The following is a 72,089-nucleotide window of genomic DNA, read 5'->3' as shown; positions in this document are numbered from 1 at the left end:
AAAAAACATATCCAGTGACCATAAACTCGTTAGCTAGCTAGAAAAATTAACTCTAGAGGAGCATTTTGCCTAATATATGCACCATATTACATATTCATTATAATTTTTAATGTTTTTCGATATTGAATGCATGTTGTTTGAAAAAAATCTGGCAAGTTTGTATGCAGCCACCATTTAAATGTTTATATTTCATATAACTTTATTATTATAAAAATAAATAAAAGTGTAATTTAAGTGTTTGTGTACAAATCAGGTAATTTTTACCTTCAATATTATAGTAGGCTAATGAAGCCTAGGCTACAACTGACTCCCAGTTTACAGCATTAGTTGATATTTGTTTTTCTTGTGAAAATTTGCCATGTACTGTACCTGATATCCAAAATAATCAATATTGAATCGAATTGTGAAATTTGTGTAAATACCCTGCCCTAACTTGAACAATGTAAAAACAGCACTTTATTTTTATTTTTAAAGATTTTTTTTATATATACAGTATAATTGTGCTTCAAATAATAAAAAAAACCTACACCTTATTCTTGTTTAAAAGCATTTACATAATATATATGAATGTATATGGAGCGTGATAAAAAGGTGAACTTGAAATTGTGGCGTTAAAGGCGACGTGAGACGAGGAAAAATTTGAGTGCACCTAAATTTTGTGCTGGTGCACCTAAATAAAAAAGTTAGGCGCACCAATGAATGCAACCAAGGCAAAAAGTTAGTCTGGAGCCCTGTTCTGTATAATTTGTTCACAATTTAAATAAGATTATTTTCATCCTACTAAAAGAAACGATGTGAAGTTGATATTTTAGTCACTGGCTTGACTTACTGATGCATACAGTGTTGAACGATTTTGAGAGAAATATTATCTGTCTGAACTTGAACAAATAGGCTACACATCAGAAGTTGTTGCTTGGTAGCTCGATGATTTATTTTCAGACGTTCATCGAGGCCAGCTCTGTATTGGCCCAAGTTGAGGAAATGTTTGGACCATACAAAACTTTGGGAAGTTGTGTCGGCGCATTTCCAGCGAAAATAAAATTAACCCATTGTTTCTTCAGAGGCTCGGATGAAGGAACTAAAAAATGCTTTTGTGTTCTAGTTCATTTGTACATCCGAACACTGATCAACTGCCATGCTTCGCGTTTGCAAGCCATGATGTCTCTCGAGAAAAAACTCAAATCGCACTCGTGTCACCGGGGTGACAAAGGCAGGCGGAAGCTTTTAATCACGGCCGGGTTTCCGAGGGGAGGGATTTCCGGTGTGGGACCCGGAAGACTCCAGTTCCGGAAAACTCCGAGCAGAGACGGAGGATGGTTAGTTGATACAAAACAGGTGCGGGAGAGGATGATTGCGATCGCGATTGGGACGCGTTGTCAGTTGGGAAGGATAAAAGGACATTTCATCTTCAACAAAAGGAAGGAAGGAGAGAGGAATAGCGGCGGGAGATATTCGGGTGAATCTGGAGATGTGGAGATGCGGGGAGGAGAACTGTGGTGGATAAGAGATAAGTGCTGTTGATGTTTGGATTGAGAAATGAGAAATCTGGTGGAGGACGTGATGAGAGGATAAGTGCTGTTGATGTTTGGACTGTGATATGAGAAATCTGTTTGGAGGATGTGATGAGGCTGCATGAAGTGTAATTTTGTCTTTTTGGAGGAAGTTGAATATCCCACGCTCCATTGGAAGAAGTCCAAGAGATTGTGAGAGGTGCAGTGGACCAGACCCCCTGTCTCCGCCCTAGTTTGTGAGTGACGAGACTTTGCAGTGTTGTTCATTAATGTAAACACGTGTGCAGATTTGTGCGAGTTGCAGTTGAGCACGAGTGGAGGTGTAATGCAGTGACATTGGGGAAGCGGTCCTGGCTGTGGAGACATCGTCCGCGACTCATTGGATGGAGACCATTGGAAGAAGTCATCTAGTGGGGAAATTCTCCTTTTCTCCTCTTTAATCGTTACGGGGCATTGTGAAGTGTCAGTTTGCTGTGGAATCCTCATCTCCTCTCTGTCTGAGCCCTGTGAAAAGAGCCAGCTTTGCTGTGGAATCCTCATCTTCTCTCTCTGTCTGCCGGAGCCTTGTGAGTAGAACCAGCTTCGCTGTTGAATCCTCATCTTCTCTCTGTCTGAGCCCTGTGAATGGAACTAGCTTTGCTGTGGAAACCTCATCTTCTCTCTCTGTCTGAGCCCTGTGAATGGAGCTAGCTTTGCTGTGGAATCCTCATCTTCTCTCTCTGTCTGCCGGAGCCTTGTGAGTAGAACCAGCTTCGCTGTTGAACCCTCATCTTCTCTCTGTCTGAGCCCTGTGAATGGAACTAGCTTTGCTGTGGAAACCTCATCTTCTCTCTGTTTGCCTGAGCCCTGTGAATAGAGCCAGCTTCGCTGTAGAAACTTCATCCTCTCTCTCTCCGCCTGAGCCCTGTGCATAGAGCCAACTTTCCTGTTGAACCTTCATCTTCCCTCTGTCTGCCCGGGCCTTGTGAAGAGAGCCAGCCTTGCTGTCGAATCCTTATTCCTTTCCATCCATCTGGATCCTGTGAGTAAAGTCGTTATACTATTGCACGCCCACCTGTGTCCGCTGTCCGCCGGTGCCCTGGGAAGCGAGCCAGCTCTGTTGCTGATTCCGTACTCCTCTCCGTCCATCCGAATCCTGTGAAGAGAGAAACCGTTCTGCTGTGAATCCGAGAGAAACAGTTCCGCTGATAACTCTTACCGGTTCTCTGCCTGCCTGTGCCCTGAGAAGAGAGCCAGCTCTGTTGCTGATTCCGTATTCCTCTTCGTCATCCGAATCCTGTGAAGAAAGAGACAGGCCTGCTGTGAATTCGAGAGAAACAGTTCCGCTGATAATTCTTACCTGTTCTCTGCCTGTCTGAGCCCCGAGAAGAGAGCCAGTTCTGTGGCTGATTCCGTACTCTTCCCCGTCCATCCGAATCCTGGGAAGAGAGAGACAGTTCTGCTGTGAATTCCGAGAGAAACAGTTCCGCTGATAATTCTTACCTGTTCTCTGCCTGTCTGAGCCCCGAGAAGAGGGCCAGTTCTGTGGCTGATTCCGTACTCCTCTTCGTCATCCGAATCCTGTAACAAGAGAGACAGTTCTGCTGTGAATCCGAGAGGAACAGTTCCGCTGATAATTCTTACCTGTCCCTTGCCTGCCCGAGTCCTGAGAAGGACCAGTTATACGGCTGAAACCTCACCTTCCTCCAGTTGGCTTGAGGTTGTTTTTACTTAATTTATCCAATAAAAATTCTGTGTTTTTCTACATTACTTTGCCTCTGTGTCCTCTGTGGTGTTGGCTCCTCGCGGTGGTACGTGAGTCGGGGGCTGGGACGGCCGGTCATCTGGCGTCCACTCCTCCCCCGACCCGGTGACACTCGCGTGTTCGTACTTCCTAGCTCATTTTCTCATGGCGAGCCAAATTCTCTGGGCGGGCAAAGCAGAGAAAGGGGAGGTTACCTTTCCTCCGTATGACGTCATACGGAGGAGATTCAAGATCAGCCCGTCTGAGCTTTCATTTTCTCAAAGGCAGAGAAAGATAGCCAAAGCTCAGTTTACACCGATTGAAATTTCTAGCCACTGGGGGATTATACAGGCTAGGGAAACTAATATTACTGTTAAAAAAACTCAGAAAGTGAAAATTTCATGTCAGGGGACCTTTAAATACACATTTGAGGTAGTTTTTTCTTGCTTTATTGAGTATTTCCATTTTATGCAACTTTACACATTTACTACTATTATTAGTTACCAACTCTACTAGGCCTGAAATATATTTTGTACGTTTTAATCCCCTGGATCATGCTACAAACTCGATGATCTTATAGAACATGATGCATTGCTGTGTCTGTTATCCTATAATTGCCACTTTTGGACAGTGGCTGTGTTTTTTTTGTTTACATAGTCTTGCTTTAACGCTCATTAATATAAGATAGTACTGGGGGAAAAAAACAGTTTACTGTAAAGCTATTCTATTGCTGTTATATAGGCTATTTATTGTCCAACATTCCCAATGATCTGATATAGCATGTCCTTTACTTAATTTTATATGTTGGTATTAATTCAGTGTTTGTAATGCTAATACTAAAGGTTTTGTGGGGGAAAAGTAGAAGACTTGTCTAAGTCTGTGAAATAAACTGTTAAAAGGGATTTAATGATCACTAGTGATTGTACGTGGATTTGATCTTTAATGTACTTTTTTTTTTTTTTTTTTTTTTACCAAGCAGCTGATATTGCCATAGCATCAGCAAGAAGCTAGTGGATAGTGATGGGAAGTCCGGCTCCTTTCAAAGAATCGGCGAACTCGTTCGCGAACAACACATCACTAGTGGACTGCTGAGTCGCTTTCACCCCAAAATGGCGGAAGCGTAGGGCTGGCGCTGGTGTTGCAATGGAACGTTCTATTGGCTTTCACTTCTTGTCAATATATTCTTTGGTATAACCCAGTTGTCCACGTCTGTCGCCATGGTTACTATGGCAGTACGAGCGGAAACCGAGGGTAACGCGGATATGACGCCATCACCCCTGCTGCCACGTCCCGTTTCCTTGATTAAAATCGCAATTTTCTCACGATTTACAAATAGTTGGAAACATTGGGGATATTGTAAGTAATCAACTTAACAAAATATATAACATTGGCCTAGTGGTTTTTGGACATTTTACTGCAAAAATACTACATATTGTACCTTTAAGCAGCTGATGTAAGGATGATAAAAATGATGTAATATTGAAATATACTTAATATGGTTCATAAAAAGTTAAACATCTTTATTTTATATATTCATTTTAAAAGTTAAAATTCTTTAAATCATTGCGTTGCTGCACTGTTTAAGAAATATTTAATTTATTTCTGTATAAAACAGGAGAAAGAAAATACACTTGTGGTCGGTGGATCGGTGATCTATTGCTTTTTCTGTAAAAGAGGCTGAAGTGATTTAATAGGATAAAAAGACGATCTGTGTTTAAAATGCTGTCTTATTTAACTTCTATAACATTTTGGTCTTTGTTTGTTTACATAAGTTTCACTTTATTGTGCCGTAAGTTTAAGTACCAGTTTGTGATTGATTGCTATAATGCCTCGGTTAGCCTGTGTACGGAACCTGTGGCTTACGTTCGTCCATTACAACATTGGACTTGACTGAAGCTACATCGTGTCCGTGTTTTACTTTCTATTTCCCTTTTTACAGGTAAGAAAGTGGGCTGTAGTATGTTTGAATGATTTATATGTGTGTTTCATACTGTAAGGAACATGCAGAGAGTAAATGTTAGTGATTATACTAGTTGATATATGCACATTTAGCAGACTAACCGTGAAGTGTTGCTCCAGTGTAGCCTGTATGCTAACGTTAACTATGTCATGTGGACCGAGAGTGAAGCGTGGTGGTAATGTAATACCGCCGGCGCCGCCATTTTCTCTGTATTTGTTTTATATCGTAGGAAAAAGTTAAAAGTGTTATTGTTTAAGTTTATAGGAAAAATAGTGTTTAATGTGAAGAGACAATATACTTTCTGTTTAAGTGCAATGATACTACTGAGGTTGAAATGTTAAGTGTATTCCGAATGAATAATTACAAAACAGCAGTATTTAGCATTACAGAATATTCTATATTGTGCTGTTTATTTTTCCAAACCAATTTACAGGGTCAAGTAAAATCTATTTTGTTTAAATAGTCTGTTTTATTAAATGTACATTTTCAAGGTTATTTGCCAATGCTGTTTTAAGATGCTGTAAACATATTTTGATATATTTTTGGTAACTCAATTTAAAGGTTAACTCAGATATTTTGTAATATGCAGTTATAACTGACCAGCTGATATTTTTGTCTATTGTCTAGTTGTTAGAGGGACATTATTATGTCATGTAAAGGGAGAATTACATGTTTAATTGTGATACTGAGTAAACATGCTATTATGCTGTTCATGGTAAATGCATTACAACATTGGACTTGACTGAAGCTACATCGTGTCCGTGTTTTACTTTCTATTTCCCTTTTTACAGGGGCGTAACACTGACACTTTGACTCTTCAAAAAGTCCATAAAGACATTGTAAAACTAATCCATATGAATTGAGTAGTTAAGGCCAAAATCTCTGTAGAGAAACGATCGCTTTGTATGATGAACAGATTGAATTTATGCTGTTTTTCACAAACATTGATCAGCGAACATAAACAGAAGCTCAACCGAATGGTCCTGCTTGACGCGCAAGAACAAACCTCTCGCGGAAGCTTAAAGGTGCTGCGTAACACGAGAATGGACCTCATTGGTTAGCGAACCGTGACGTTCTAACCTTGGCCGTTCCTGTTTTGTGTTAAAGCGCCACTGAAAATATTAGTGCACGCTCATCGGATTACTGAAACCATTTTCCATTTGGTTTCAGCATCGAATTAAGTTAAGCTTATTTTTAATAACTGTTTATGTATGCTCATTATTTTGTCTTGTGTGATATAATTTAATGATTCCATCCACTTATTTGTCAGTGGCCAAATGAGCCAACAGCCATCGAGTTTGTTTGTTTTTATTATAGTTATGTTTTGCTTTGGTCTTTTAAAATTTAATTTGATATTAATGTATCTGTGGTGGCAATATGGCATAATAAAGTTTTAGTGATGATTATTTTGTCATTCACTATTGCTTTCTCATTTGGCATCCTGCATAACTTCAACCAGACATTAGTATTAAAACACAATGAGAAATGTTTGTTTTTGAGATGCATGAATGAATGCATCCAAACCTTCTTTTTCTCTAAAACACACAAAGCTCTATATGGCTAGAAACATGGTGAGATGGTGAAATTAGCAACCCTGCAGCACTTTCATAAGGTTTTAGTTCAATTCTACAAGCTTGCCACAACAACTAAAATGTTCAAATTGAATTACAAGTGGTTAAATTGATCACAGCAAAAAGTTTTTATTTATTTATTTACAAATGTGTAGCTCTATGGAAAAGATATAATTGGCAAAAGTAAGAGGATTATTATTATTAATATGGACATAACACACTTCTGTGATTGTTCTGTTATTTCTTAATTGCTTGCTCAGTTGGTAAATAATTTAGAAGTTTCTTTATTAAATCCTAAAGTGAAGTGTTTTTTTATATTTGAAAATATGAAATATTAACAGGAAACGTACTCGGTTACTAACTTAACCTCGGTTTTCTCTAGAAGAGGGAAGGGAACGAGTACTGCGTAATATCTTGCGCTAGGGGAAAACCTCTTTTCCACGAGATATTGAAGCCAAAAATTATCCTTAATTTTTAATTAATGTAAAACGCGTTGCGGCAGCATGCAGACATAGGCAAGACGGCTCGCGTGCCTATTGGCTGTCCTGTGGCAACTGCAGCAGCCTATCGAGAGAGGCCCTTCGTGATGTCAGATCCAATGGGGGCGCTTTGCGCCCATTACGTCACGTCCCGCCGAGACGGGCGTGGCCTGGGCCTATAAATACAGCTCGATGGGCTGATATAATCTGGTTTTTCATCACCGAAGCGAACCAGAGCGTGTTGCAGGCACGGCAAAGATACGCAGTACTCGTTCCCTCTTCTAGAGAGAACCGAGGTTACGTTAGTAACCGAGTACGTTCTCTTACGAGAGGTTCTCTCGTACTGCGTAATATCTTACGCTAGGGGAACACAGTGTAAAACGCTGTGCGTGCTGGGATCCAACACCAAAGTCCCAAGGGCAGGTGCCCGGAGCTCATATAGTGCATAATCACCAGGGACTCACAGAGAGTCTGAGAAGAGAGGCTAGAAGCGTCATTCCCAATAAGTAGCATCTTAAGGGAGCTAATCACATCAACAGTGTTCCACACAGTCAGGGTGAAAATGTTCGGCCTGAACTAGGTAACAGTATGGGTCTTACTCCTTGCCCATGGAGTTATTTTATCGATCAGCGAGCGGTGCTCAAACGGTTTCAGTATTCTGAGCCGAAGCAACGGGGCAGACAGTACTGATCTTTAGACCGAAAGTAGCCTGTAAGGAGGGAACCTCTAGGTTATAAAACCTTATAAATGTAGACGGGGAGGCCCAGCCTGCCGCCATACAGATATCCTGCAAGGTAATCCCGCTAGACCAAGCCCACGACGAGGCCATGCCTCTTGTGGAGTGCGCTCTGACACCCAAAGGACACTGCAAGCCTTTTGACGCGTATGCCAGCGCTATGGCGTCAACTATCCATCTGGATAGGCTCTGTTTCGATGTGGCTAGTCCCTTAGCATGTCCGCTGAATGAAACGAAGAGCTGCTCAATCTATCTGAAAACAGACGAGCGATACACATAAGCTCTTAATGCCCTGACTGGGCAAAGGAAGCTCACGTCCTTTTCCTCGTTGTAAACCGGCAGGGCAGACAGGGAAATAACCTGAGCCCTGAACGGTGTGTTGAGGGATTTAGGCACGTACCCGTGTCTTGGTTTGAGTATAACTTTTGAGTCATTTGGCCCAAATTCCATACACGTCGCGCTTACTGAGAGCGCTTGTAAATCCCCTATGCGCTTCACTGAAGCGAGAGCCATAAGATACATTGTCTTGACCGACAAATGTTTCATGTCTGATAAATGGATTGGCTCGAACAGGGCACCTTTCATGGCTTCCAAAACCGTAGAAAGGTCCCACATGGGGATTGAAGGGGGTCTGGGAGGATTCAGCCTCTTAGCTCCCTTAAGGAAGCGGATGACCAGATCGTTCTTCCCCAGTGACTGGCTAGTCGCTGTTTTAGTAAACGCTGCTATGGCCGCCACATAAACCTTGAGCGTGGATGGGGTTCTGCCCTTACCCAGTAGCTCTTGAAGGAAGGAGAGAACTTCCGTAACCCCACAGTCTAGGGGTGAAAAGCCTCGAGCCCATTCTCCTGCTGGAACATTGTTTCTGGACAGTCTGTCTGGTCCCAAATTCAGGTGACCAGGCACATGTGCTGCTCTCAATGAGCGCAGATTGTGCTGAGCCCAGACCAGGAGGCGTTCCGTCAGCCTGTAAAGGTTTCGGGACCTGACGCTACCCTGGTGATTTTTGTAGGCCACCACTGACATGTTGTCCGAGCGGACCAAGACGTGGTGACTTTTTTATCTGGGGACAAAAACCCCTCAGCGCGTTGTCGACTGCCATCATTTCCAGACAGTTTATGTGTAGAAGCTTCTCCCGTTCTGACCACTGGCCAAAGAACGGTCTGCCCTCGAGCAGCGCTCCACATCCCGAGGTGGAGGCGTCTGTGGACACCACCTTCACACTCGAGGAAGTCCCCAGGTTTACACCTGACTGATACCAGTCGATTGCTCTCCAAGGTTTCAGAGCTGTGATGGATTTCTGATCGACCTTGAGGCGAAAAGATTCTTGAGTTGTTCGAGTAATATCGTCCTGTGTTCTATGAGCTCTGAGTGTGATCGAGCTAGAATCAGCCAATCGTCCAAGTAGTTCAAAACTCGCATGCCCCGAAGTTTCAGGGGTGCGAGAGCCGCGTCCATGCACATTGTAAACGTACGGGGTACTAGGGACAGGCCGAACGGTAGGACTGTGTAAGGCCTGGGCCTCGAAGGCGAATTTCAAGAATCGCCTGTGACGTGACGCTATTTGTATTTGGAAATACGAGTCCTTCAGATCTATTGACATAAACCAGTCCTCTTGGCAAATCTGCGTGAGGATTTTCCTGGTTGTGAGCATTCTGAACTGGCGTTTCACAAGCACTTTGTTCAGCTGTCTTAGATCTAGAATGGGTCTGAGACCCCCCTCTTTTTTCGGTACCAGAAAATATCTGCTGTATAGACCCCCTTCGCTCTGAGCTTGAGATAAAGGCTCTATGGCCCCTTTGCTCAATAGTTTCGCTATTTCGGCTCGAAGTAGATGAGCTACTTCGTTTTTACCATAGTTTCGACCCGCGCCGTGTAGCGGCGGGGACGTCGAGCGAACTGCAGCGAATAGCCTCTTTTTATAATGTTCAGCACCCATTCTGATACCCCGGGAAGCTTTGCCCACGCATTTGCATGAATAGCTAGGGGTAGAAGGAGATCTGGGCTCTGGCCGCAACATAGTGGCGACCGGAGAGCTTCGGTGTGCTGTAGCGTAAATGCTGTGCTTGCAGCGTTTGAGGCGGGGGCGCACCAGTCACAGCGGGCAGCCTGGCCGTGCTCGACTCCCTTATGGCAGTTTGCTGAGAGAGAGTGAGCGGAGCAAACCCTGTGGGGCTTAACATGTCTGTGAGTGAATGTGGGCGCGGGACAGCAGGTACATTTACTGCACTGAAAACACCGTCGGCCTGAGCTGACTGTATGTTTGTTGGTTTCGTTTTTACAGAAACCGTGGGATATGCAGTGTGTAGTGCTTGTGGGCACTGGGTTGTAGGCACATTCACTACATTTAATGCACAATCGACATGAGTCGATTTTATTTGTGCGAGCCCTGTACTGTGGTGGGCTGTGCTTGTGTGTAGGAATGAACACTGGGTCGTGGGCATTTTTATTACATTCATAACACCATCGGCCGTGGCCGGAATACCAGAAATTACACCCTGTATGTGATTTATCTGGGTCGCCGTGAAAACGCCATTTGTCTGCAGGCAAGCGGGCCGTGGTACCGGCTTGTTTACTGCAAAATACACTGGAACTTAGAGCGAGACTTAAACACCGTCGTTTTCCTAGGAGGGCTAGGAAGACTTTGAGGCCTCGGGCTTTATCTCAATCTTTGGCCGGGGCCCACACGGAGGGGGGCGGCGGCCGGCAGAGCGAGAGCGTGGTCTCTGGTCCCGGGCTTGACGGCGCTGTGAAGCGGCGGAGGCTGTGGCTGGGAGCTTCGAGCAGACGGCTGTTTTGAGCGACCTGCTGCAAAGCTAGAGCGCTTTGGTAAGAAGTGCTTCATAGCCTATGACGTCTTCTGAACCTCAGCGAATCTATCCGCAAAATCTTTGACTGATGATCCAAAGAGGCCAGCTGGGGAGATGGGCGCGTCGAGGAACGCGGAGCGCTCCGAGTCCAGCATCTCAGATAACGCCAGCCATAGGTGTCTCTCAGCAACGGTGAGAGAAGCCATGTTGCGCCCAATGGCCTGTGCAGCGGATTTCGCGGCACGAAGAGCCAGGTCCGTAGCGCTCCTCAAATCAGGCACGCTGATAGCTTCCGGTCCTTCCTCATCCAGTTTTCGGAGAAGGTCGGCTTGGAAGATCTGCAGTACGGCCATCGAGTGCAATGGCGATACAGCCTGCCCAGCGGCGGTATAAGCGTGACTGTGCATAGCTGAAGTAGTGCGGCAAGCTTTAGAAGGTAGCGCCGTCTTAGCTCGCCATCCAGCAGAGGGCGGGCAAAGATGGGCCACTACAGCTTCTTCTACTGGAGGAAGAGAGTAGTATCCTCTGTCTTTAGCACTGTCCACCACGGAGAATGCTGCTGAGACAGAGGTACGCACTCTGGCTGAGAACGGGGCGTTCCAAGACTTTGCGACTTCTTCATGAAGCTCAGGAAGAAAAGGTGCGGGCCTAGAAGACGGTGGAGCGCGGTCCCTTTGCAGGAAACATCCAGTCGGTTGTGCGCGGGCGCCACCCACTCAAGGCCGAGGCTTGCCACGGCCTGTGAGAGCAGACGCATCCGCTCGGATTCGATGCTGGCCCGTTTCCCTGACGACTCGCGGGCAGAGGGGGGAGGTCCACAGAGCTCGCCCAATCCTCACTGTCCGACGCCAGGATAAAGCAGCTGTTACCAGTTACCTGGTACCTGCAGTTACCTCGTCGTCATCAATGGCGGAAGCGGCGGCAGACGGCGGCCGTTGTCCGTCGGTGAGCGACTCGAGTGAAGCTGGTGGGCGAACCGGCGAGCTTTCGCAGGCTGGAGAAGGCTCGGGGACCCGCTGAGTACGGCGCTTTTTACGGCGCGGCACTGTAGCGGGCGGAAGTGCAGACTCGGAGAAAAAAGCCAGGCGAGTCCTCAGAGTCACCATGGGCAATAGCTCGCAATGATGGCAGCCGCCGTCAGCGAGCACGAGAGCTGCATGATCCTCACCCAGGCAGGAAACGCAAATGACATGGCGGTCCCCGTCGCTGAGTGCGGCTCTGATTTTGCGCATAAATAACAGTTAGAAGAATACAATCTTAAATTCGTTTAACACTGAAGCATAGACTAATTACCTTTATGTAAGACGAGGAGCATGCACTAATATTTTCAGTGGTGCTTTAACACAAAACGGCAAACTCGTGAATATTCATGTCAGCTCTGCCCAGTGTCACCGAAAATCTCAGACACCGAATATATTTTAGAACACAGTCTCACCCCCGTTCCTCGTCAGGAAAAAGGTAAACTAAGCCTAAAGTCACCCTAGCTTACTGTCCTCTTCTATAATAGCCTACTGCATGTTATCTTTGACAAGAAATGTCACAAGCAAACATCAGAGTGAGCGTAAGAGAATCACCAAAATTAAACAAAAAGTAATCAAATGCAAATCATCATTTTAAATGATTGCATTATTACACAATTGGTGTGACGCATCAGCGCACAGACCAAAGCTCTCTAGCAACAGACACTTCCGCATGTTGAAGTCATCATTAGGCTGCCATAGCAGCCGATTAAATGTATGTAAAAGACAGTGTTAAACTTATGATTTAGGAAGAATGCAAATATTATGCAGAATTACAGCTATTGTGCATGGTGGCCAAGTTATATTTACAGACTGCCCAGTAATTCTGCAAAATAACTTAACATAAAGCAAAAAAAGCTTAAAGGGATAGTTCACCCCAAAATGAAAATTCTGTCAGTAATTACTCACCCTCATGTTGTTCCAACCCCGTAAGACTTTCGTTCATCTTCGGAACTCAAATTAAGATATTTTTTATTAAAGGAGCTGTATGTAAGATTGTGGCCAAAACTAGTACTGCAATCACTTTCAAATTACTGTAGAGTGGTGTATCCCCTCCCCCTCCTCCCTGACTCGAGGTTGCCAGATCGGCTGCAGGATCCAGCAGGAACGTGATGAGCTGCAGCTGTGGTAACTGAGCAGAGCTGGCAACCCGGATGCCGCAACACTACTGACTTCGTGATTGGTAGATAGGTGGAGGGTGGAGCATCAGACCAAAACACAACATGACAACATCAACATCAGTTGAGGGCTGCAACTGCACTTTTTAAATGACAATATCCTGGCCAGACTACTGTTGTCAGTGATATAAGTATTTGAAATGAACATGATTTCTTAATGTCTAGTGACATTTCAGGGCCATTTTATGATTAATTGAAATACATTTCTTACATACAGCTCCTTTAAATCTGAGAGCTGTCTCACTCCTCCATAGGCTTCTAAGGGATCGAAACTGGCAGGCCCAGAAAAGTTAAAGACATTGTTAAAATAGTCCAAGTGACTACAGTGGCTCTATCTTTAAGTTTATCAAGCGACGAGAATACTTTTTGTGCGCAAAAAAACAAACAAAAATAACGACTTTATTCAACTATTCATTTCCTTCTCTGTGGGCCTCGAGATTTCACGTAGTGAAACTGCGCAAAGCTTCTAGGTTGTAAGTCACACGCATCACACATATGACCTGCGTCGGCCAATAGTGAGCCTATACGTGTGACGTACAACACAGAAGTTATAATTAAGATTGAAGAATTGTCAATATTGTGGGAACATGATAGACTAACATGTTAAAACCCAATGCCATACTGCAATGCTGTGGCTCTAAATAAAAATATAAGTAAAAAAAAAAGACCTTAATTTGTGTTCTGAAGATGAACGAAAGTCTTACGGGTTTGGAATGACATTAGGGTGAGTAATTAAAGAAAGAATTTCAATTTTTGGGTGAACTAACCTTTTAATCCTTAAAAGATACAATCAAAGCAAATAGGTTTGCTTGCTGCCCATAATAGGGTTACTGCCCCGGACTACTTAGGATACCTTTACAATTTTTTTTATCCCCTTCCACTAACTTCCCTCTGTCTCGTTCACTCGGATGTAAGTCAATGCTTACATTGCATGAGTGTCCACTACTGGAGGAACCCTTGCAATGTGTTTTAATGGATTATATAGGCCTGTATGCTTGGGCTGCTTTAATGATGTCTTTACTACCTTTCTGGGGCTTGAAAGTAGTGGTAGTTGTGTAGGCTGTCAAAGGAGGGACAGAAATCTCTCAGATTTTATTAAAAAGATCTACATTTGTGTTCTGAAGATGACGTTGGGTTTGAAACAACATAAGGGTGAGTAATTACTGACAGAATGTTCATTTTTGGGTGAACTAGCTAGCTAACCCTTTAAAGTTAAAGTAAAGTAAAGTAAAATGAAATTATTTTTTTCCTACACTGCAGTTATAAAATCAAATAAAAGGAAAATATCACAAGGAAAATCGCAAATAACAAATATTTGCTTTAATTTGGCATTGTTATATATTGTTACTCATTTTAAATGGCAAGTAGCTGCTAGAAGTAAGACAACAAGAGAATGACAAGAATAACACAGCTTTTCAAAGCCCCTGGAGGATTATTTGTACGATATCTAACCTTAACCTCAGATACAACATATTACAGCCCTTACAACATCAACCTTATCTGCACTGAGCAGACAGAGGGTGGAAGAGACTGAAACAGCGGGGAATAAGTCAACCATTCAAGTGCGATCACAAACACCGCAGGCCCTTGTGTTTTCTTCTGTTTGAGATAGATTACACCTTAAAATATACAAACTCCACTGCAGCAGATTACTTACAAATACAAATTATCCTGTTTACCAGCAATATATAGTTCAAAGGAAGCAATAAATGTAAACCAGCTATAACAGTTCAGGACCCCTATCTATTATTTACAGCATTATTTCATTTTTTTTTTTACTCCCTTGCAAAGTAATGTAATCCTAATGCAATCCTGAAGCACTGATTAGACCAATTATATTTATTATATGTTCCAATGGTGACTCTACAGCCCCATCAACTGGTTAAAGAAAAGACTAGCGAGATGTAAGAACAGTTCGCATTTCTATCCATGCTTGTGTTAGATCTCAAATAAAATGTTTGGCCATTAAAATATGAGATAACAATAATAATATAAAAAGTATTAGTAAATAGAAATAAAATATAATAATTGTATGTTTTGCATCTTTGGGCAATGACATACAAATATCATAGGTCATATTTTTTCCCCAAAACATATTGATTCACAATAAATTATGATTTTAAGCTGGTTTAACCAAGTAACATATCCCACTTGCATTTTTGACAAAATCTCATAAATGTCAACCAGCTAGATAACATCATATGACACTGAACACTTTAAAAGATCTGGCAAAATACTGTCAAAACATAATATAAAACTAAATGGCTAGCAGATTGTTCGACGACAAGAACAATTCTGTAAGAACCATTTTAATGCAATTGTATATTTGTCCATTGGGGGCGCTCTGACAATGGTATATTAGGAGCTCATGGGTAATTAGACAACAGAGCCCCTTTCACACAGAGATTCCGGAAAATACACCGATAATATGTATCGTTTGATTTTGGTTTATTCACACTGCCAATGATTTTCCAGAATCTGTGAGTGCGTTCACACACATCCCGTAAAGATCCCGTAAAGACACGTGACGTCTAACGCGCATCGAAAACATGTTGTAGTACAACAGCGGAAGTGTTTGCATTGCTTTGAACAACATGGTAGCTGATCAGGCATTAGATGTCGATGTTCAAACTTTGTTGTTTATGTACAACATTTTCGTGGTCAAATCACAATTTCTTTTTTCAATTATGACTTCGTTCTTTTCAACGTGTTAATTCGATAAGCCGTCATTACGTTGTGCGTCAAGTTATCACTACGACACACCCCTTACGGCATTTTTGTTCACACAGTTCCGGAATCCCGTCAATGTTATAGGTCCTCATCCCGGCATCAATCCCGGGACGTATTTGCGTTCACACAGAAGGCACTCTAGCAATTTTAAGGCAATTACCCGGGATCAACACACTGTGTGAAAAGCCTCAGGTGTATTGGTGGGAAGCACACAGTTTTTTGACCGTGTTAAGCCATGTACTACGTGGAATACCACATGCTGACCGTGCTTACTGTAATGTGTTGGATTGAGCTTAATGGTGCTTAACCATGCTTCACTGATAAAGAGTGATGTTCAAGGACATATGGAATATGGACAATGTTCGTGCGCTCGCTGTATTTGCAATGTATGGACTTAACATTAGTATGCTTTGAACTACAAAGAATGAGACACCACAAAAAGCTAATTGGAAGCAACGTTTATTAATTAGAGCACAATAAATAAAAGACATTGGTTGCATCTTACATCTTTCTTCATGGAATAATACACGTTAATTACTTGCTCACTTCAGCGGCTTAATGGAAAGTTACAATAAGTCAAAAAACTTTGTTGCACTAAGCAGTGAGCATATTAAATAAATTTGCTTCCAATGGACTGTGAGCATAAGCTGCACGTGGACGCCATTTCAGAGATGGAGGCTTCGTTGAGCACGAGTTCTTCAGCACATCAAGGTTTCGCTTCATGGATATCGGATTTCGTTGTGGAAATGTGATTCACTGTTCCAGTTGGATTTGTAGTGGATTTACTTCACTGTTCCTGTTGGACTCGTACTGGATTTGCTGTTCCTGTTGGATTGTTTGTTGCTGGGACAACGCTTGATTCGGCAGCGGATTAAAAGGTATTGTTGCAACAACAAATGTTTAATGGCCATTGACTCTGTGCACACAAAAATTATTCTCTGTACTGCATAGGTTTTGAGTACTGTGTGTAATATGGATGAGCAGTGTTTGGCTGCGGAGGAATCCGCTGTGACAAAACAACAACTTTGTAATAAAAATGAGCCTGAAATGCAAAAAAATGACAATTAAACTCTCAGAAAAGGCTTTGGTGGAAAGACATGATTCATTACAAAAACTGAGAAAGGCGAAGCTGAACAAAGCACACAAAATTATCGAGACTATTAAAAGGTTGATGCAAAGTAACAAAGAGTATGAGTCTGAAATACGAAACATGTATGAAAACTTCAATGATTTGTGTGTAGGGGCTAAGGAAACACATGATTGTTGACTGTGTTACCTGACAATGAAATTGAGAAACATGATAGTTCAAGGCAAAACTGATTCCAATTAATGAGTTTACTGAACATGTAAATGTATGGCTGTCTACACCTGTAACATCTAAAGGGGTTGATGTAAATGTTAATGATGATATAGTTCCTGAGGACAGTGTTTCAAATGTATCAAAGGTTACCACTGAATTTAGTAACTGTAGTTCAAGCAGCAGAAGTTCTTCCACTTTATCAGCATGCGTACAGGCAGAGGCAGAGAGAGCTGAACTTGTGGCATTAAAAACTAAACATGCAATTAAAACACAGCAGGAGGAATTGAGAAAAAACTGGAATTGCTGAAATTCCAGCATCCACTGCAAAAATTGCTGTTGAGTACTATCGACTGTCATAGCAAATGTTCACGTACTGGCAGTTCACATTCTAAAGAAAAAAAATATCAACAAAGGCTTAGATTTCAAGGGATGACAGGAAATTAAGTTCTTCATTCCACAAGACCAAAGGTGTTAAATCCACAAGTTACTGAATATGTGCCAATAAGTGAAATACCAATGGATACAGCTAAGTTATCAGCAGCGTTCCAACACAATTAGCTGGTGCTTCCTGTAACATCACAAAACGATCAACATTAATGCAGCCTAAAGGAGTGTTGAACATTCAAGAAAGCAGTACAACAGGACTCACATTCTTTTGCTCAACATTCTAGAGGTAATATGGCAACATCTCAAGCTGTGAACTGTCTTCCATCTCAAGGTGAACCCCTGTATGAGATTCTGAAAAGGCAGGAGGAATTAACAACATATCTGGTACATCAAGTTCAACCTCAAACGCTTCCCAAAAGAGAGATTCCAATCTGTGATGGTAATCCACTTCATATGTGCCATTCATTAGAGCTTTTGAGCACAGTGTTGAAGAAAAGACTCGCAATAAAAGGGACTGCTTGTATTTTCTGGAGCAATTCACGACAGGACAACCCAGAGTACTGGTTCAAAGTTGCCAACATCTTGATCCAGAAGTAGGTTATTTATTAGCCAAGAAACTTCTGAAGGAGCAATTTGGTGATGAATTCCAGATTGCAGCTGCATATATGGAAAAGGCTTTAAGTTGGCCATCATTAAGGACTGAGGATGCACAAGGTCTTCTTGCATATTCATGTTGTAACATCATTGATGATATCTCTTATATGCAAGAACTAAACATGCCAAGTAAAATGAGAACTGTGGTAATGAAGCTACCTTTTAAATTGAGAGAATGTTGGAGAGAAAGAGCTTGTGAGATAATTGAGTTGAATCAAGGCAGAGCAAAATTCTCACACATTGTGGACTTCATCGAACGACAGGCAAAGATGGCATCAGATCCTGTGTTTGGATGCATTCAGGATAAGCAACCAAGTGCAGTAAGCAGGACATTCAAGGGAAACAGTTTTGTTACAAATGTTAATTCAGTTCCAAGGGGATATGTAACATCACAATTGAGAAACCATTCCGTATACAAGACCAATGATAACACAACTTGCTTGTTCTGTCAAGACAATCGTGTAGTAAAAAGTTGTGATACTTTTAAAAATAAGTCACAACAAGAAAATCTTGACTTTTTAAAAGAAACAGGAGTTTGTTTCAGCTGTTTGAAGTCTGGACATATAAGTAGGGAATGTGACGATCGACTTGTGTGTGAAGTTTGTAATCAGACACATCCTTCAGTGTTGCACATACATCACAAGCCAGTTGTGGAGGACAAGGGGCAAAAGAGTAGCCTAGTGTCTGTGCAAACTTGTGGACATGCAGGGGCCGGTAATGAAAAATCCCTTCTGTCAATCATTCCAGTGCAAGTAAAATCAGCCAAAGGAGACAAAATAATTCAAACTTATGCTTGTCTTGATCCTGGGAGTTCAGCTACATTTTGCTCCGAGCAGCTGATGAATGAACTGAACATCAGAGGTAAAAGGGTTAACATTTTTCTGTGCACTATGGGACAAGAGCAGTCTATCTTGTAATGTGGTAACTGGTTTGGAGATAAGTGGAATCAACAACAATAATTTATTTTCCCTTCCGGAAGTATATACTCAGAAGAAAATGCCTGTCAACTCAGATAACATTGTAACGCAGGAGGAAATATCCAAATAGCCATTTCTAGACAGAGTGAAACTTACACACATTGAGGCTAATGTTGATTTACTCATTGGAGCCAATGCGTCCCAAGTGATGGAGCCATGGGAGGTAATAAATGGCTATGGTAATGGACCCTATGCCATTAGAACCCTACTAGGGTGGGTTCTCAATGGACTTTCAGAGAGGAGCAGTGACTACAGGAATGATACCGGCACACCTTTTGTTACTGTCAACAGGATTTCTATTGGAAGGCTCGAGGATTTTCTTCAACATCAGTTTAATTATGACTTCAATGAAAACATGGTGGATAAGAAAGAGATCTCCAGAGAGGATCTGAAGCTTATGGAAATAATGGACAAGTCAGTTAAGGTACAGGATGGACATTACAATCTCAAGTTACCATTTCAAACTAATGATGTGGTATTGCCTAACAACTTGTGTGTCACCAAGCAAAGGTGCAATGGTTTGAAAAATACATTTGAAAGGAACAAAGAGTTTCATGCGGAATATACACGTTTCCTTACTGATGTCCTAGAGAAAGGTTATGCTGAGAAGGTGCCAGAAGACCAGTTAGACCGTGATGATGGTAAGATTTGGTACGTTCCTCATCATGGAGTGTTCCATCCAAAAAAATGAACATTGAGAGTTGTATTTGATTGTGGATCAACATTTAAGGATACATCACTCAACAAACAACTGTTGCAAGATCCCAACCTTACAAATTCACTTCTGGGAGTTCTGATACGATTCAGGCAGGAGCCCATATAGGCTTGATGCTGACATTCAAGCTATGTTTCATCAGGTTAAGGTGTCTAAAGAGGATGTTGACTTTCTTCAGTTTCTATGGTGGTCTAATGGAGACTTGAAACAGGAAGTTACGACTTACCGAATGACAGTTCATCTGTTCGGAGCTGTATCCTCTCCAAGAAGAGGAATCTTGTCTAATGTCTGTTCTGTGTATGATCCTATGGTATTTCTCACTCCTATTATGCTACCTGCCAAGTTACTCCTACAAGAGATGAGTTGGGATGAGAATATACCCCCAATACTTCAAACACAACGGAATAGTTGGATTTCTGAATTGGATAAGTTGTCAGAGTTCCAAGTGGACCGATGTCTAAAACCCACAGATTTTGGACAAATCATGCATGCCTGTTTACATCATTTTTCAGATGCCTGTGAAAGAGGATATGGCATGGTTACTTATCTCAAGCTGATCAACAGTAAGGACAAAATGCATGTGACATTTCTGCTCAGTAAGGCCAGAGTAGTGCCTCTTAAACCGATAACCATTCCTCGTCTGGAACTAACAGCAGCTGTACTCGCTGCTAAAGTGGACCAAATGCTGAGAAAGGAGCTAAGACTTCAATTGGAGAATTCAGTTTTTTGGACTGACAGCCAGACTGTGCTTAAGAAGTAGAAGAAGAAGAAGAAGTTTTATTTATATAGCGCCTTTCCGTAGCTCAAGGTCGCTTTACATTGTACATTACAATACATTCACACACCCGCACACACATTACAGTCACAAAGGATACATACAGTCACATTATACGAAATACATGTTAAATAGATATGTTTTTAACTGAGTCTTGAATGTAGCCACAAATGTGATGTTTCGAAGTGTAAGGGGTAGTGAATTTCATAATTTCTGAGCATTAACACCAAATGACCTTCCACTTACAGTAGACAACCGGAAACGAGGGATGGACAATAAACCAAGTTCAGCTGAGAACATCAAAAATGAGGACAAGCGCTTTCAGACTTTTGTTGCAAATAGGGTCTCTTACATAAGAGAAAGGACACAACCTCAGCAATGGAGAAATGTTTCCACAAAGGAAAACCCTGCAGATGATGCTTCAAGTGGAATGCAGATCAAAACCTTCGGGCAAAGCAAAAGATGGATTGAAGTTCCTAGTTTCCTTTGGACATCAGAAGATTATCAACCACTTCCAATAGAAGATCACAACATTCAGGAGGATGATCCTGAGATCAAAAGAGAGCATAAGGTAAATGCTTTTATTCTGCAAGGTACATCAAATTCCACCAATTACTTCTTCTCAGCTACTATCACCTACTTCTCAGAGTGGAAAAGACTGAAAGTGGCAGTTGCTTGGATGCTCAAATTGAGAAAAGTGCTACATAGGCTAGTTTCAAAAGCAAGGAACTACTGGTATTGGAAAGAGATTGCAATGTTACCATAGATGTGCAAATGAAGTTGGTTAAAGCAACTCAAGGTGGACAGTCATTGTCATTGGCGGATATCTTTGAAGCTGAAATGGCTATTGTTCGCTTCAGTCAACAACAACAGAAGAGCAGTTCTAATGGAGTCAAGATGAATAGCAGTCTATATAGACTGGACCCTGTATTGGAGAATGAACTCATAAGTGTAGGAGGAAGACTCATCTTATATATGCCTATTGAATCCAAACACCCCATCATATTGTCTAAGAATCAGCACATTTCACATCTTCATCACATGCATGAACAATTGGGCCATTGTGGTAGGATTTATATGTTATCCAAGTTAAGACAAACATACTGGATAACCAATGCCAATGCTGCTGCAAGAAAAATAATTTCCAAATGTGTTGTATGTAGGCTTTATAAAGGGAAGACAGGTGAGCAAAAGACGTCAGACCTTCCCCTTGAACGAATTACCCCTGATTAAACCTTTTACAAATGCTGGAGTGGATTATTTTGGTCCAATCGAAGTTAGAAGAGGACGTAGTAATGTGAAGCGATACGGAGTAATCTTCACTTGTATGGCAACTAGAGCAGTGCATTTGGAAGTAGCTTACTCCTAAGACACTGATGGATGTATAAATGCTTTAAGGAGATTTGTTGCTCGAAGAGGTCAAGTAGCTCTAATTAGGTCTGACAAGTTGAAAAGTTGAAATTATATATTTGTCCATTGGGGACGCTCTAACAATGGTATATTAGGAGGACCACGTGGGTAATTAGACAACAGGTGTATTGGTAGTGGGGAAGCACACAGTTTTTTGACCGTTAAGCCATGTTCTACGTGCTTATTGTAATGTGTTGGATTGAGCTTAATGGTGCTTAACTATGATTTACTGATAAAGAGTGATGTTCAAGGACATTTGGGATATGGACAATGTCCGTGCGCTGTATTTGCAAGGTATGGACTTAACATTAGTATGCTTTGAACTACAAAGAATGAGACACCACAAGAAGCTAATTGGAAGCAATGTTTATTAATTAGAGTACAATAAATAAAATACATTGGTTGCATCTTACATCTGTCTTCATGGAGTTTGTACGCGTCAATTACTTGCTCACTCCTATTACCAATACCACAGCGGCTTAATGGAAAGCTGTTACAAATTCTATCACAATTCAGTGCTGAAAATAACAGGACTATACTGATACATTCACTGGGTTATTTACTTAGGTAAACTAAAATAGCTTTCAGTCATTTTATCTAAACTTTAAACAAGAGAAGTAAAAGGTTTCAATGTTCACCATTTTGAAAACTGTCAAACCAGAATTGTTTTCTAAATCAGTTTACCAGCATGTTTGAATTGTCAAGGTCGACAACGCAGATATGATATCTAACTAAATGCCACCTGTTAAATGACCTTCTACATAGTTAAACAATCATTACTGGAACTTCCTTGGGCTATTAAATGGAAGCAGTAGCCTGGATGCCAGCCCGAACCCCGCCCACAACATTTTTTGGTCGGGAAGTTCGGTCTGGACTCGATCCATTGAAGAGTAATTATGATCGGTTCAGAATTAGTCGGGCCAATCAAATTGCCAGGGCGGGCTTTATACGATGATGGACAGATGATCTGCAGTTACGTAATCATCACGTTATCAAAGAGCGCTTGGGTTGAACTGGTTTCCCTCAAAGGTGACTGCAGCTGGAGAATTGAGATGTATAGATTCCGCTATTGCGTCTGTTGTAAAAGAAATCGACAACGCATTCATTTTAAAAGACGAACAGAGAACTGCAATCAAGGCATTTGTCGTTCAAAGTTTTATTGAATGACAACTTTGGAAAAACAATTACTGTACGATGAAATACACATTTTCCCTTTTTTTTAAACCAAACATACCCCACCCATAAGTCTGCATTTAAGAGATCCTACTAGAGATGATTTAAAACACAAGTCCAAATTACATAACGGTGAAAAGGGTAAGAATAAAATAAATAAATAAATTAAAAAAAATTAAAAAATAAAAAACAGAGAAGAGGGTAGCTACTCTGATACTGTTGTAGTTGGTTTCTCAAAAAATGTCAAGAAGGGCCGCCATATTTTGTAAAATGTATTCTCAGATCCCTGGGTGGTGTACCGTATTTTCTGTAAATTCATACAGGACATAATGTCCCTAATCCAATGTGAGTGGGAAGGAGGAGCAGGATCTTTCCACTTGAGTAAGATAGCCCTACGAGCTAATAAGGAGATAAAGGCCAATTCTTTCAGCTTCCCTTTAGGCAAGCCCAAATTTGGAGCAATGCCAAAGATGCCAGTTAAAGGGTTTGGCTCAATCTGATGCTGAAGTACTTCAGACAACGTTTGAAACACTGATGTCCAGAACTCATTCAAGGTGGGACACGTCCAGTACATGTGAAAGAGTGACGCAGGTGCGCTCATACAGCTATCACAGGTCGGGTCCACATCAGGGAACATACGAGCTAGTTTGGTTAGATATGTGAATACAGTGTACTACTTTAAATTGCACAAGAGCATGTCGGGCACACATGGAGGTAGAGTGTATACGATCCAGGACTGAATCCCACATGTGATCTGTGAAGGCAGAACCTAGGTCCTGCTCCCACATGGTTCTTATAGCTGCTAATGAGGGGCTATGCAACTTTGAAATAAGGTTGTAAAAAACAGAAATTGTGCCTTTTAATGTGGGGTTAACAGAAAGAAACATATCGACAGGGTTGGCTGGGGGTTTATTGGGGAATCAACTTCTGTATATAATGCCTGATTTGTAAAAATCTGAAAAAATTTGTCTTTACCAAACCAAAGTTTTTTGTCAATTGGGAAAAACTAGCAAATAGGTCATTAATAAATAAATCGCCGATGCATTTTAAGCCTTTTTTATGCCCGATCTTAAATGCACCATCCACCATCGAGGGAGCAAACAAATGATTAGCTGCAATTGGGCTGAGAAGTGAAAAAATTTGAAGTCCAAAATTCTTCCTAAATTGGGTCCAGATTCGAAGAGAGTGCTTAATCACAGGAAAACCATTAGGAATAGCAGAGGAGAGTGGGAGTGCGGCGCTTAAGAGGGCAGATAGAGACAATGGGCTAATGGCGCTGGACTCCATTGTTGGCATTTGTCGATCGGAAAGATGTGTTTGCCGTCCTTCCTACGGGATTCGGCAAAAGTTTATTTTATCAGCTGGCTCCGATGGTCACTAAGAAGATGGGATGCAATGAAAACCCTGTGGTCGTTGTGGTTTCTCCTTTGGTGGCACTCATGGAGGACCAAGTAAAAGAAGCAACACTCATTATTTTACTACTTCTTCCAGCGTGCGTGCAGTTGAGGTCTGTTGACAATTTGTGTAGCTCATAAAAAAAAAAAACACTTACTGCATTGCTCTGATTGGTTGTAGGTCTATCCAATTGAGTGCAGAGTTTTTTTTTTTTCCTGGTTCGGTTAAGACATGCCTCATAATCAAAGCCCTATGGAGCAGTATCAGACTCACATTCTGACTAGAATATGATTATGACGAAGTCAGGCTATGGAAGCAGGGCATCAAACATTATTTTGTTCTCCACCTGAAAATAAGTGGCTATCAGAAGCATGCTTTAGGGAAAATGGCATGAATAGTTTAATACAGCTGTTCTGTTGACATTCACAACTTTCTGAGCTGCAAAGACAGAGACAACAATGATAAAAATATAGCTGCGAGCAGCGATTACGGGCCCAAGCCGGTGGCACCGCAACCCCGGTGCCTTTAGTTACCTAAAGGCACCGGGGTGGCGGTGCCGCCGGCTTTGGCCCTTCATCGCTGCTCGCAGCTATATTTATATATATATATATATATATATATATATATATATAAAGCCGGTGGCACCGCCACCCTGGTGCCTTTAGGGTTATTGTGCACGACGTGACACAAAATATCTGCTCGCTATCTGCCGAACGGCTCTGGTAGTTCTGCTTCAACACTGATGATGTTGTAGAAATAGTGCGCTCTGGTTGGTCTGGATTATTCGGGATTTTTTATTTTATACAGAAATAAGTTATTTATAATTCAGATGAGAATAAAGTTAGTGTTGATTAAAATGAAGGAAAACAAATATATTTATCTGAAATATAGCACATTAGTTTTAAATTTATTTAGGTTCAATTACCAAACATACAATCTTAATTTAATTTAAAGCAAACAATACATTTAAAATATATGGCGTGTATGCACTTTTTTTTTTATAAAAAAAAAAAGATATATATCCAAAAAGACAAGGCCTTAAAGGGTTAAACTCTTGTCACTGTAACAGACACAATCTCTCTCTCTCACACACACACACACACACACACACACACACACACGTCAAGTCACTTACATTTTAGATGCAATATTGAATAAGCAGAAAAATCGGATTTTCTGCTCTGAAAATATAAATAAGCTTAAAAATTGAATAAGCACTTTGAATATTCTAAACAGAATAAGCACTGGTCGCTAATGTATAAGTACTAGTACTTAATGGAATAGATACTAGTATCTAAAAAATAAGTACTAGTAGCATGAAAATAGAGACTAGTAGGTTAAAATGATTAAATGTTAAAACGGCTTGCCATATTGGCTCAGAGAGAGAGAGAGAGAGAGAGAGAGAGAGAGAGAGAGAAAATTACCTTTTAGATACTAGTACCTATTAATAGATACTAGTATTTAGGCTCTAGATCCACTCCGAAAGTCACTTCGTGATCATTTAACCGCTTCATTTGAGAAAAACTATCATTATGACATAAACAAACAAACTCAAAATGTCTTCACGGCAACCCGTCAAAATAAAAGTTCGGTTTAACTTGACAGAAATATATTACCGGTGTACAGTAGAATTTAGATATGTCCCAATGTAATAATACTAACACTAATCCAAATAAATTATCATCAAAACTGAATTTAAGGAATAATCCATGTTTTAATTTTAACAGTAAAGCTCATTGTGCAGCACGTTATTTGACAAAAAGTTTATTTAATTTCATATGATTAAAATTGATGATAAATGATAAAATTTGTGTTTTATGTCTTCATTTTATTACCAGAAAAAACACAACACAGAATTAGTGTGACATTTTTTTTCATATATTTTTTTAAATGTTGTATACGTTTAATGATTCATAATACACTATTTCAATTAATTAGACATGCTTTTTGATTGCTAAAAAATTTACACCACGTATTCGTAATACACCTGCTCCGCAACACTAGCAGTTCCCCCAATCCCCCCCCCCCCCCCCCCCCCCCCCCCCCCTGAAAAAAAAATCCTAGGGGAAACACTGGGCATTCATAACGGTGCGCGTCCATGGCGACGAGCGAGCAGAGCTGAGCGAACGTTTAGTTAATTTATTCATTCGAGCGCTCTGCAAGCGCCACCATTATCAATGTGGACGTCCGTATTTAAAAGCTCTCGATCCTCAGTCACATACCAAATATGTATATAATTTTGAACACAAGAGGGCAGTATGGCCCTATGTATGAGTTGGTGTTTAAACTAAACTATCACTCAAAGAGCCCCTTCCCCCTTCCCCCTTCCCCCCACAGACACACACACACACACACAAACAGAATGGCAGGGGGACAAGAAATCCATTCAAACTACAATATCTGACTTTCTGTTGCTCTGAGCTAATGACTTTAAATTAGAAAGTCGATTGGCTTGATGAGAACAATATGTGTGGCAAGTTTTGTAACTGTAGGTAAAACGAGCAAAGTTATAACACACTTTATGTGTCCTTTTTTAGTCATAAAATTAATTTCCTCGCCACGGCCAAACCGTTCGAGATATCAAAAATCCCTCCGGAATTTAGCATCATCAATGTCTTGACGTCATGCTGACCGAGTTTGCTTGAAATCCGATCAATTCCCAAGGAGAATTAAATAGAATTTCAGGGGTATGCGTTTCCAAACAAACCATGATAGCCGGCTTCCTGTTGGGATGTCGTAAAACTTAGAGCACGAAAGTTGTTCAACCCAATGAGATCTATAAGTGTACAGAGTTTCATATTATTACATGCAAGTGTCTTTGATTTATGGACAAGTGTTCGAATCCCAGTCCAGGGGGCGCTGTCGGTCCGCCCTGCCACGCCCGGGTACCAGCTTCAGTCCGGCCCTGATGGCCACGGGTTCTGACCCGTGTGCAAAGTTTCAAGAGTTTTAGAGGATGTTAAGGGCCCCAAAAGCCCCCAAAACCTTGATCAACAATAATTAAAAGCTTTGTCACTCAAACAGACACATCCCCCTCCCCCCACAGACACAGAGGTATGCAGAGAGAGGGAGAGAGGGACAGAGATTACTCCAAAACATCCCATTCAAACCAAAATATCTGACTTCCTGTTGTTCGGAACCAAAATCTGTAAATTAGAAAGTTGTCCGGCTTGATCTGAACAATATGCCTACCGAGTTTTAAGATTGCAGGTAAAACTATGAAACTAACCCTCTCACTTTTGTCAAAAGGTGGCGCTACTGAGTCCCTGCACCACGCCCGTTCCTGAAACTTTGCACATGTCTACTGGCTAATATATGTGACATGTCTGTCGAGTTTCATGCAATTTCAAGCATGCTAAGAGTCTCAAAAGCCTCAAAAAAGAATTTTGAAGTTTGATGTGTTGCCACGGTAACAGTATCAAAGATATCAAGAATCCATTCACAGGTCTACATCTGGCGTATGTTTACATTATAGTAGTGAAGTTTGAAGCAAATCGGGTAAAAATAAGAGGGTGCTTTCAAAGCATTTTGAAAGTGACACACTTCCTGCTGCCAGTTGGTGGCGCTATAACTTTGACTCACAAAAGTCACATCCATGTGATCGGCCTCTTACAGCGAACACACTGCTGAAGTTTCATCAAGATCAGTTAATGTATGTAGAAGTTATAACACACTTCCTGTTTCACGTTTCTCGCCATAATTTCGTTTCCTCGCCACGGCCAAACCGTTCGAGATATCAAAAATCCCCTCGCAATTTTTCATCCTCAATGTCTTGAGTTCATGCTGACCGAGTTTCGTGGCATTTCTTTGAATTCTCTAGGAGAAGTACTTTAAATTCCATTGCATGCGTTTTACAAACAACCCTAAATAGCCGACTTCCTGTTGGGCTGGGGTAAAAAGTAAGAGCATGAAGTATATATGAACCGATGAGATCTATATGTGTACCGAGTTTCATATTCTTACATACAAGCGTGTTTGATTTATGGACCAAGTTTTCGGAGCCCATTCCAGGGGGCGCTGTCGAGCCCCCCTGCCACGCCCGGGTACCATCTTCACCCCGACCCTGATGGCCGCGGGTTCTGACCCGTGTGCAAAGTTTCAAGAGTTTTCGTGCACGTTAAGAGCCCCAAAAGTGCCCGAATAGTCGTAAGAAAAATAAAAGAGGAGAAAAAAAAAAAAAAATATAGCTGCGAGCAGCGATTACGGGCCCAAGCCGGTGGCACTGCAACCCCGGTGCCTTTAGTTACCTAAAGGCACCGGAGTGGCGGTGCCGCCGGCTTTGGCCCTTCATCGCTGCTCGCAGCTATATTCATATATATATATATATATATATATATATATATATATATATATATATATATATATATATATATATATAAACAAGCCGGTGGCACCGCCACCCCGGTGCCTTTATATATATATATATATGTCTACATTGTTCAATCACGCCTCACACACACACACACACTTTTGCAGAGCCCACACCAATGCAAGCTCTATAGCACACATCTTCTCAAAGGTCAAAGCGGAGTTACGATATTGCCCGTCATGCACAGTAACCCTAAAGGCACCGGGGTGGCGGTGCCACCGGCTTGTTTATATATATATATCGTATTATTCTAACTTGTAAAAAACTATTAACTTTTGTTAATATTCAACCATTTCACAACTAACTTTTTTCCATAGATCAAACACAACATAATTATATGGTGGACTGAAACAAAAATGATTAATTAAATAAAATTATTGTTTTCCTCTGAAATAGCAAAAGCATCACACACTAGCTGTACCTGCTCTAAATAAAAAATAGTAATTCAATAAAAATACAAAATCGAACTAAATAAAATAAATTATTACAAAAACAAAATCAAACCAAAGAAAATATATCTTCGAAAAAAAAAGCGAGTGTCATGAGGAAAGGCGCCTCAGGAATCGTCAGGATTAACTCCATGTGTAAGGAATTTTGATTGATTTTATTTGTCACTTGAAAATTATTGTTAAATGTGTGCCTGCATAACTTTAATAAGATTTATTTTCTTTGATTTGATTTGTTTTATATAATTTATTTATTTCGATTTTGTATTTTTATTTAAATACTATTATTTATTTAGAGCAGGTACAGCTAAGTGTGCGATGCTTTTGCTATTTCAGAGGGAAAAAAACACATTTTATTTCAAAAAGGCTTTTCAATTAAATAAAATGTTCAAGCTTTGTTTTCGTTTTATTATTTTGTTTGTTTTAAGCTTTGTTTAATTTATATTGTTAATCATCTGACACAAAACAAATGCATAAAGTATCATTTTAACTTTTAAAAAACTATTAACATTTGTTAATAGTACATTGCCTGTCTTTTGTTAATAGGACAAAACATAGTTATTATATTTTATAATATTTTATAAATATATAAAATAAACATTTGTAATGAAATCGTTCAAAAAAATGATATTAGCATTGTTTTAAACTTTGAAATAGAAGTAGCGCAATGCCTGGCCACTCCCGCGCCGCCTCCTTTTCACAATCCGAGGGAACCGTCTCCGGAATATTAACCTCACTCCTAGAAGTCCAATTCTCATTATTCATGCCTCTTACCTGGGATTGATTGCACACACACACACACACACACACACACACACACACGCACGCACGCACGCACTCACACGCACACACACACACACACACACACACACACGCACGCACTCACACGCACACACACACACACACACACACACACACGTGTCAAGTCACTTACATTTTAGATGCAATATTGACTGTTCTTCTGTTTCAGCAGCGAAAATAGTTAAACAAAGATCACAGCAGAACCATTGCATCTCACAGCAACGTGTTTTCTCATTACTGAATGATTCAGCATTTTGAACAAATTGGTTGACTCAAAGATTCAATGACCAATCCATAAACATCTGTCTCATTCATGAATGACTCAGTCGTTCAAACGAATCGTTTGAACGAATGAATCAATGACCCGCTCATTAAGACGGTCGCCTGGCGACACCTAGTGACGGTTTAGTGTTATTTGATTATACACTCAAAATATTCCACAACAAATCCTTTAAATTTAATGATATTCAGAACAGAACACGAATAAAAAAATAACTATAATAAAGCCAAAACGAAATAATTTAAAACAAAAGTAAAAGTAAGTGGTGTTAGGCTCACGTAAATCTCTCTTTAGAATCTAAATGTTGCAACATTTGCGATGTATTTGGATGCTAAACTATTCTTTATTACAGGCTTTGTACTTCACTCACGTTCCAATATCGACGGAAAAAATCATCCTCTTCACTTGTGCAAAAATGTGCTTGGAAAAATCACAGTGGAGCGGTGCTTACTGTGAATGATACAAATTGTACTACTGACTATTTCAACATAGCAGTGTAATTTGTATATGTTAGGTTGAATGTTTTATTATTGTGTGTGTGTGTGTGTGTGTGTGTGTGTTTGTGTGTGTGTGTGTGTGTGTGTGTGTCAGTGTGTGTGTGGGGGTCTGGGTGGCTCAGCGCGATTGAACAGTGAAACATACTCCGTCATTTTCTTCATACAGGACATTATTCAAACGTCAAAGTGTTTACTTATATTTGTGTACACTCGCAATAAAACACAACATTGTGTTTTTGTTAAATAAATTAAAGTAATACGTCCCCCGAAATGGCGCTAATTTTAAAATGAAACTAAAATGCTCACGGCTGCACGGGCATTCATAACTCTGCGCGCCCACGGTGAGGGACGAGCAGAACAGAGCGAACGTTGTTTAGTTCATTCCTACTTCCATAGGAATTAATTGAAAAAGCTCACTCTACTCTGCACCATTATTAATGAATTGTGCAGACGTCCTTATTTTACTTTCGCTTTTTACCTGATTTTGAACACAAGAGGGCAGTATAACACTATGTATGATTTGGATTATTATTATTTTTGACTAAACAACCATTCTGGCTGTTTTTAAACTTAAAAATAATTCTTAAATTGAAAAAAGGAATAAAATGGGTTTAGTTCTAATATTTGTATAATTTTATATAAAAATAAATGGTGTATAATTACATTTTAGAAAGATATGAGACATGCCCTGATTCTTTTTTTGACATTATTGTCCTCGATCAGAGCCCTAATCTGTTTATTTTTTCAGTTACACATTCTACATTGATTAAAAAAGAAAAATCAAATGTGTTTTTATTTTATACAGAAATAAATAATCTATCATTCAGATGAGAATAAAGTTAGTGTTAGTTCAAATTTTAAGGAAAACAAATATATGATCTGAAATATAGCACATTCATTTATAATTCATTCAGGTTCAATTACCAAACATACAAATCTCAATGTAATTTAAAGCAAACAATACATTTAAAATACATGGGTTGTATGCTATTTTTTTATATATAAAAAGATATATATCCAAAAAGACAAGGCCTAAACTTTAACAAGGGTTAAACAATCACTGTAACAGACACAATCACACACACACACACACACACACACACACACACACACACACACACACACACACACACACGTCAAATCACTTACATTTTAGATGCAATATTGACTTTTTTTTCTGTTTCAGCAGCGAAAATAGTTAAACAAAGATCACAGCAGAACCATCGAGCATCTCACAGCAACGCGTTCTCATTACTGAATGATTCAGCATTTTGAACGAATCGGTTGACTCAAAGATTCAACGACCAATCCATAATCTGTCTCATTCATGAATGACTCAGCCGTTCGAACGAATCGTTTGAACGAATGAATCAATGACTCGCTCATTAAGACGGTCGCCTGGCGACACCTAATGACGGTTTAGTGATATTAAAAGTATCATTCTTTCCAACGATTGTTAATTAACTCATATTTGAAACATAAGCTATATATATATATATATATATATATATATATATATATACACACATATATATACACACACATATATATACACAAAAATAAAATAAAAACACATTTGAAGCGTGTTTGCTTACTAAATTGTGAGCGGAACGAAAGTTGCAGCAAATATCAGCAACAGGAGTCAAATTTCATTAATCACGAGAGTGAAGAGCTGACTGAAAAGATGATGACGGAATAGGCTATTTTATGTAAAAGCCCCTATTTCAGCGAATCTATCCTTGTACTCTTTTGTTGTTGTGTTTTCCGTGAAAAATAATAGACTATTGAACTCACAATTCAAGCAATCGGCCCCGTTATTGCACTAATTTTAAAGTGACACTAAAAAGTATGCGGCTGCACTGGCATTCATAATGGTGCGCGTCCATGGCGACGAGCGAGCAGAACAGAGCGAACGTTTTTTAGTTCATTCCTACTTCCATAGGAATTCCCTCGAGCGCTCTGCACGTGGCCATTATCAATGTCCCGTATTTAAAAGCTCTCGGTCCTCAGTCACATACCAAATATATGTATAATGTATATATAAATATAATTTTGGACACAAGAGGGCAGTATGGCCCTATGTATAATTTTGTGTTTAAACTAAAAGAGCCCCTCCCCCCCTCCCCACACAGACACACACGAATGGCAGGGTGCATTCTCTCTGTCAGAGGGAGAGGGAGAGAAAATTCTCAGAAACATCCACATTCAAACCAAAATATCTGACTTCCTCTTGGTCTGAGCTAATGACAGTTAATTAGAAAGTTGTCCGGCTTGATCTGAACCATATGCATACCTGTGTCTGTCGAGTTTCATGCAATTTCAAGCATGCTAAGAGTCTCAAAAGCATCAAACAAGAATATTAAAGTTTGATGTGTTGCCACGGCAACAGTATCTAAGATATCAATAATCCTTTCACAGGTCTACATCTGGCGTGTGTTTACATTATACACATAAAGTTTGAAGCAAATCGGGTAAAAATAAGAGGGTGATTTCAAAGCATTTAGGAAGTGACACACTTCCTGCTGCCAGTTGGTGGCGCTATAATTTTGACTCACAATAGTCACATCCATGTGATCGGCCTCTTACAACGAACACACTGTTGAAGTTTCATCAAGATCAGTTAATGTATGCAGTAGTTATGACACACTTCCTGTTTCACGTTTCTCGCCATAATTTTGTTTCCTCGCCACGGCCAAACCGTTCGAGATATCAAAAATCCCCTCGCAAACTTTCATCCTCAATGTCTTGACTTCATGCTGACCGAGTTTCGTGCCGTTTGTTTGAATTCTCTAGGAGGAGTATTTCACATTCCATTGCGTGTGTTTTACCAACAACCCTAAATAGCCGACTTCCTGTTGGGCTGGGGTAAAAAGTAAGAGTGTGAAGTATATATGAAACGAGGAGATCTACATGTGTACCGAGTTTCATATTATTACATGCAAGCGTGTTTGATTTATGGACCATGTTTTCGGACCCCGTTCCAGGGGGCGCTGTCGAGCCCCCCTGCCACGCCCGGGTACCATCTTCAGCCCGGCCCTGATGGCCGCGGGTTCTGACATGTGTGCAAAGTTTCAGGAGTTTTTGAGCATGTTAAGGCCTCCAAAAGTGTCCAAAAGGTAGCAGAAAAATAATAAGAAGAATAATAAAATATAGCTGCGAGCAGCGATTACGGGCCCAAGCCGGTGGCACCGCAACCCCGGTGCCTTTAGTTACCTAAAGGCACCGGGGTGGCGGTACCACCGGCTTTGGCCCTTCATCGCTGCTCGCAGCTATATTTATATATATATATATATATATATATATAAAGCCGGTGGCACCGCCACCCTGGTGCCTTTAGGGTTATTGTGCACGACGTGCAAAAACGTAACCCTGCTTTGACTGTCGAAAAGAAGTGTGCTGTAGAGCTTGTATCAGTGTGGGCTCTGCAAAAGTGTGCATTGAGGGCACATGTCAACCACAAAGTATGCGAGAGCAACCTTCTGAAAGGTCAGGTCTACATCCAGGTCTACATCTGCCGTGTGTTTACATCATAGTAGTGAAGTTTGAAGCAATCAGGTGATTTCAAAGCTTTTTGAAAGTGACAGACTTCCTGCTGCCAGTTGGTGGCGCTATAACCGGGGTGGCGGTGCCGCCGGCTTTGGCCCTTTCATCGCTGCTCGCAGCTATATTTATATATATATATATACACACACACACACACACATATATATATATATATATATATATATATATATATATATATATATACATAAATATATATATATTGTTTTTTTAAGAGACAAGACAGAATATTACTTGCCTGATCTGATTAGAAAAATAGTGTTTGTGTGTGTGTGTGTGTGTGTGGCGTAATTGAACAATGTAGACATAAAGACATATTCCGTCCTTTTGTTCATACAGGACATTATTCAAACTGCAAAGTGTTTACTTATATTTGTGTACACTCGCAATAAAACACAACATTGTGCTTTTGTCAAACTATAAACTCTTGTCAAACTGTAAACTACAACTGTCACCCAACCAAAATCTCTTACACACACACACACACAGTTTAAAAGCAAAAAATATCAAACAATCCTATTTAAAAACAGTCTGTGGGAGCCATCTTTTGGACATTCATCATATCGCATTGGTTTTCATTTCTTGTCATCAAACAGAGCCCTAATCTGTTTATTTTTTCAGTTACACATTCTACATTGATTAAAAAAGAAAAATCAAAGGTGTTTTTATTTTATACAGAAATAAATAATCTATCATTCAGATGAGAATAAAGTTAGTGTTAGTTAAAATTTTAAGGAAAACAAATATATGATCTGAAATATAGCACATTCATTTAAAATTCATTCAGGTTCGATTACCAAACATACAATCTTAATGTAATTTAAAGCAAACAATACATTTAAAATATATGGGTTGTATGACTATTTTTTAATATAAAAAGATATCCAAAAAGACAAGGCCTAAAGTTTAACAAGGGTTAAACTCTTTTCACTGTAACAGACACAATCACACACACAATCACACACACACACACACAAGTCAAATCACTTACATTTTAGATGCAATATTGACTTTTTTTCTGTTTCAGCAGCGAAAATAGTTAAACAAAGATCACAGCAGAACCATCGCGCATCTCACAGCAACGCGTTCTCATTACTGAATGATTCAGCATTTTGAACGAATCGGTTGACTCAAAGATTCAATGACCAATCAATCCATAAACATCTATCTCATTCATGAATGACTCAGTCGTTCAAACGAATGAATCAATGACTCGCTCATTAAGACGGTCGCCTGGCGACACCTAATGACGGTTTAGTGTTATGTTTAAAAGTATCATTCTTTCCAACGATTGTTAATTAACTCATATTTGAAACATAAGATATATTTATATATATACATACATATACACACACATACACAAAAATAAAAACACATTTGAAACGTGTTTGCTTACTAAATTGTGAGCTGAACGAAAGTTGCAGCAAATATCAGCAACAGGAGTCAAATTTCATTAATCACGAGAGTGAAGAGCTGACTGAAAAGATGATGACGGAATAGGCTATTTTATGTAAAAGCGCCTATTTAAGCGAATCTGTCATTGTACTCTTTTATTGTTGTGTTTTCCGTGAAAAATAATAGACTATTGAACTCACAATTCAAGCAATCGGCCCCCGAAATTGCACTAATTTTAGTGACACTAAAAAGTATGCGGCTGCACTGGCATTCATAACGGTGTGCGTCCATGGCGACGAGCGAGCAGAACAGAGCGAACGTTTAGTTAATTTCTACTTCCATAGGAATTCATTCGAGCGCCACCATTTCAATGTCCGTGCGGACGTCCATATTATACTTTCGCTTTCAAGTTAGTGTTTTTAAACCCCCCAGCGGGAGGTTTACACAATTGGTTTACACAATCACACGTTGATTAACCGGTGGGAAAATATTCCCATAGTAACATCCCTAATATATAAATATATATAAATTCAATAGGCCTACCTGATTTTGAACACAAGAGGGCAGTATAGCACTATATATGATTTGGATTATTATTATTTTTGACTAAACAACCATTCTGGCTGTTTTTAAACTTAAAAATAATTCTTAAATTGAAAAAAAGGAATACAATGGGTTTAGTTCTAATATTTGTATAATTTTATATAAAAATAAATGGTGTATAATTACATTTTAGAAAGATATGAGACATGCCCTGATTCTTTTTTTGACATTACTTGAATCCCTCAACCATAGCAAAACCGTTTGAGATATTCAATATCTGTTCACAATTTAGCATCTTCAATGTATTTTCATCATGTTGAAAAAGTTTGGCATGAATAAAATAAACTACTTAGGAGGAGTAGCTAAAAACTCAGAATCTGAAATCCACATTCAAACCAAAATATCTGACTTCCTGTTGGTCGTAGCTAATTACGGTAAATTAGAAAGTTGTCCGGCTCGAAGAGTACAATATACATATCGAGTTTTGTTACTGTAGATAAAACTAACCCCCCCACTTTTGTCAAAAGCATTTAGAAAGTGACACACTTCCTGCTGCCAGTTGGTGGCGCTATAACTTTGACTCACAATGGTCACATCCATGTGATCGGCCTCTTACAGCGAACACACTGTTGAAGTTTCATCAAGATCAGTTAATGTATGCAGAAGTTATAACACACTTCCTGTTTCCATTATTCGCCATAAATTCGTTTCCTCGCCACGGCCAAACCGTTCGAGATATCAAAAATCCCCTGGCAATTTTTCATCCTCAATGTCTTGACATCATGCTGACCGAGTTTCCTTGCGATTGGTTGAATTCTCTAGGAGGAGTATATCGAATTCCAGGGGCATACGCTTCCAAAGAAACCATAATAGCCGACTTCCTGTTGGGCTGGGGTAAAAAGTAAAAGTACAAAGGATATATGAACCGATGAGATCTATATGTGTACCGAGTTTCATATTATTACATGGAAGCGTGTTTGATTTATGGACCAAGTTTTCGGACCCCGTTCCAGGGGGCGCTGTCGAGCCCCCCTGCCACGCCCGGGTACCAGCTTCAGCCCGGCCCTGATGGCCGGGGGTTCTGACCAGTGTGCAAAGTTTCAAGAGTTTTCGTGCACGTTAAGAGCCCCAAACGTGCCCGAATAGTCGATAAAATAATAATAATAATAATAATAATCCTAAGGAAAACAATAGGGCCTTCGCCTTTTCAAGGCTTGGGCCCTAATAATCCTAAGGAAAACAATAGGGCCTTCGCCCTTTGGGCTTGGGCCCTAATAATCCTAAGGAAAACAATAGGGCCTTCGCCTTTTCAAGGCTTGGGCCCTAATAACACCAATCTTTCTTTATACACTCTGGAACCGTGACTGGAATATTTTAAAAATCATCGGTAGATTTTTTCTTTGATTTTGAGGGAATTGGAGGTCCCTTTGCAAGACAACACAACAAAAGATGTACTGCAGTTGAACTTAATGTTTGGGAATAATTTAGGAATATGAATTGTTGTTGTGCTTTGTGTGGATGTTTAAATTCAATCAACCCATCTCCAGCCTCTCTGCTATGGGCCCTGAAAGTCTCCCTCTTTCTTTTTCTTTCTAATGCAGCAGAGATGGATGCATGCTGGTAAACTCATGTGCAGTAGATTCCGGTAACTCAAGTTTTGCCAGAGGCATTCATTGTACATTAATGGTAGTTGCTGGGAGTTAGGCAGGAATGAACCCAGATATACAGCATAAAAATGGAGCTGCTCCAGGGTTGACTTCTGTTCAAAACAGAAATCACAGTCCTTGACTGGACAGCTGACACCGACAAGACAGGGTGGCTATATATGTGACATTATACAACAGCTTCAATCACTGACCTTTAGGTCTTCAATGAGACATGAATTGCCGCAGAAGGTACTTCACAGGATGAATGTAAAGCGACTGCAACTGACTGCTCATACTGGACACCTGTGGGAAAATACAAGAGCATTGTTTCTCAGAAATATATTGTTGTTTTATTTGTCTTTTCACTATCATGTTTCTCAATCCTTCTTTTTATCCAGCACATATTGGATTAAAAGTTTTCTTTCCCTCTCCTATTTTTTTATTTGTATGAAAGGTTCATGGCTTCTTAAAGTTTCTGATGTTATCCACATCTCCCTGTGGTGAACACTGCTTCAAAATCATGGCATGATCTGAATCAGAATGAAAAGAAGAAACATAGTTTGAGGATAATTTATGTAAATTATTCAGGATCATTTATTTGAAAAATACTATATTTTGTCAGGCCTAAGACTAATGTGATCTCCATGTAATACCCAAGTAACATAATCTAATTTCAACTACTGTAGAGTCTCCTGTAAAATGGTACAAGATTTAGTGCTGACAGCCATGGCGAATGTTGAATAAAGACACTGTATTGATGTCAGAATGGCTTTAAATGCAGGCTTTTTCCATGTAAAGCATATTTAATCTCACATTATGCTACATTTTTGTTCATGTTCAAGGCATTGCTTATAATGTTTTTGGTTTGAAAATAATTCTGTTTTTCTTTTTAAATATTCCGAAATATCCTGAATGTATCTTCCTCTCAGAGCAATTCGTACATAATTTCCATAACGTTTATGTAGAAAAATATAAAAGATGCCTTTGCAAAATGCAATAGTCTAAACGTTGTTGTTGTTGTTTAAGACAACATTTTAAATTTTAATTTAAATCTTTATGAAACTAGGTCACAATCTGTTAAATAATCATTTAAACTGAGGGACAGTAAGTCTTTCCCTATTCGTTGACATTTGGTGACCTTAGTCTTTAAAAATCCTTAGTCTTTAAAAAACTCACTTTAAAGCATATACTTAATTGCTTACTGGCCTAAAAATAGACAAATACATGCCTCATTCCTGCAACATTTTTATAATTAACATTGTTGTTGGCATATGATTGCCATTATTTTAAAAGTCCATTTTTAGGCCCAAATAAAGACTTATATAGACACATCTTCGCTTGTGAGGCCAGTTCAGTTCCCAAACATTTGTTCATCAACATTTAAAATTCTCTGATGAGAGATCTGTCATTGCTGAATATTTATTCCTATGCCAAATATTGAAATTTGATTGCAATTTTCCCCATTCATCAGGTGACTGCTGTGTTAGTTAGTGCCACCTCACCTGGAGTTTTACTCAGCATGTTTTGACTGACTCGCATCATTTAAACCAATTTAAAAAGAACTTCATGAAATTTAAATGTATTTTCAAAGTCTGGCACATTAATAAACACATTCCACCATCTGTTTGAATTTTTTATTTTTTTATTTTAACACATGGAAGCACATCTTTGTTACAACTTGTATATAATAAACTGATTCCAATGCAAGTTATCCAATGCACTTGCACCCTTATGGCATTTTGTTATGATTTCAGTGCCATCTTTGCCTTCATTAGTAAATACTTTTTTACTCAAATACCTCTCATTAGGACCATAAGATAAATAAGACAGCATTTAATTGATCCCTAAGATGAAATCATAATGTCTGATTTATTTCACCCTTTAAGACCATTAAGAACCAGTGTTGTTATTTTTAACTCAAATTAAAACCATTAAAAATTGTTTTGGAAAAAAAGCTAAAATAATATATATATATATTAGATGAAAAAGCTTAAACTTAAATGAATGTTAGAAAAAAATTACAACTAAAGTACTGGAACTGAAATAAAATAAAGCTAAATAGAAAAAAAATGTATATAAATTAAAAAATTACTAAAACTGAAATTAAAATGAAAACTGAAATGTAAAGATAAAAGTCAATTTAAAAAATGACTACATAACACTAAATTAAAACGGATAAGAATAGATTAAATAAAAACAAATGGTCTAACTAAGATAGATAAACACAGAAAACAGAAGAGCCGGAGCATACAGTGTGTGTGTGTATATCGTATATATATATATATATATATATATATATATATATATATATATATATATATATATATATAACACATGATCAATGGTGTCATTCTTTACAGCATAGTGGTCCAATCAGTGTGTTTCTGAATGCATTTAGAAAGTGGGATGCTTTCTGCAAGGGTGCATGTTGCTAAGTGTTCTCCTTTCAGAAACTGTCTGTCAAGGGACATTCTCCTCACAAACCAAAATGTTCTTTTGATTGACCGTCCAAACTCCAAACATATTAAATATTAAATGTTAACCATGTTTATAATGCTCTTGGACTGCTTATTTTCTCTATTATAAGACAGATTATTATTCAAGGTATTTTTGCTTGTTTGTCTGGTATACTGGTTGTAAGCCTATACAGACATTACATTATTATCATAAAGAAAGTGATGTTTGGCTCTGTAATACATTCCTAGAAACTCTGCTTATGTCACTTTAAGTTAGTATTAGATCCGTCTCTGCTTTCTGTGCATTTAATAACTCTTTATTGGCCTTTCAGATCTGTCCTGCACTAAGCAGCACACGCCTCTGTTGCATACGGACTCTTTTATAAGGCATTATTGTATGAGGGCAAATCCATGAATAAAATATGGTATAAAACTGTATATTCCTTCTATGAATAATGTAACAAGAAATTCAATATCTTTGCATTCTTTCTCTGGTTAGAGCAACACTTTGTCAAGACCTGTGCTGTATGTACTACTGCTGTCATGTTTAGAGGGCAGGCCACATAAGTGTGCCCCTTTTCATCCTATATTTGGCAGAGTTTCTGTTCTAAGGTTCCTGCAGGATTTACTATATACTATGCGTTATTTAACCAGGTGACTAAATCCCATGTCATGAACAATGTGGCACTCACTATATAAGAAGAGTTTTTCAATGGACAGTATTTTGTTACTGTATATTACAGCTTATAAAGCTATGCTGTAGCTGGTGTATAGTGCAAGTGCCCATCCGCGCAGCAGCCTTGTTTCCAGAATAACTTTTTTCCATTATTTTTTCATATTCTTTGTTAAAAAGTTATAAGCCATGAACCAAACCAATCATCTTCAAGGTGAATCAAGAAAAAGGAAAAAGGTTCAAGGTTCAAAGACTTTAAGGCTTTCATTAGGGAAAGAACTACAAATCTAGATTTAAATTCAAAGAGACAAGATAGTCTATGCATGACCTGTCATTTTATTTTTTTATCAAAAATAAGGCGATTTGAACATTATATAGCGCGAACACTCTCGTATGTTTCATTACACTCTCTCACAGAAAGTCCAAAACGGATTTGTAGAAGTAATAGCTTCTGACGTTCGAGGAAATCCCTTTATGGACAATGTTGATTTGCTTCTACTAAATCTTTTACATCATTCACTGATTCACGTTCTTTTGATACAATTTGCTTGTGTCTATTTTGCAGAATCATGGATAATGTTGTTTTGAAAAAAGATAATGTCTGCACACTGAAATTGCAGGTTTTAGTAAGCTAATTTATGAAACATTTCAGCCAGTCAGGTCTTCATCAGACACAATCCACAAGACTTGACTGGTTGAATTTGAGCTCATTTATAAACTTTATGTAGTAGCCTACTGTAATTTTAGTTTGCAGACTTTTATATTTTTATGCACCTGAGCCCAATTCAGGTTTTGGATGTGTACACCTATTTTGTATTTTTTGTTGTAATTAAAAAAAAAAAACCAATACAATAATTTAAAAGAATTAAGCGAAATAATGTAAACAGATGGCATCAACAGTATATAACTTCCACCTCAAAGTACATCTGTCTTTAACACTGTATAAGGTATTGTTTTTAACTTTCAAGGCCCCGGGGGGAATCCCTTAAAACACTTTTCACACTCTAACTGATTTATTTAGTGTAGGCTATACATGCATCACAGGAGAAGTCATATCATTTGTTTTTTCTGAATTTTTACCATCTGGATTGCTAGGCTAGATTCATGGCTAATTTGTGTCCTAAATACAATTGTTGAAATAATAATTTTTTATTAATTTGACAAAATTGCAATGTGATTTAAAAAAACAACAACAATAAAATATGCTAACAAGTGGTATTTACCTTGATTTTGAGTCTTTGTTTTCTTCACACATCAAGTCTCGTGGAAAAGGTTTAAAATGTTTTATTTTGATAAAACTCAACCCCTAGGACATAAAAATGACAACTCGGATCGAATTCAATCCATGTGTTAGCTCAAAATTTAGTCTCATCATCACATGAAAATATTACCTAACTATTTGACTGGCGGTCCCTTTAAATATTCATTAACACAACGCCGTCATGTGACAAAACACGGATGTGAATAGTTGCATGACAGATCTCGTGATCAGAATGCCCTTAAAATGTGAAGGAATTGCATTATGTCTATTGAGTATTGTAATATGATTCAAATAGTATTTGCCATCATTTGTTTGCTTCCTCTAAATCAAGCTGCTCTTCCCTTGGTGATCAACACTTGGCATTTTGAGAATGCAGCTGGCGCAGGTGAGAGTCTGAGACCATGACTATGACTGCACCGTGTATGAGCTCTGAGGGATGTGTAGGGTCTTCTGTGATTTCTCTCTGTAGCCTGGAGCTCGCTTCAGAAGGGTGGCTCGGTTCTGGACGCGGTGGAGAGGGGTTGCGCGCAGTGTGAGCGCGAGCAGTGTGATGGCAGCGTCGGGTTCGGCGGGAGCCCGGATGAGCGGGGAGAGACCACCCTTGACGCGATGATCATGAATGGGTAGGCTAGGCAAATATATCAGTAGGCTATGCTTAACTAGGAATTTTCCCACATTGAAAAATAATAATACATAATAATAATAATATTATACAACAAAAATAGCTATTTAGCTCCGTCCACTCCCATGAAGCAGTGAGTCGTACTGAATTCGGAACTGCATATACTACTCTTACTATTTCTGCCATAGTAAGATGTGGTAAGTAGTAGATAAGAGTACGCTAGTATGGGATTCCAGATTCAGCAATGGACTCCCTATGGTTTCAAAATACTTAAATATTTGCAATTATATATAAAAATTAAATAAGAAGTTTTATATTTATCCATTGTTTATAATTATATTCTGCTGTTCGCAATGCTTCATCGGATTGTACCTTTGTATTTTGTCAGATTGTCAAATACTACTTTGCTTCAAATCAAATTTTGTGGTGTTGTGATTGGGTGGATTTAAGGCTTACAATGCTTTAACAAAGACCTTTTTATAAATCCCTATGGTAAAAATGAATGGAAAAAATACTTCCAGAACCAGCATCTCTGAAAAATTTGGCAGGCACTGTTGCACTCTATTGCAGCGATCTCACTTGTCCGTGTCTCAGTTTATTCCACCCTTGCGACGAAAAACACGTCATCAGAGAAGAGGGCTGCATCCGACATTGCTTACTTCCTTTTTATGTAGTATGCGAAAAACAGTATGTGAAAAAATATGTCATTGTAGTCATAAAAGAGTAGGCAAAAAGTACCTGGATGACCTCCTAGTTCCGGCGAGATTCAGAAGTGTGCATGTGATGACCCTTGGCCTTACTATCCCATGAGGCCACAGGAGTTTAACACAATTTAAATAAAAAGAAATGTAAAAAAAAAAAAAAAAAAAAAAAACATTGTGACCATAGGCGCTGATCTGAAAACAATTTTTCATTCATTTTTACCAATCATACACGTCTACCGTTATGTTTAGCATTACAACATGACACAAAAGCTTGTACTTTGTTTTTTGCACAATGATAAATTGCAAACTAATTATGAAGTTTTTACATTAAGTGTTTGTCATTATAGTTCGCCTAGTTACTGTAAAGTATCAGCCCTGTGTTTGTTTGCTATATGTCCCATGTTCAGTGACACAATGGAAGTGGGGGCAGTGGGAGACCTACGCAGGGTCAAAAATGCTGTGGGTGTTGCCCGAGCCGTGATGGAATACACAGAGCACACCTTCATAGTGGGCGAATCAGGTAGGAACTGCATTTAGTAGTCACTCCATTCACAAATCATGTGGCTGCAACTCAGTGATCAAGAGGTTCGCCCAGGGGGAAAATGTGATCACAGATGGAGTGATTTAAGAATTAAAAATGTATTTTCAACTCTTTCTTTCTCTAAATTATGTGTATATAGATACTAGAGGCCTATTCAGATTTTATATCAGCTTTACACTTTGTAGTTCCATCTATAATGTTGTGCCATTCTATTAATTCCATCTGCTTTCTTAATTAAAATTAGAGTACTAAAACAGCTTTCTTTCTGTATGCATGGCTGCTTAACATCCACATTACAATAAAAAAGGCTGAGTAAGCCTCCCCTGCTCCATTTTTGCTCTTTCCTGTGTCTAATGTTTATTTCAAATCAGCTCTACTATGTGATTCAGTTCAAACCTCCCCTGCTATATGAAGTTTAGTAGCACTGAAAAGTTACTTTTTTCTGTCTTCATGCAGCCACAATCTTTGCACAAAACATAGGCTTCATGTCTGAGGACTTGTCAGCCAACCAATCAATAGCTATTTTCTCCAAGTGGTTGCAGCTGAATTGTCAACCCAACTATAGAAAGGTGAGTCTCTAAAACCAGGAACCTCTGTGTAATCATCACTGCAGGGTTTACCTTTTAAGTTCTTAAGCACCTTTGGCAACTTCAAACGTGGTTTTAGAAGATGATCTGTGGCAGATAAACCGTTTCGATATACTTCAATTGAACCAAACGTCTTTGAAAGATTTTTTTAAAAAGTTTCAGTCAGTGTTATGGTTAGAGCCAGAATTGCATGTGCTTTACAAGACTTGCTTTACATTGAGAAGCAGTCATGTTTACCTCAATTCATACAGGATTTGTTGAGAAGTTTTGGAAGGATATCACTGACTAGAAAATATGCACCGTGAAACAAACCAATGAATAATGCATAGTGAGATTCATGAAGAAAACAATGGTTGATTCCTACATTCTGCTATTGGCACAATCAAAGCCTTATGGAAATATGCGAAACAATGCTCTGAATACATTATTTTTTGTGTTTTCATAGTCAGATTAAACTGTAAGGGTTGTTGGCTATATAAATCAGATCATCAAAAATCTGAATTTCCCTAGAAAACTTTAAGGTGGATAAAGCAAATCAGGGAGCAACATGAAAAATGGATGGCCTTGCTTATATAATGCTAATTTTAAAACGTTAGTCATAAAAAAAAAAAAACCTTTGTTCTGTGTCCCATATCAAAGCATGATTTGAAGCAATATCACTTGTTTATTTCGTCTTTTTATTTTACAGAATGTTTTTCCAGACCCTTCCAAATCATGTGGGCCGTACAAGCCCAACGCTAAGTCGTGGAGGCCAAAGCATCCGAAGGGAAATTTTGACCCCAGTTCTCATGACACAATTGGTAATATTACTCTTAAGATTATACGTGTTTATTTATTGTAAAGCCTAGATTAAAAAGATGGATAGATGATCAGACAAAGAAATCTGTTGGTGCAAATGTGTTTTTCTTAATGCAGACTTGGGTCCACAGAGTATCAAGCTCATTAGTTTTCATTTGCATAATGAAAAGAAAGCATGATAAATGGGCTGAATGCCTTGAGGACATATTTGAAAACCACTGCTTGTTTCAATCCATTGATGCATATGAGCTTAGATGATGTGACATTCTTACCGGTAATTTTGATTAGGAATGATTGTGATTGGTAAGAACGGACAGGTGGCTGCTGCAACGTCCACCAATGGAGCAACACATAAGATACCAGGGTGAGTATGACAGCTTGTTAGAATGTCCCAGGTGTCCTACTGAAGTCAGAATGCATTAGTGTTTAAAATCAAAAGAAAAACAGAACCTCAAGAAACTTCACTGTGATTTTAGCTTTGCTGTTTTTCAGTAGTGACAGAAATGGATTTCCAGTCCCCTGTCAACAGAGCTTTAGTAAAGTATATGTATGCTGATCTGTAGTCGTGTAGGTGATTCACCAGTGGCTGGAGCCGGGGCTTATGCCGACAGCACAGCGGGGGGAGCGGCTGCCACAGGGGATGGAGACATCATGATGCGTTTCCTTCCTAGGTAATTACCATTCTGTTGATGCTAATAAAATGACCTCTAGAAAAGAAAAACTGGTATGAACTGCATTGATAAAATAAATGTGATTCTATAGAAATATCTAATTGAAACCTTTTATTAAAAATGTTCATTTTTTATCAGTTTTCTAGCTGTTGATTTAATGAGAAATGGAGCCCAACCCACTGCTGCCTGTAAAATGGCCATATCCAGAATCAAGAAGTACTACCCCGATTTTTTTGGAGCACTTATTTGTGCCAATACTACTGGTGGATATGGTAAATGTCTAATGTTTGCTGCTTATTCAGAATTAGTATAAAAAGTGTTATAAGAATCATGAAATTCATTGTCAAAAAACCCCTTCTTTTATTCAAAGGTGCAGCTTGTAACAAGCGTCCTGGGTTCAGCCAGTTCCCCTTCATGGTGGTTAACCCACAGACAAACCAACCTCAGTTGCAGAAGGTGGACTGCTTTTAATTGCCAGCATTTCGTTTTTATGTTTACATGCTTCTTAAAGTTTGTTCATGAATTTTTGATTGGTATATGTCTTATGATCATTGTTCACATTGCACTACTTTATATATAAAAAATAAAAAAAAAACCTTCCAATTTATTTTTAAAAAATCTATTGTAAGATCTGAGAAATATATTAAGCTCTGGGATGTCTATATGTTTCCACAGAAATCAGGAAATGTTAATTGGAAATGCTTTTTCAAAACAAATTTTTATTAAAGATTTACCATGACAAAGCACATGCTTGTGTTTTCATCATCTCAACAAACAAGAATTGCTTCAAAAGTATTTTTAATACATTTAAATAAAAGATGCAATGTCCAACTCATGTTGTGGATTCAGCAGCCAGGCAGAATTGATATGCCAGGGCCGGTCTCAGCCCACTGGAAGTAGTTACATTGCTTGCCCATTTTAACTGGGCATGTGTAGAAGTTGCGGCCGTTATTCGGTCCCAGTTTTAGAACGGTCTTCATAAGAGTCCGTTTGCCATGATGACACGTGGGAAAATGCAGGTCTGCCCACTGTTGCAAGAATCAGAGTTGAAATAAGTACAAACCTCGAATTCTAGTTTTAGTTTCAAACGGATTTGAAAATTAAAATTGATTTTATTTTACAGAATTTTAAAACTTACCTCAAAGAAGTTACACTGAGTTCCTCGGGGTAAGGAGCAGGTGTAGAACTGCCTGCCTTTGTTTTCTCCTTCCTTATTGACTACCCTCAGGTTGCATGGTCGGTGATGACTATTGCAGCAGGGGGTTGTGGGTAGGGATGCTTCATTACTCTGTGTGCCGGTGCCCCTGATTAGTTGAATGAGATGTTCTTTTATTCAAAATCAACTATATTATTTATTTAACATTGTGCCATTCAACAAAGAAATTGTTCACCCAAAAATCCTGTCATAATAATACGCACCCTCAAACCTGTATATTTATCTTTCAATAGAACACAAAAGATATTTTGAAGAATGTCTTTGTCCATGCAATGAAAGTCAATGGGTTCCAAAACAACACTGTCTGGACCCCATTCAATTTTAATGTATGGACAAAAAAATAATAAAGTTAAATATGTATACATTTCAAAATATCGTTTTTATCTCTATGTACCACAGAATAAACAAAGTCATACAGGTTTGAAATGACATGAGGGTGAATACATGACAGGTGAATTATTAATTTATTCTTAGTATACATTACATCTTGTCATAAATCATACTTGCTGGTATTCTTTAGTTTTATTAATGAATAAAAATATCAGTACTTCACTGATACATCTTGTCATAGGCAAAACACTAACTGCACTCGCTCACCTTGAGGAGCCTACAGAAAGCGCTCCATTCGTGGTTTTCATTCTCTTGTTAGGCTGACTGTGGTCTGCTAGAGATTCTCTCTTATAGGGCTCATTGCCTTTGAATTGCATCCCACTCTCGCTATTACTGGGACTCCTCCGCTGCCAGTAGTCGCGTGTGCTCAGACCCCTCATTGTCTCTGGTGTGTGTGCCTGGTTAATGGCAGGACTTGAAGGAGAGTCAGGTTTTGCACTGAGGTTGGTTAGGACTAGAGTGGTGGTCCCAAATGCAGTCCTACGATTCATCTTTATTTCCTGCAGGGGTTTGCTAAAACTGTTGCAGGGGTAGCGGATCAGGTCTTGACTCAAAGGTGAATGTTCCAGCTTTGTGGGCTCTAGAAGTACTCAGAAAAGAGAGAGAAAGTTAGATGTGAACTCTGCAGGGGTTAAAGCAAAAAAAAAATCTTTTGACTGAATTTTTCCTCGGCCAAACCCCATTCCACAGCCCGTCACACACCCAGTTTAAGAGCAGTTTTTTCTTCTTGTAATTAGGAGTATAGTGAGTACATGCTTTACCTTTACAAATGAAATACTCAAAGAACATTTGCATTTAAAGAAAGGCCATTTTTAACTACGTTTCTATTATTTACAAACTTTATGAAATTTCAATGTTTTCATTCGAATGCTTTTACAAGACTTGACTCCGTGATGTAGTCATACAAATAATTAACCATTTGCCTAACATTAAAGGGTTCATATAATGGTACATGCACTTTTTCAAGTTGATTGTACTGAAATGTGTGTTCTGTTGGCAGTGCCTGTACACAACCATCATATAATGATAAAAATCCATCCAGTGTTTTTGTTTTAATCTCCTTATATGTTTTCCCCTGCCTCAAATCGAGCCGTTCGACCGTGTGACGTCACGCGGTCGGACGCCCCTCCCGCGATTGTTGAATGACAGCAGCGTTTCAACACAGACCCGCCCTCGCTCGTGAGCGAGCTGTCAATCATAGTCTGCGCGGACCGGCGCAGTCATTGTTGATATGCTGGAGCACTGTCTATGAGCAGAATGGCATCTAAGCGATTGTGGTGTTCTGTTCTTGGGTGTAATAACGAACACAGCAGTCATTTTAATGTTCCTAAATCCAAACCGCTGAAGACGCAGTGGCTGAGTTTGTTTTCGAACGGAATATTCCCCACGAGCAACGTCAATGCGTTCATGTTTGCGCGAATCATTTCACACACCAGACTGCGTATAAACGAGGGTCAGTATAAAGCTGGTTTTGCTAAGAAGCTGCTCATGAATAAAGGATCGGTACCAGCTATTCGTGTTCCTGCTGAATCTCCAGAAGAACGGAAGTGACTGTAACGTTTTATTAACCTTTATATTAGTATTTATATCTTTGCAAATTGCTAGCTGCACGCTTCACGATGAATGCGTCTAAGGTTTACACTCAGGGTACATTACGGCATGTTTTCTATGTACGACGTTCTCAATATAATTCATAATCCCACGTTTATACTGAACAACGCATTATGGTTATTGTGTTATAAACGTGTACGTACAGAACAGAGGGGCGGAGTGAGCAAAGCTCATTATTAGGGGTGTAACGATATTTGAACCGAACCGAAAAACCGCGATACACCACCCACGATACGTATCGCGATACTCTCATGGCGAACCGAACACGCCCCGCCCCCTGCTGCCCCGCCCAGCCCCGGCTCATTGCACCTCATGTGTTATGTGTACACAACGAATACAGGGCTGTTGCCTAACCACCATTAACCACATATAATCGCAATAAGCTCAGTGTTTTGTTACTTTTGATAATAAGCAAGGTGTAATCTTTCAAATTATGTCTATTTGATCACGAAATGCAAACAATAAATGCCGTTTTGGCGCTCTTAGATGTGGCGTGACAGATATCACTGTATGCATGCGGCAGCGCGGAGCGCGATCATCTCTTCCTCAGTTACAGAATAAACATGAATGGACACCCGAAGGTATGTTGAAAGATACAGTATACTTACTGAAAGGCATCATAACTCGTGTAAACACTCAATCAGTGTTTCAACAGCGGAAATACGTCAATAAAACGCTTAGTTTTTCACATAGCTTTATATTTACCTCAGGCAAGTCATTCAGTGTCCACAGCTTGCTGGTTTGCTAACTCTTTCACTAAATAAATGCTATATATTAGCCTATATATTATATTTTACTTAACCTGTTTATGATATCTTGATTATTTAATGTATGTTTAAAATAGTTGTCATGAAAATAACAGCAACTGTGTAAATTATTATATAACGATAACAAATTAGAGTAAAAACATGTTAATGCAAAAATTGCCTTATGTGCAGTTTACATGTTTTCAGACAATTTGTTATTTGAGTGTTGATTATTATTATATCATTTAGGCTAAAAGTCTAGGCTCTGTTGTTAAGCTTTAATGTTATAGTAATGTGCAAGTAAGGGCTGTAGTTTACAGCATTAGCAGATAATTTTGTTATCCTTGAGAAACGTTTCCTTGTAATTGAATTAATTTAAAGACAAGGACACAATTTGTTAATTAAAGCACTGTTTAATAAAAAATAAAAGCAATTTTAGCTTTCTTAACCCCCCCACCCCACCGAAATGAACCGAACCGAACCGAGACCTCAAAACCGTGGGACGAACCGAACCGTCAGGTTTGTGTATCGTTACACCCCTACTCATTATCATTTAAAGTCATATGCACTGAAACGGCGTGCTGAAAACAGAGCTGTTTTTGACCAGGTAAAATGACTTTTCTTACAATACTAATGAGAATTTTTAATTAAAGTATATTACAAACTTTTAATTTAGACCCTAAATAATCATATTAGCTTGTACAAAAATGGCATTACATGACCCCTTTAACACAAGTTTTTATTTCTCAAATAGTAAAAGCCAACAGAGCTTTTGCCGAAAAGTGAGCTAATAACAAACTATACATAATATAATATCTGTTTTTAACCTAGCCTTTATAAATAAATAATATAAATGTTATTTTTAATTTTATCTATGTTGATTATATGAAAAGTGAACAGCATGATTTTATAAATACAGAGGTCATTGCTATATTGATCCTGCTATGGGGGTTCGTGGGCATTAATATTTATACAATACTACTATTATGGCATTATAATTAATAGGTGCTTGTGTTGTTAAAGGTGCATTGCGCAGCATTTCATGTTAAACATACCCGTTTTTCTAACCCATACATGCTTAAACAATTGCCTGATGGGTTGAATGAGCCCTTCTCTGATCATTGCGATTGCCTCTATAATCCTGTACAGTAAAATAAATAATTGAGACTGGGCGTGACGTCGTGCGCGTTCACGCTCACCTGGCTATGTCTGGCAGGTTTGTGTATTTGCCGCCATTCTCCGTATCAGCGAAGACAACTTGAGCGACAAAACTTTAGTCAACTTTCGACAAAAGTAGAAGATGGATTCTAAGAGATCGGCTTGTAGTTCATTCCAAACCCCAACACAAACTCAACGTAAGACAAAGAAAAGAAAACTTTTGTCTAGTGCCACCAAAAGGGGAAAACTGGAGTCAGACAGGCGGCGGAATAAGACGAGTCAACATCGGGAAGGCTTTCAACAAATGGAGAGATCTCCGGTCTGCTCTAGGGCTCAAACGGGATCCTCAGTTGGCTTTTACAAAGTAATAACTTATATTGTTCATGAACGTGTTTCCATAATAATACAATCATAAGTCGATACAGTAAACACAAACAGTTCAACATGGAGATAGATGGAAACAAAAAACGAAGTTTTCTACTACCCCCGTTTTCCTCTCACACATAAGTGTGTAATTTACTCAAATGTCTTTCCTTTCATATATTTAAAATGACTTGCAGATTTATAACTTTATTACCTCTGAAGACATTATGACTGTAAACAAAAGATTTGTGCGGCTGATGCTCCTTTGGTTATGAACAGCTCGTGCAAGCGTGTGTATGCGTGTGATCCATGAGCGTGCACACCTCTGGTTGCAGTTCCGCTTGTCGCCAGAGGGGGCATAGTTCTGCAAAAACTCAGAGACTTGCGCAATGCACCTTTAAATTGAGTTTATATTTTCCACTGTAATTAGCAAAGAACATTTATATGTGTTAAATAGGAATACATTGTAATAATGTTAATCTTATGGGCACAATATGCAATACCTGCTCTTCCTCTCTCATCTCCATCACATTTCTCGCAGTCTCCTAATCTTTACCTGTATATCTTTACTTCCCAAGGCTGAGCTTTGATTGATACAGTCTTCGCAAACTGATTGTTTCGGTTACTCGTTTAATACTTTTATCGTAAACAGTTGTTTGGTTTAGCTACTTACATCTCGAAGGCCAGACTTGCACTATATGACCGTTAACTTAAAGCGTGTCGTGAAGCGTCACGCTGGAATTCACGCTCAGCTCGCACCTTCTGTGAATAAAGCCCTAAAGCCTACTTTGATTTGATTTTTTTCACCTTATTTGGGAAAACAAGTGAGCGCTGAGACGGCGTTGCTCTCTATTTGGGCGCACTTTTCGCGCATCTACATTTAAAATAACGAACGCGAGAGCGCAAACATGTGAACTGCCCCTAAAGCAGCTCAGATGAAGTCGGTTATCGTGGTCGATATGCAATATCATTGCAGCACCAAAGTAGAGTTAACATTAGGCAATTATTTCACAACCTTCATTATATATATGCACTTTCGAAAAATTACCAAGGTCCTGACCTCGGGGACCTCAATGGTGGGTACGGCCCTGGGCATGACTAAGATAGGATCATTAGATGCGCAATATATCGGGAGACATATGGAGTGGGTCAGACATGATTTTGACCACTTCATTAAGTTTTGTATAAAGCCTTTCTTTAAAGTGAATTTCGTTTTGTATAAATTGTATCTTACTTTTAATCGATGTTTCATCAACCAATTGCCTAGATTTAATAAATGAGAAGCAAATATAGCAGACAATATAATCAGGACATGGAGGTGCCGGTGCGATATTGCATTGCACGTGAACTGGAGCTCGTCTCATAAATTAACCGAAACTCAGCGTATAGGCTACTTCACAGGCATGAGATATAGATGTGTATGTATATATTTATATATATATATATATATATATATATACATATAAAGTAGGGGTGTCCCCGACTAAGGATTTTCATAGTCGAATCAGATTCGTCAAGTCCTGCCTATAGTCGACTAATAGTCGAATCATGTGTGTGTTGTTGGGGAGGGGGCGGGGCTTTAACATTTTAAAGCCGCGATGTACAGAACATCACATAAAGATATAGAAGAAAATGTATAAAAACATTTTGGATCAATAAAACTAAGAAATAACATAAATAACTGCAGAAAGGCCACACTGCAGATAGGATTTGCATTTCACATGCAAATCAAATTAAATCGGCTGAATTGCCTGTACGAGCATGTTAAGTAGGCCTACAGCGCAACATCGATGCACTGAAAAATAATCAACAATTAAGAACACAATATAGGCCTACATTTATAATAAATAAAAATACAAAAACGAAATACGGTAAGTCAGAATCAAGTCACAAGAAGCAGAACAAATGTGTGCAAAATGCCTAAAGTGTAGGGGAACAAATATTCAAAACACAAGTCACAAATAGTTAAATTAGATCACCCTGAGTGATCAATTAATAAAATAAAAATAAAGAAATTATTAAAATAACGAAAGTATGGCCAGGATTGTCAACTTTGTCTTTTTAACTGCAGAAACAACAATAAACGCTAAACTGGAGCGGCAGTCTTTTTAGCTAAACATGTTCACAGTATCCAAAAATCAAATTAGAACCGGCTGAAATGTTTTGAAATCACTTGTACCCTACCCATACCTGATCGAGAAAACAAAATCCAGTCTTTCACTCGGCCTGTGTCCGTTTGAGTCTTTTCAAATTGTGTGCGCGGATAAAATACATTCTAAAACGCTTAACGTGAAAAACGCTTAACGGCTTGTCCTAAAACTGTTATATTAAAAGATCAAATTCTATTCTGTACACACCTTATTAATAAAGCATAGCCTACTATATAGCCTACAGAAAAGCAGATGAGCCCAGAATATGAACGCAACGCGTTTTATTACGTTAAGCATTTTCCTCCCATAGAAACGCGTTAAAGAAAAAGCTTTACGACTTTCTATAGGAGAAACGCGTTGCGTTCATATTCTGGGTTCATCTGCTTATCTGCACATGGAATGGTTTCTTAAGGTGTGAAGCCTACTGTGTACATACATTAAGCACGTTAAAGTGCCATTTAAGCGTTTTAAAAGCTTTTTTCACGTTAAGCGTTTTGGAACGTCCCGAGGAAAACCAACCTGTTAAGGTTGGCCGGCAGAAGTGCGATCATGGTTTTCCTGATGCTTAATCCAGCCTTGGAGAATATCCTTTCTGATGGTGTGCATCTTTAGATTTTCTTATCCCAGACATTTTTAAAGATTTAAATCCCTGCCGACAAGACGCTCCTCTGCCGGTCACGGATCGAAAGTGAAACTTAAATCTGTCACGGCCCGGGGTGTTTGGATTTATTCACGCTGCACGCACGTTAAAAAATATTTATTAAAAGCTTCTTTCTTTGCACATTTTTATTGACAGCATTATCATAATAGGCTGTATATTAACGTATTGACAGAAAACCAGTAGTTCTATGTGAAATCAGACATTGAGCACACTCATATAGCCAAAATGGCATAATCCTCGTTTAATAACACATCTGCAAAGATTCGACGATGAGATTGGTAGTCGAATCAGGCTCCTCCTATCGAAGCATCGAATCTTCGACTATTCGGGGTCACCCCTAATATAAAGCTTGAAATGTCTACTTTTAAGCAAAACAATTCAAAACGAATAGAAACAGACTACTCTTATGTTATGAATGTTACATATAGTATTATAAATTCAGACGTTCATGATATAAAAAAAATAAACATTAGAATAACTTTTAAAATGGAGTGAACACAAGAGCAGTTTTTCTATGAGCGGGAATGGAAAACCCGGAGTGGACTCAGAGCTGAGTGATTACAGAACGCTTAGAGTTCAGAGAGGAACGTGCTTTCGCTCCACTCCAGGCTTTGATCACATCCCTCTCAGCAGGGTGAATACACCTAATATTTTCTTAATTGAAGACCTATTCAAACTGAAATTAAGAAATTTTTTACACTATTTGAGTAATGTAAGCATATTTATGGCCTTAAAATTATGAAAAGTGAATTTAAGACATAATGACAGGCGGGAACCTTGCAATTGACGTAAATCCACCGTAGACTCGGTGCAATTAATGGAAATCCGTCGTAGCGATGGAGAACTTTAATCCCCAACTCTGTGTTTGAAATCTTTCACTTTAAATACACAGGTTTGAAACTTACCTTCTGGTCTAGGGCTCATACAAGCATCACAATACTTGTTGATTGGTCTGTTGATTAGAGTGCAAAGGGAACACGCCCACTCTTCCTCTTCTCGTTTCGCCACATCATCATTGTTGCTCATTCCTCCCTGATAAGCCCATCCAATCAGACTGTTGCGAGTTGGGAGTTTACTGTCAAAGTAAAGAGTCAGCAACTGGATTCTCATGTGTAAATGTGTGTATATGAATAGGTGGCTATTAGGGGTGTAACAATATATTGCAGTACAGAAATGCAACATGTGTATTATGGATAATGGATATTTATTTACAATGTGTCCTTATGGATAGTTTACCCAAAAAGAAAGTTAAGACATATTTAATTTAACATCAGTTATGGTAGGGGTGGGCGATCTATCCAAAATTTTATTTCACGATCTTATAACAAAGAATCACGATCCACAATCTGAATTGTGATCTTCCCAATTTTGAGATGTACTATCGAGAATATCCAGACTGGAACAACCCTGTGGACTTATCTATTTGCACAATTTAAAATACAGTATTGCATTAAACAATCAGTTGTCAAAATAGTCATTAAACGCGGAGTTAAACTTTGAAACACTGCATGGTCTTCACTGTATGAATTAAATATACTTTGATTCTTATTCAGTCAAGAGCAGTAAGTGATTTTGTCTTTTGTTTAACATTGCTTTCGCGAGGCACACTCGCAAGGTCTCTCGCTCTCTCCCTCTCTGCCGTGCTCGCGCTATGTATGTTATGCGCGCAGTATGTTCTGTCTCGCATGCGTGCTCTAGATTCCGGGAGATTTTAACTAATTTGCAGGCATCAGGGAGCCGCTATCAATATGCGGGATACTCCCAGGCCACAGACAATTTGAGGAAGTGGTGGGGGAAGTGACGTATGCCATAAAGCAGTCGAATTTTGTAGTTCTTTTTGTGCTCGGGTTACTACCCGAAACCCGAAGTTACATAGTGCAAGTAAAAGCTATACAGACCACGTCAGGCTATGGCACACGTGTCATTTAACCTATTGTAAGTCGATGTACCATCACAAGGGTCTTGGAAATATATTATGAAGGTTGAAAAACTACATAGTGTTACTTTAATTATTACATAAAAAATAAAATTCTTTACTTAATGAATTACATATTTAAAACTTTAAATGCATGTAGTCAGGGAAAGGCATTTGTTTATAACATAATTCTGTATTTTTAGCTAAGCAGAATCATGAACATGTCTATTCTTGTGTCACCATTACCCTGTGAATGGGAAGACGGACCAAGTCCACCCCTGATGTAATACCAAATTTTTCATTTTAATGAACAGTACCTTTTTTTATCTGTTAACTATATGTGTTAGAAGTAATAAAAAAATAAAAATAAAACGTTTTAAACTCTATTTTGGCTTTGCAATGTATTATGAGATCAGTATATCATGTATCGAACTGAATCATGACACAAGTGTATTGTTACTCCCCTAGTAGCCATGAGAGGAGGTGCAGCTAACCTGATGTTCACTTCACTTGGATCACCTGTTTGACAGCGCTGACAGTAGTATGTCATTCTACCGTTGTCTCCCAGTCGACAGACGGTGACCGTTCCGCTGCACTGGCCACAGTTTGGACGTTTATACACCTTGTAATGCTTGTAAAGTGGGGATCCATTCTTTCTACACTGTTTTGGAAAGAACGGAAATAAAAATAACGCAGATCTGACAAAAAACATAAAATCGCAAATTTATTGTCCAGAATAATGGAGAGAGAAAAAATACCTTATAAAATAGGAGTGTGAAATCTCGTGTCATCTTCACAAGATGATGAACTTGTTCACTTGTCAACTGCTTGACCTTTAAAAGCGCAGAAGAAATAATAAAAAATATTTTAAATAAGGTGTAAAACATCCATTCAACTGTAACATCCAACAGAGATATTGATTTTTGTGTTGGAACTGCACAAAGCAAAATGTACCTTGACAGCAGGGTTAAGGCCACTGTCGAAGAGCGCTTCGTTTTTAATTATGTTTCCTACACCAGGTAGGACAGCCTGATCCAACAGAACATCACAGAGCATTCTCGCACTCTCCCTCTTTACAGCTTCCACCACCCGAGAGAAACTAAACTTTGGTGAACAGATATCGAGAGCCTCCATGGCTTTAATTTTCTGCTCACAGTCATCTGAGAGTCTAAGGGAAGCAAACAGAATAACTATTTCCTGGGGAGTCAGAATCGTTGAAGGCTCAGTGTAAAAATGAAAAGAGTTCAGGCTGTCTGGATCACAGTTATGATACTACAGTTATGATATACAGTTATCCAGTTATACAGACCACAGTTATTATGGAGTTATGATAGTCTGGAATTGAATCCAGTATAGCCAGCATTTCTGCGACAGGGATGTTGCCTGCTTGAAACCTGCACTTGATAAACTGACCTCCCAGATGTACATTAGCATTAAAGGGTTCATATAATGGTACATGAACTTTTACAAGTTGATTGTACTGAAATGTGTGTTGGCAGTGCCTGTACACAGCCATCATATAATGATAAAAATCCATCCAGTGGTTTTGTTTTAATCTCCTTATATGTTTTCCCCTGCCTCAAATCGAGCCGTTAGAGCCTGTGACGTCACAAGCTCGCACGCCCCTCCCGCGATTGTTGACTGACGGGAGCGTTTCAACACAGACCCGCCCTCGCTTGTGAGCTAGCTGTCAATCATAGTCTGCGCGGACCGGCGCAGTCATTGTTGATATGCTGGAGCACTGTCTATGAGCAGAATGGCGTCTAAGCGATTGTGGTGTTCTGTTCTTGGGTGCAATAACGAACACAGCAGTCATTTTAATGTTCCTAAATCCAAACCGCCGAGTTTGTTTTCGAAAGGAATATTCCCCACGAGCAACGTCAATGCTCTCATGTTTGCGCGAATCATTTCACACCAGACTGCTTTATAAACGAGGATCAGTATAAAGCTGGTTTTGCTAAGAAGCTGCTCCTGAAAGGATCGGTACCAGCTATTCGTGTTCCTGCAGCTGCTCCAGAAGAACTGAAGTGAGTGTAACGTTTTATTAAACTTTATATTAATATTTATATTAATCCTTGTAAATCGCTAGCTGCACGCTTCACAATGAATGCGTCTAAGGTTTACACTCAGGGTACATTACGGCATGTTTTCTATGTATGACGTTCTCAATATAATGCATAATCCCACGTTTATACTGAACAACGTGTTATGGTTATTGTGTTACAAACGGTGTACGCCAGAGCCGGCTCTGGTGTAAGCATAGAACAGAGAGGCGGAGTCAGCAAAGCTCATGATCATTTAAAGTCATATACACTGAAACCGCGTGCTGAAAACAGAGCTGTTTTTTACCAGGTAAAATATGTGTTTTCTTACAATACTAATGAGAATTTTTAATTAAAGTATATTACAAACTTTTAATTTAGACCCTAAAGAATCATTAGTTTGTACAAAAATGGCATTATATGACCTAAGTTCTTCACAAGGACTTTTAAAGATGTAATCTAATCCAGGATTAAATGTTATACTTATCCCATAATACAATAGCCTGGATGCCAGCTGAACTTAGCCCCGCCCACAACATTTGAGGATGGGAAGTTCGGTCTGGACTTGATCCGTTGTGAAGCAAGTATGCCAGAACCAGAGCTGTTCGGACCAATCAAATTATCAGGGTGGGCTTATATGATGATGGACAGATGATCAACAGTAACGTAATCATCCACCTCACCAAAGAGCGCTTGGGTTCAATTTGTTTACAACAAAGAATGGCTGCCGCTAGAGAATTTAGATGTGTAGATTCAGCCATCGCGTCTGTTATAGAGGATCTATACAGCTCATTCATTTTAAAAGAGGAACAGAGAACCGCGATCAAGGCATTTGCCGATCGGAAAGATGTTTTTGCCGTCCTTCCTACGGGATTCGGTCTATCCAATTGAGTGCAGAGGCATTTCTTTCCCTGGTTCAGTTGAAACCCCATAATAAAAAAACCCATGAAACCCGGTTGAACCCCATAATCACAGCCCAATGGAGCAGTATCAGACTCACATTCTGACTAGAATCTGAGTATGACGATGTCAGGCTAATAATACAAATGTTATAACCATAATTTGAGCCATTAGAAGGCATTTTACCTGATTTCTGCAGTTGTGTCAAAGAAACAGACAGCATCATTGGTAAGTTGAATAACCAGCACTGAGGTTTTTCCTTTCAAGTCTTTCTCCAGGGGGTTTATCCTCAAGGAACCATTCATGCCGAAATGCAGTCTAAACCCAAAACACATATAAAGTGAACTTAAAAGGATTACCCTTTTTTTATGAAAATGAATTTCTATCACCTTACCAGTCATTTGTGATTACTGGAAAAGGATTTTCATATATTATTTATTAAATATATGACAGATTTTCATTTATAGGTCAAGTACACATTTTTAGATGTAAACCACTTTGAGGCCCATATGAAAGAGATATTAGCTAGAAACATTTGCCTCACTATCAATCACACAGACAGTTACCCTCAAAGGACAGACTGATGCTAATCACACTAACCTGCTAGAGAGCAAACTCAGCACTTACAAAGAAAATGAAATATTTTAGAGCACAACAAGAGAGACTAGGAAAATGTATTCACTAGGCTATAGATATTTTATATATATTTTTTTTTTCATGACTTACAAGGTTGTGAAATTCAATGGTTTTTTTTTTCTTCATTTCATTGATATTTCCAGGTTTTCCACGACAGTGGAAACTGTATACCAGACCAACATGTAATGATTTTTTTATATTTTTGAGAACATTAAATATGAATATACGGTATGAATATATATATATATATATATATATATATATATATATATATATATATATATATATATATATATATACACACATACACATACTATACTGTCAGTTGCCCTTTAAATAAAAAAATAAAAATTAAATAAAAATTGCCCACAGTCTGCAAAGCATTGTAATGATAAATCAGAACATCATTTCATGACTTGAGTGCTTTTCAAATCTAAACAGGGCTCTGGGAAGCAAGCCAGAAAATTTCAATCTGCCTTCATCGGGAAAAAAACTTTAATTTGGTCCATGACCTCTAACAAATGACAACATAAAATAATAATTTAAAACACAAAGCAGAAATGAATTAATTTGCGTTTACTACAAACCTCAGAGCTCTGAAGCCAAAATGCATGAACAGCTCTTTCCCCAGTGTCTCCACCCCTGTGAACTCACAGCCCATAAAGCTTTGGAAAGAGCTCCTGGTACTGGCCTCAGACTGAAATAGAAAGAAAACAAGTAAACATTCAAATGTTTGTCATTTACGCATGTCTGCTACATCATCAGCTGAACTGTCATGCACTTACTGATTTATTGCTTTCATTTCCTCCTCGTATGTCTAAAACTTTCTGTCCTTTTTGAACTCTTGCACGAATCTTCTCTCCATTTAAAGTGCATCCCGGACCCTCGACCATCGCGAAATGTATCAGTCTCTATAAGCAAAGAACGAACGAATCTGATCGAATATCAAAAAGGTCGCTAATGTTTGTCCCAAGGTCCCACTCACAACAAGCGAACAGAGAGAACCCGCCAGAATATTCAAATCTGCGGCTGCGCATGCGACATGGGTCGATACGTCAGTAGCCTACAGGCGTCACGGCGTAAAAACGTAACTTGCTTATTAGGGTAGGCTTTGTCTACAATAATATAAACAGAGAAAGTCTAATATGGGGAGAACTCCATAGACAGTAAAAGAAATGGACAGAGCGATCTCATTGGAACTTAGTTGAGACAGTTGAAGCCCACTTTTAGCGATTTTTGAGAACTTCCGTTCCTGACGCGCAGACTCAGACCGACTCAAACTAAGCTTGATGACGTGAGCAACCTGTCTGACAGACGTTAATCTTCTAGTAGCTGTGCGTGAAAACTGCCAACGTTAATCTGGCAGAGACGGGGAACTTGAGCAAAGAGTTATTTGGCGTGAGTGAGCAGGAGTAAGTATTCCGTTGCTTTTATGGACTCATTATCTATGGGCTTCTCCCTTGACGGGACGTCCCCCCGATTGCCTGCGAGCTTCTCCTCCTGTCTGTACGGTAATTTCTGTACAGCGCGACAGAGAGTCGAGTGGTTATGACGCAATCGTTAGCCTATTTTTACTAAATCTGTTTCTACGGGGCCATAATGTAACATAGAAGGTAATGGAGCCCTTTATACATTGTCGTGTTTCTTTAGAAATAAATAATGGACAAATGGAGTCTTTAAACGCCTCAGATGTAAAGTTATTCGCTGTCAAAGTGACGCCAAAATGAATGGGAGTCAATGGAAATGCTAACGCAAGTGAAGTTCTGCTACAACATGGCGGCACCCGGCCGGCTTCAACTTCCGGTCGATGGATTACCCCCTTGGGAGAACTTTATTTTTTTATTTTTTATTTTTTTATTGAAATGTAAGATTTACAACAGTATCCGGTTTAGTCAGATTTTACAAACATATAAGTGATAACAGGAAACAAAGCACATAGAATGACATACCCAACTTTTGGGAGAAGAAAGTAAAGTAAAATAAATAAATAAATAAAATAACATGATAAAGAAAAGTAATAAAACAACGATTAAGGGGCTTCAGTTCATTTTAAGGCATCAATAAAATCAAGAAGTTTTTGAGCTGTTTTTTCCTTCATGAGCAACAGGGACTTGTAGTACAATGCAAATTCTCTCTTGAAGACCCCCCTTGGAGAACTCCCACTCACATTAAACTTCCGGGTTCTGAACTGTTGCAGTTCCACTCTGGGTCCATATGAGGGCGCTCACAGGCGGAGTGCAGAATTAATGGAGGTCTATGGAGCAATACCCCTAAAAATCCACTTTTCTCAGGATATAATTTTTTGTCTAGTAATTCGAATGTTGTATTCGAAAGAAGATGCAAAGAAATTACACATTGCTGGGTGTTAGATATTTTAGAGTCACTTATTTGCTTTAAAAAGTCTTTTAAAATGTCAATGACGTCATACACATCGTACGACCAGAGAGAGACCTGCTTTACGGCAATCCTTCATTCACTGGTGCTTTCGCGCATAGACAGACGAGAGAAGCCGCGAAATTTAAAAATACTACTGTTATTGTGTCACGAAATGTAGTTTTAATAGTTTTTCAGTCCACAATGTAGTTGTTGAAAGCTCAAATCTGTGGTTTATTTATAAAGATAGCGCTTATTTAAAAATTTGATCTGACGTTTTCGGAGTTGTGATATCCAAGCCTTTACCGGGGTCTAAGCGCTCTGCACCCCGCCTGGAACAGCCTTTCCTCGTTGCTTCTGACGTTTGTGGTTAAACATGACATATAACTCGTCTTGTGTATATCTAACGGGCGATCTTTGGTCTCATTAATCTTGTTCCCTGGCAAATCGTTTTGGCTGACGGCAAAGTGAAGTTTCATAACTTTATATTGTGGCTATTTTAACGTTGTATCCTGCTGTGTCTGAATCGTTTACTTTATTTATTGTCTTGTATAACTCTTCTTATACCTTTTAGGCTACTTATACTGTTATAATGTCTCTTACTGATCAATAAAACTGAAAAATAGACAGGGTTGTGTCATTTTATTTTATATAGCCTATATTTTATATAGCCTTTTCATTACTATTTTATTTGCTGTACTGTTTGTTTGTTTATTTTATTGACTAAACTATTTACTATTACTTCTCACTTTATCTTATATTTACTATTTGCACTGCACTGTAGTTGTACCATATCGTATTACCATAGATAAAGGATCCATCAGTTATCTTTGTTATTGCTAAAATCGGGTCAATCACAGAAAATGCTTTTTCCACAATAAGAAAACTATCGCAGCAACGTTATTATGTCTATGCTTTTGCGTTCTGCACATAGACTGTAAAAAAAGATGGACGACGCCCCTTCGCTCTTTTTTTTTTTTTTTTTTTTTTATTTTTTTTTTTTTTATTGAAATGTAAGATTTACAACAGTATCCGGTTTAGTCAGATTTTACAAACATATAAGTGATAACAGGAAACAAAGCACATAGAATGACATACCCAACTTTTGGGAGAAGAAAGTAAAGTAAAATAAATAAAATAACATGATAAAGAAAAGTAATAAAACAACGATTAAGGGGCTTCAGTTAATTTTAAGGCATCAATAAAATCAAGAAGTTTTTGTGCTGTTTTTTCCTTCATGAGCAACAGGGACTTGTAGTACAATGCAAATTCTCTCTTGAAGACAGAAAAAAAAGGCTGTGTTTTTATACATTTACATTTGTGGATGAAAACTTTACCAGAGATAACTAAAGTGTTTAAAAGCAGTTCATAGTTTTTGTCCTTCATTATAATTCCAAATGTGATTTTATCTCTAGTGAAACTGGAGGGAGACTGGAGATAAGGCTCCAGCCAATCATACATGTCACACCAGAATGTGTTACTGTAAGGGCAGAAGAAAAATAAATGATCCGTGGTCTCTATGTCCTCATCACAGAATATACAGTTAGTTAGATCAAAGTTAAATCTACGTGAGAGGAGGTCTCTGGAGAGAACTGAAGCCGCCAGAGTCCCGATATGGCGCTGACATATTGGAACTTGAGTCTGCGCAGTAGCGTTTTCGGGACCAGTCATGCGCAGTCGTGAGCAGGAAGTAAAGCCGCGAAATCAAGGCCCCGCCCTCACTCACGTTGAATCAATCGCAAGCACACGCCCTGCACTTTTCTTAAGTGGCCTTCTCTGCTCCATTCCTCTACAATGATGTCTGCTGATTGCAGTACCTCGTTAAAATAAGGTAAATACAACTACTAACCACTAGCCTGACTTCGTCATACTCATATTCTAGTCAGAATGTGAGTCTGATACTGCTTCATAGGGCTTTGATTATGAGGCGTGTCTTAACCGAACCAGGAAAAAAAAAACTCTGCACTCAATTGGATAGACCTACAACCAATGAGAGCAACGCAGTAAGTCAACTACTTTGCATAGCACAGTTGTCAACTACAGAACTCAACTGCACGCACGCTGGAAGAAGTAAAATAACGAGTGTTGCTTCTTTTACTTGGCCCTCTATGAGTGCGACCAAAGGAGAAACCACAACGACCACAGGGTTTTCATTGCATCCCATCTTCTTAGTTACCATCGGAGCCAGCTGATAAATTAAACTTTTGCCGAATCCCATAGGAAGGACGGCAAACACATCTTTCCGATCGACAAATGCCTTGATTGTAGTTCTATGTTCGTCTTTTAAAATGAATGCGCTGTCGATTTCTTTTACAACAGACGCGATAGCGGAATCTCTACATCTCAGTTCTCCAGCGGCAGTCATCTATGAGGGAAACCAGTTCAACCCCAAGCGCTCTTTGATAACTGAGGATTACGTCCCTGCAGATCATCTGTCCATCATCGTATAAAGCCCGCCCTGGCAATTTGATTGGCCCGACGATTTCAGAACCGATCATAATTACTCCTCAATGGAGCGAGTCCAGACCGAACTTCCCGATCAAAAAATGTTGTGGGCGGGGTTCGGGCTGGCATCCAGGCTAACTAACCACATAGTCAACATTATGAAAAAAAGTCCGTTGGTGCTTCAGTGACTACTTCACACAGAGAACCTGTCAATCACAGCTGTCAATCATGATGTCACAGCACCGTTTTTATAGCATCAAATAACTAACTAAAAACGAACTTATTTTAAAAACAAACACTTGAAATTACATCAACGTGATAGAAACTACAGTAAATGACAGAAACTATCTTTAGAAAAAAGATATGTGAAGTGTAATTTAATTATTTAGTTGGTCTCACGTCCCGTTGAATAACATGGGGAGGCGGGGCTTATGAGCTATACTAGGACCGGTCACCGGGGGGCGATCGAGACGTTTTGGCTTCACTTTTGAGGGCTTGTGCGGCATGCTTGGTTCTGCACTTTCTTTTCTCTCGAGGCAATAGGCATCTATTACACAACTGACACAGGTAAATACATGGTCCCGCTTCGGATGCCACGATGCCATCAAGCGGTATCTCTGGTCGTAATCAGTCCTTCACTGACCAATCAGCGTCCATTAGCAGAATGCTAGCGTGTTATGGGCAACAACAACTCAACCTGTAAGAAATCGAAAGGACATAAGTACTCGTTCATTCAACTTTCGATCTATAACCCATGTTGGACTTGCAAAACCTACATTCAAATCTAAAATTTCTCAATGACAATCGGGTGAAAAAGACCAATTTAGCCGTTTAGCCCCATAGACTCCCATTCATTTTGCACTCGGACTATTGCCCCCAGTGGAACTCTGGTGGAACTACAACCAAAAAGTCGGTACAATAGGTCTAAATAGGGAGTGGCCAGGCTTTCCGTAGACGGGCTTTGATATAAACCTTACCCGGGAATCCAGGATGTAATTAATCGGTCTATTTTATTATAATTTTTTTAAATTTTCAATATGATTACTATATAATATTATTAATATAATATATTTATGATATTAATATATTTATTTAAGTAGGCTAGCCTATTTGTGAATAAATAAATAGGCATATATTCAAATAAATGTATTTCTTAGGGAAATAGCCTATTGGACATACCATTCCATTGAATAACGAGTTTTTACTGAATACATTTAGGCTATTTTCACTGAATAAACTGATTGATATTAAAGATTTAACACAATAAAGTTTAGGTAGGCCTATTAAATTATTACTACACAGGCTATATATCCTTAAAAGCTGCCTCATCACATTTTAATCAGCGAAAAAATATGCTCTGTCAAGTGTAGGCTACATGATCAATGTATTCACTTCTTGAGTTACTGCAAATCACTTCAGTCAGTATGATTGGCTGAAATAAACAGTGAAAAGAAGTTCAGTGTTATAGATTCAACTCAGAAGTGGTTACTGTCTGGGCTGTCTGGGCATTTGTGGGCAGGACAGGTCAGGACCCTCTCCTCTGTCCCCAGTGAGAAGGTCCTTCTCATCACAGAGTCCAAGACCAAGTTCTTGGTTGCCTTTTTTGGAGACCTGTCTAGTGGAAACAAAAATAACAGCACAGTTGTGAATCCACACAGAATTTTCATTTTTGCAGAACTTTTCCTTTGAAACAATTGATATCCAAATCTTACTTGAGCTGCAGTAAGGACCCAAGTGCATGGGGGGGTGCTGTTGGGGTGGCATACAGCAGGTCACTCTGCTTATCCTGCCACAAAACATTCTTAAAACAGCCATGACAGAGACCACTGAGGAATACAGGCCATTCACAGCACAGCTGTCCAATGTTTACCTCACCATCCTGGCCCTCTTCTGCTTCAAACTTTTCGTAAGAATAACCCTTAATCTACTCACACACTTTTACATCATCAAAGGCAACCGCAAGGAGGCTGCCCGGATTTCAGCTGAGTTCTATGAGAATGGTCAAGGGCATGGTAAGTAGAGCGCGCGCTTACATCACTGCTGTGGATTTCATTTCCTATTGCCAGCATTTTGCCCTTTTATGATGGCCTGCTTGCTAGGAGGATATACATGGAGCATGGGGAATATTATTTTTGCACAATGGTTTTCCTGCTGTGTAGATTTATTTATTCATAATAGCTGTCATTGCATGTGATAAGGACCACAACAGGGAGTACCAGTTTACATTATGGTATTTTAGATATGATTTTTAAACACTCCAGTTCACGAGGTATCATTTCTGCATTACAAAGCACACACTTCAGATTCATATTTGTGTGCTTTGCATCACAGCAGGCTACCTACGATCACATGACCACAGATCCTAAACATGCAACATCAAGCACATTGAAGTTCACAAAGCATGCATGCAACCAAAGCCCAGGAATGGCTGCCAGGCTGCTCTTTACAGTGTTGTATAAATAGAATTGAGGCCATGCACCCTCGTCCCCTTTGACACAAGAAAGCAGTTATCATGAGTCTATCAAGCATTTGTGCAGCCAGACGCTTGTCTGCTAAAGTTTGAGTAGTGCAGTCGGGGCCACAGCAGTGAGGGCTTTTGGTGTAAACAAGTTGTCTTTACAGAGGATCTCAGAAAACTGCTTCTCCAAGTTTAAGATCAGGGAGAGAGGAACAGAGATGGGGGATAGTCACAGGGGATTGCCGTAGTCTGGCATTTACTAAGCAACTTAAGTAGGGCAACTGAGATAAATAAAAAAACAGACAGCCACAGTGACTCTTTTAAAGCATTTTTTTTAAGAAAATGATATAAGGAGAAAACATTTTCCTGAAGGGACACAAGCTCTGTCAAAGTGGAAGTCTTGCTGAGCTGGTTAACCAGCCAAGGTGGGTGCTTTGATATGTTTCGTGTGTACGTGGAGTGACTTACAATATCCTGAGTGCAAAAGTGAGCTGTGTTCTTGAATTAATTGTTCTTGAATGTGAGACTAAAAGAAGGAAAATTGAAGGAGACAGATAGTCAACAGAGAGTTGGTCCTATTTATGTTTTGAACCCAAAGGATCGTGTTATACTAGTTGAGTGAGTGATGAAGGGAGGTGACGATGATGATGATGACGTGTGGAATGCATCAGCAGTTATACTGGATATTGACTCAGGTGTGTACACACTAACATATCAGCTTTTGTGATGGTGCTATATGTATGCATGCAGTGAAAATCTAGAAAAATCCCACTTACATCTGAAAATAAACAGAATTTAATGTTTTAAAATAAAGAAAAAATAGTGACAGTATTAACATTAAATATTAAAGGGATAGTTCAGCCAAAAATGAAAATTCTGTCAAAAATTACTTAACCTCATGTCGTTCCAAATCCGTAAGACCTTCGTTCATTTTTGGAAAACAAATGAAGACATTTTTAATGAAATCTGAGAGATTTCTATCCCTATATACTGTATGCAACTACCACTTTGACGCTTCAAGAAGTTCATAAAGAGATCATAAAACTAATCCATATGAATTGAGCGGTTTAGTCCACATTTTCTGAAGAGGCACAATTTCTTTATAGGATGAACAGATTGAATTTAGGCTTTAATTCACATATAAACATTCATCAACGCACACATCAGTTGTGGTAAATGGAAGCTCAAGCATGTTGGCTTGATGCGCGACAACCAATGAGGTATATACCATGTGGTCACATAGAAACACACACACAATTAATTTCTAAATTTCCTGGCAAATCACTGTTTTTATTCTTCTCCAGGGTCTTGGGCAGACCGTTCCCCTCTTCATGATGCTGCCAGCCAAGGACGTCTGCTGGCCCTCAAGACCCTCATTGCTCAGGTAGTTTCTCATTTAAATGACCTTTAGTTCAACTGTTAGATAAGAAATTTGTACTTGTAATAATGTGTGCAGTATTTATACCATGTAGTCACATGCACTCTACTGGATTAGTAATGAAATACACATTTGGTGTAGAGGTGAACGCTGCAATCCATAATGCACCTTAGTGAAAGGGCATTGCTGCCACCATCTGGAATAAAAGAATCCTGCACATTCAAATGCAATATTAATTTCTCTTAATCTGTCCTCAGGGCCACAGCGTGAATGTGCTGACAATAGACCACATTAGCCCTCTTCATGAGGCATGCATAGGGAGTCATGTTGCCTGTGCCAGAACCCTGATAGATGCCGGAGCCAACGTTAGTCTCTGCAGGGCTGCTTGGTAACCCTTTCATTTCAGAGGTCTTGATTAGCAATGGCCTAGGCTTCTTTTACTGGGTTTAGCAAATTTGCTAAATATATTGCCTATGTTACACTGAAATGCAGTATATGTTTATTTATTATGCATGTTAAAATGTATTTTATTGTATTAATTCAATTATGGATTCTATAGCAGTATCGTAGCTTTTTTTATTATATAGCCTAATAATTATATATATATATATAATTTTTTAATCATTATATTATATTATATTATATTATTTGGTCATAACTTAAACCATAAAATGTGAAATAAAAGGTTTTTTTCTTCCAGCATTTCAGTGATTTCGTGAAACATGCTGTTCTGTGTGTTCAGGTAAATGTGACAACTATAGATGGTGTGACTCCATTGTTTCATGCCTGCTCAGCTGGCAGTTTGGCATGTCTAGAGCTGCTCTTGCAGTGTGACGCCAGACCACATGCCCTGGCTATATTCCAGCCTTCACCCATCCATGAGGCAGTCAGCATGGGTGGGTATAAGATTGATACCATAGTCCCACACAAATCAAAATTAGATTTTGATTATTGTAGGACTGTGGTACTCTAATTAGCTGAATAGACTTTTGACGTTTTTAATATGACATGGTTTTATATGGTCTCTTTCAAAAGGTCACAGCAAGTGTGTGGAGGCGCTGGTTGCATGGGGTGTGGATGTGGATTATGAAATCCCTCACATGGGCACCCCTCTCTACAGTGCTTGTCGGTGTAAGGAGTTCATATGTGCCCGCATGCTGCTTGATGGAGGTAAACGTGTCAAAATTCACACTAGCTGTGCAGACAAGTGCGGACAAACAAACAGCAGTTTTATGACAACCTGACAATTAGTAATTAATTTTTCAACTTTAGTGGAGAGTCAGTATGTCAGTATATTTATATGGACCATGCTGAAAGTAAATATAAAGTGGAGTTCAGTAAGCGAATCAGTTGATTTGATTTAGACGGAGTGTCAGCTCAGTGTCAGACTGGTTTAAACCAGTTAATGTGAATGAAAACAGTTCATAAAAAAGAATCTGCTCTAAAGAGCCATTTGTTGTGAATATTTTTATCTCATCACAGAATGTAAACTCACATTTACAACTCGAGTTCATTCAATCAATCGAACTTTATTTCAAACAAAGAAGGATCACCAATAAAATTTTGAAAATCAAAATAGATAATAGATATAATATATATAAATATAAATATAAATAATGATGACAGCGTTAATTAATACTGCATATAATTTTAAGACGCTTCATAAAAGCCAAACTAAATAAGAGGTGTTTATGTTTAAAAATATTAATATTTTCTGCACGTCTCACTTCCTCTATATATAATGGCTGAATGTCTTCACTAAATGTTTTAGTTCTACTTTGTGTAACAACTAGAAGAGACGAACCGCACAATCTCAGGGGCCTTCCTGGTTTAGACTGAAAGCATTTTTAAAAGTCTATGTAGTGCCTTTTAAGCTAATCAAAGAATTTGAAAATCAATTTGAAAACTAACAGGTAAGGGGTTAATATGATTTATTGTGCCATGCATAGAGCTGAAGATTCATTGCAGAAGGTTCAACTGTGATAAAAATGAAACACTTATAGCCCTATATCGGTTCTATTCTATCTAGTTTTAACCATTGCCCGCTACTAGTTTACACATAAAGTTAGGGTTAATATTCGTAAAATAACCCATACTGTAAATATTTTACTGCATTTTCACCATCACAGGTGCAAATGTGCAGAAAGGCGCACATATGGAGACTCCTCTTCATGCAGCAGCCCAGAAAGACTGTGTAAGCATAGTGAAGCTCCTGCTGGAATTTGGGGCAGATGTAAATCCACGCAACCTGGAGTATAAACGGCCCGTAGATGTTGCTCCTCCAGGGAGCCTTACAGAGGGCTTCCTATTGATTTATGAAGGTGAGTTAAATGTGCAGCAGTATTATAGACTCAAAAGTCACTGATGTTTTGGTTTAACTTTTGCATGTTTTACTGCATCAGCCCTTACCAGCTTGTTCCTTTTGCAGCGACACCCCGTTCTCTACGCCAGCTGTGCCGTCAGCAAATCAGGGAGAGTTTGGGACGTTCCCGACTACATCTTCTACCACATTTACCCCTCCCTAATGCTATGAAGAACTTTCTACAATATAGATGATCTTATTATGTTTACTGGCATGCCATCTTAGTATTATCGTATTGTTTGACTTAGTAAATAATAGTTTTAAATAAAAGCTGTTTTACCTTTTTCCATTTAATAATAATCTTTTTTGGCCTGATTTGACAAGAAGCCAGTGATGTCCATAAATACTTAAATAATGGTACCTCATCTTGTTTATCTTACTTTAACTTTAACTTTTTCCACTTTAAATGATCTAATTCCAATGAGTGTCCCTTTAAAGTCACAATGAAATAAAAGTTGACAATTCTTATTTTTTATAGAAGATTGCAGCATTTATTATAAAATGATTTATTCGTACACATTATAGCCATAACCAGACTCAACCCTGCTTAGCTTCAGTGGGCAACCAGTCTTTGGCTACAGGGTGATATGGCTGCTGGCTTAATGTGCTGTCTCAATTTCAGCCATAAATGAATAATAAATGTTTGCTATTATGTTCAGTACCTTTCTAGCTATGTATGTTTATGCTGACATATTTTTAAATAATAGTTTGTATTGTAAAAACATCTATCGCGTGTCATTATGTGTGAGTTGCCTCGCTTTAGAACTTTCGTTAGTGAGCATCGATGCTTCCTGGTTTTCACAATGCATTGTGGGACTTTTTAGGGAGAGAACATTTCAGGGCACTGGAAGGATTTTGTGATTGAGACAGCCCTGAAAATGGCCGACTCCCTGATCAGTGCCCTGTCTACTGAACTAAGGAGCTGATTGGG

The 72,089-nt window shown here is 39.0% G+C and overlaps 3 protein-coding genes across 5 annotated transcripts; 2 read left to right on the top strand and 1 right to left on the bottom strand.

The window, feature by feature from the left end:
- Positions 1-42,631: 42,631 nt before the first annotated feature.
- Positions 42,632-46,946, top strand: aga (aspartylglucosaminidase). Its single transcript, XM_056261856.1, has 9 exons — positions 42,632-42,816; positions 42,901-43,054; positions 44,165-44,277; positions 44,755-44,867; positions 45,574-45,685; positions 45,972-46,047; positions 46,247-46,354; positions 46,493-46,626; positions 46,725-46,946. The coding sequence occupies exons 1-9, from the start codon at positions 42,693-42,695 to the stop codon at positions 46,823-46,825; spliced, it is 1,035 nt and encodes a 344-aa protein (XP_056117831.1). The 5' UTR covers positions 42,632-42,692; the 3' UTR covers positions 46,826-46,946.
- A 107-nt stretch (positions 46,947-47,053) lies between these two features.
- neil3 (nei-like DNA glycosylase 3) lies at positions 47,054-61,110 on the bottom strand. 2 transcript variants are annotated; one of them, XM_056261855.1, is made up of 10 exons: positions 60,928-61,110; positions 60,730-60,839; positions 59,693-59,824; positions 57,519-57,732; positions 57,323-57,397; positions 57,059-57,225; positions 55,555-55,724; positions 48,168-48,540; positions 47,493-47,658; positions 47,054-47,382 (listed from the first exon to the last, which is right to left on the bottom strand). In XM_056261855.1, the coding sequence occupies exons 1-10, from the start codon at positions 61,033-61,035 to the stop codon at positions 47,200-47,202; spliced, it is 1,698 nt and encodes a 565-aa protein (XP_056117830.1). In that variant the 5' UTR covers positions 61,036-61,110; the 3' UTR covers positions 47,054-47,199. The 2 variants fall into 2 exon arrangements, with proteins under 2 accessions (XP_056117830.1, XP_056117829.1); XM_056261854.1 differs by lacking the exons at positions 47,054-47,382; positions 47,493-47,658 and having other exon boundaries at positions 48,092-48,549.
- A 5,496-nt stretch (positions 61,111-66,606) lies between these two features.
- On the top strand, positions 66,607-71,664 carry asb5a (ankyrin repeat and SOCS box containing 5a). Of its 2 annotated transcripts, none has more exons than XM_056261852.1 (7): positions 66,607-66,972; positions 68,723-68,802; positions 69,054-69,161; positions 69,539-69,692; positions 69,832-69,966; positions 70,926-71,117; positions 71,225-71,664. In XM_056261852.1, the coding sequence occupies exons 1-7, from the start codon at positions 66,699-66,701 to the stop codon at positions 71,350-71,352; spliced, it is 1,071 nt and encodes a 356-aa protein (XP_056117827.1). In that variant the 5' UTR covers positions 66,607-66,698; the 3' UTR covers positions 71,353-71,664. The 2 variants fall into 2 exon arrangements, with proteins under 2 accessions (XP_056117827.1, XP_056117828.1); XM_056261853.1 differs by lacking the exon at positions 66,607-66,972 and adding an exon at positions 66,979-68,113.
- The last annotated feature ends 425 nt before the right edge of the window (positions 71,665-72,089 follow it).

The sequence above is a fragment of the Rhinichthys klamathensis genome, unplaced genomic scaffold (genome assembly GCF_029890125.1).
Source record: "Rhinichthys klamathensis goyatoka isolate OS25496 unplaced genomic scaffold, OSU_Roscu_1.1 h1tg000186l_1, whole genome shotgun sequence".
Taxonomy (NCBI): domain Eukaryota; kingdom Metazoa; phylum Chordata; class Actinopteri; order Cypriniformes; family Leuciscidae; genus Rhinichthys; species Rhinichthys klamathensis.
The sequence above is the reverse complement of the archived record's forward strand: the minus strand, read 5'-3'. Positions and strand labels throughout refer to the sequence as shown.

Excerpts from the sequence above, each read along its gene's own strand:
- aga (XM_056261856.1), top strand. The coding sequence starts at position 42,693 with ATGTCTATTGAGTATTGTAATATGATTCAAATAGTATTTGCCATCATT. Across the intron at positions 43,055-44,164 it reads GACGCGATGATCATGAATGG|TGACACAATGGAAGTGGGGG; the intron begins GTAGGCTAGGCA and ends TCCCATGTTCAG. Across the intron at positions 45,686-45,971 it reads CAGTTCTCATGACACAATTG|GAATGATTGTGATTGGTAAG; the intron begins GTAATATTACTC and ends AATTTTGATTAG.
- neil3 (XM_056261855.1), bottom strand. The coding sequence starts at position 61,035 with ATGGTCGAGGGTCCGGGATGCACTTTAAATGGAGAGAAGATTCGTGCA. Across the intron at positions 55,725-57,058 it reads CCAAGTGAAGTGAACATCAG|TAAACTCCCAACTCGCAACA; the intron begins GTTAGCTGCACC and ends TTACTTTGACAG. Across the intron at positions 48,541-55,554 it reads TATGAGCCCTAGACCAGAAG|AGCCCACAAAGCTGGAACAT; the intron begins GTAAGTTTCAAA and ends GAGTACTTCTAG.
- asb5a (XM_056261852.1), top strand. The coding sequence starts at position 66,699 with ATGGGGGGGTGCTGTTGGGGTGGCATACAGCAGGTCACTCTGCTTATC. Across the intron at positions 66,973-68,722 it reads TGAGAATGGTCAAGGGCATG|GGTCTTGGGCAGACCGTTCC; the intron begins GTAAGTAGAGCG and ends ATTCTTCTCCAG. Across the intron at positions 69,967-70,925 it reads CCGCATGCTGCTTGATGGAG|GTGCAAATGTGCAGAAAGGC; the intron begins GTAAACGTGTCA and ends TCACCATCACAG.